This window comes from Mustela nivalis (assembly GCF_964662115.1).
Source record: "Mustela nivalis genome assembly, contig: HAP1_SCAFFOLD_2138, whole genome shotgun sequence".
Lineage (NCBI taxonomy): Eukaryota > Metazoa > Chordata > Mammalia > Carnivora > Mustelidae > Mustela > Mustela nivalis.
Window position 1 is genome coordinate 1 of NW_028134526.1, and position 72,089 is coordinate 72,089.

General features: G+C 40.0%; 1 protein-coding gene and 1 long non-coding RNA gene across 2 annotated transcripts; one reads left to right on the forward strand and one right to left on the reverse strand.

The window, feature by feature from the left end:
* Positions 1–2,679: 2,679 nt before the first annotated feature.
* Positions 2,680–31,869, reverse strand: LOC309858290. Its single transcript, XR_014308126.1, has 3 exons — positions 31,786–31,869; positions 24,347–24,433; positions 2,680–2,764 (listed from the first exon to the last, which is right to left on the reverse strand). It is a non-coding gene; the product is annotated as an uncharacterized lncRNA (long non-coding RNA).
* Positions 31,870–32,092: 223 nt separating this feature from the next.
* Positions 32,093–34,911, forward strand: RBMXL2 (RBMX like 2). The gene has a single exon (XM_082750962.1). The coding sequence runs from the start codon at positions 32,114–32,116 to the stop codon at positions 33,281–33,283; it is 1,170 nt and encodes a 389-aa protein (XP_082607088.1). The 5' UTR covers positions 32,093–32,113; the 3' UTR covers positions 33,284–34,911.
* Positions 34,912–72,089: the final 37,178 nt, after the last annotated feature.

A 72,089-nucleotide genomic window follows, 5' to 3' on the forward strand; every position in this document is an offset into this window, starting at 1 on the left:
AAAAATAATTTGATGTTGAGTATCTTTTCAGATGTTTTTGGCCTTTATTATTCTAGGAATTATCTCTTCATGGATTTAATTTTCCTCTAGATGTTTTCTGTTATGTATGTTATATAATATGGTTATTAATAAGCACATAGACCTTATAGTCATTATTTTTTATAGGTTGCAAATAATTTACCTAGCATGGTACATCAATTCCTAACTTTCTTATGGTCATTTTTAGAATACAGAAGTTTAAAATTTTTGTGAAGTCAAAATCCTCCTCATGACCTCTCAGTTTTGTCATAATTGGAAATACCTTTTTTCAAAAAAAAAAAACTGTCACACACTTTATGGTTTAATTTTTGAAATGTTAAATTATTCCTAATTCGTTATAAGGCTTAAACTTATTTCCCCTATATGTCAGGTCTGCCTTCCCAAGTTATTTATGGTATAATAGATCTTTTCCCTACTGATTGGAAATGCCACTTTTATTATGTACAAAAATACTTCTCTGTGATTACTCCCATTCTGTTCCAAATGCCTGCTCTTTTGCTCCATGTAGCTACTTCTGCAATTGGGCCCTATATTTGTGCCCAGTGTAAAGAGGCTAACATTTCATTTATAGTAAGAAACATTCTGAAAAACAAGGGTGGAGGGTATTTGATGAGATGAGTGTTGGCAAACAGATATAAGGGACCAGAGCATGAAATCTTCCCAAAGATAAGAACCTCTGGGCAGTAGCAGTGATTCCATCTTCACTCACACTGTCCTTCCTACAGGCTGAGGCGTTGCCACTTCACTTCGCTTAGTGGTGAACATCTCTCATCCGCTCTCCTGTGCAACAGGAGCCTGACACACTTGGATCTGGGGTCAAACTGGCTACAGGATGATGGAGTAAAGCTTCTGTGTGATGCCTTTCAGCATGCAAGCTGTCACCTTCAGGAGCTGGTGTAGGTCTTTTGTGACCTTTCTTTGGGTGCTTTGACTACTGTGAGGGTAGGGGAGATGAGGAAAGAAGGATGAGCTGAGTGTGTGTCAGAGAGAAGAATAAACAGCTGATTCCTTCTCTCTCACCCTGCTTGAGACAAGCTGGGGAAGTATGTTCATCAGATTTTTCTTAAACAGTTAATACATTAATTCAACCTCCCTCAGGGAAGGAGGACCAGAGACAACAGACTGAACAGCCATTTTATATATTTTTTTGGTTGTACCCCAGTGAGTCTACTGTGTGTCCTCTACCTTACATCCATGAGGCAGAAACTGTGCCCTACTAGTTTTTCTTTCAGGTTTATAACTAGGTCAATTTTAAAAAAACAGGAAGGGAATTTTTTTCTTTTTGGAAAGAGTATGTATGCATGAGTGGGGAGGCTAGGACAGAGGCAGAGGTAAAGAATCTCAAGCAGACTCCATGCCACAAGCAGAGCCATACATGGGGCTTGATCTCAGGACCCTGAGATGGTAACCTGAGCCAAAATCAAGAGTCGGATGCTTAATGGACTGAGCCACCTAGGTGCCCACTAGGAAGGGAATTTCTAAAAATGTTCAAAAAGCCACTCATTAAGCAACTGTTTTTATTACTATGTTCTCTTATTCTGTGGGTGGGTATTTACATGTGTGGTATGTGTATATGTAATTGTTATTACTGTATAGATAGGACTTGGAGGTTTCCTTTTCATAGAATAGTATTTCAGAAATATTTAAATACTTATATGCTGTTAACTTATTGGACAAAGCCAGTTACAACGTATTCCACGTATTCTTATAAGACAAAAGTCTCAAGGAGCAAGGAGCGGGACAGAGGCTACTGAGTTACCTAAGCCTTAAAAGATGAAGAGGATTTTGTGGTGTGCAGATACCCTTGGCAGAAGGTAGGAAGAGAGCAGGGACCTGAAGATAGGTGTGGCAGATTTGGAAGGAAAAAAAAAAAAAAAAGATGGGTATGCTTGATGAGTAGGATGGGGATGAAATATGGAAAGTGAACACTTGAGGGCAGATTCTGCATGCTCTCGAATGCCCTATTGAAAGAAATAACTTCTATGTAGTCTGATGCTTCTTGGAAAACAGCACTTTAAGATAGATTCTTGGAAAGTATTTTTATTTCAAAAATATATTAGAAACTAGGGGCGCCTGGGTGGCTCAGTGGGTTGGGCCTCTGCTTTCGGCTCGGGTCATGATCCCAGGGGCCTGGGATCGAGTCCCGAGTTGGACTCTCTGCTCAGCAGGGAGCCTGCTTCTCCTCATCTCTCTCTCTGTCTGTCTCTCTGCCTATTTGTGATCTCTCTCTCTGTCAAATAAATAAATAAAATCTTTAAAAAAAAATATATATATATATATATATATATTAGAAACTAAAAGCACAGAGATCTGTGGGTTCCTTGGGTAAACTTCTATCTATTTTGTTTGTTTGTTTTGAGAGAAAAAAGTGTTTATACCCTTTATTTGGAAACTTGGTGTGTATAAGCTATTTGTGGGAGAAAGCAGCTTTACCCACTGTTTTGTTTTTAGCTCGTTAAGAAATCCCATGTGTTTCTGCTGGTAACGTTAGACATTCCTCTATGTGTCCTGGATTGTGGGGAGAAAAGGGTCAGGAAAAAGGCTTAGATACCTCAGCTTCTCTCCTAGGAATAATTTAATTAAGCTTCACAACTGACAGTCTCACCTGTTTTGTATTTCTTGCAGATTGTTGGGCTGTGTTCTTACTAGTACGTGTTGTCTGGATCTGGCTTCTGCTATTCTGAACAACACACACCTGCGGAGCCTGGACCTTGGACACAATGACCTGCAGGATTATGGAGTAAAAGTTCTGTCTGAGGCTTTGAGACATCCAAACTGCAATATTGAGAGACTTGGGTAAGTTCAGTTTTCCATTAGAAAATAATACCTATTTGGTGGCCTGCATGGCTAGAAGAAATTTAGTACATGAGAAAGGATGATAAATGGGACAGAAGGTAAGTTACTCTCAGAAATGAGAATCTGAATTTCAAATATGTGGATCACTGTGTATTATGTGCTGTTAGTATTGCAGCATAATTCACAATTCATTGTGTCCTCCTTAGTGCCCTGGACAGAGTATGTATTAGTATGTATTAAGTAAATGGTACCTGCTTTAAGGTCTTCCATGTTCTATCATCCTTCAGATATTCCATCTCTCTTTGAATTTTCTAATTAAAGTGAAGATTTGGGGGTACCTGGGTAGCTCAGTTGCTTAACAGCCTGACTCTTGATTTCTGCTCAGGTCATGATCTCAGGGTCTTGACACCAAGCCCACATAAGGCTCCACTCAGGGTGTATGCATGAGCCTGCTTAAGATTCTCTCTATCTCTCCCTCTTCCCTTCCCTCGCCCTCACTTCCCACCCCAGCTTGTGCTAGATCTCACACGTGCACTCTTTCTCGAAAAAAAAGAATTTGCTCATTGTTTTTAATCTAGAGAAATGCTATCTTTGCTGGTTTGTTTTGTTTTTAAGATTTTATTTATCTTAGAGGGAGAGCATGAGCAGGAGAGGGGCAGATGTGAGAGAGAGGGAGATGTGGGGGAGAATCCCAAGCAGATTCCAGGCATTGAGCCTGACACAGGGCTTGAGCTCACAACCCTAAGATCATGACCTGAGCTGAAATCAAGAGTTTGATACTTAACTGAGTCACATAGATACTCCACTATTTATGCTCTTAAGAAGCCTGTGGTCTAATAAAACCTTATCCTATGTTTTGAGTACTTTTTATGTTTAATCATATATTGTTTAGATGTTTTTAAAATCTTGAATGGATATTGTCTAGTATATTTTTACTTAAATAGTGTGATTTATTGATCTCTGGGTCAAGAATTTTGCTCCGTATGTGGGAAACCCAAATATTCTATGTATCCCTGATTCTTACAAGAAAATGCTACTTTACTTTACCGATGTGTCCATTGACTGCTTATATATTTTGATCTCAACAATGACGATACTGTAACTGTTGGGTCTGGAATTTATTTTTATTTTTATTTTTTTAAAGATTTTATTTATTTATTTGACAGACAGAGACCACAACTAGGCAGAAAGACAGGCAGAAAAAGAGGAGGAAGCTGGCTCCCTGCTGAGCAGAAAGCCCGATGCAGGGCTCCATCCCAGGATTCTGGGATCATGACCTGAGCTGAAAGCAGAGGCTTTAACCCACTGAGCCACCCAGGTGCCCCTGGGTCTGGAATTTAGTTTTATCCTGCTTATAAACCTAGTAAACTAGCCTATCCATATTTCCTGGATACTGGCAGGAAACACAGAATCCCATCAGAGACTGAGGACTTTATTACTCCTTGCATGGCAGCATAAGCACTAGTGTTTCTATGTCCATTTCTTTTGCTACCCAAATCCCACTGGGTGGATGTGGACAGCATGGATGGACACCTGCACATGGTAGTGGGTTGCATCCTAGGAGAGAAACATGGAACTTGGGAGACCCATCATTTTATAGCAGGCACTAAGCAAGCCTGCTCTTTGTCCTGGAGGGAGACATTACCTCATCCTTCAACGCTGCTCACAGCATACACACTCTAGAAATGACCCATATGAAGAGTTGTCAGGGTCTTTCAAAAGACCTGAAATATTCATCTCTCCTTTTTCTGCACAGTATAGTCTTGGTTAACTTTCACATGGATATGCCATTCCACTGGCCACTCTCAATCTGACCAACAGAAGCTGGGGCCAAATCTGATTAATTTGTCTCCTACACAGTTTGATTAGGGCCACTATCATTAGCACTCCAAGCATACAATGAGGTCAAATTGCAGTGTTGATTTCAGCTATACCCTCAGCATTCTGTACTCAGCCAACTAAATGAGACTCAGAGAGGACCAACTGCCCTTGTTATCTATTACAACTCATGAAAGGGGGTTTGGGTTGACCTGCTGATCTTGATATCATTGTAATAAAGAGGGGAGCAAAAATTGGCCCAAACCAGTCCCATCCCCAAAAAAGAGAATTCAGTGGTCCATATCTTCACATAAAACAAACATATAGCTGGAGCAAATAATCCTAAAATTAGTATGGAATCAGAAGAGACCCCGAATAGCTAAGGAAATGTTGAAAAAAAAAATAAAACTGGTGGCATCATGTTACCTGATTTCAAGGTTTACTACAAAGCTGTGATCACTAAGACAGCATGGTACTGGCATTAAAATAGACACATAGACCAGTGGAACAGAGTAGAGAGCCCAGATATGGACCCTCAACTCTATGGTCAATTAATCTTCGACAAAACAGGAAAAAATATACAGTGGGAAAAAGACAGTCTCTTCAATAAATGGTGCTGGGAAAACTGGACAGCTATATGTAGAAGAATGAAATTCAACCATTCTCTTACACTGTACACAAAGATAAACTCAAAATGGATAAAAGACCTCAACGTGAGACAGGAATCCATCAGACTCCTAGAGGAGAACATAGGCAGTAATCTCTTCGATATCAGCCACAGCAACTTCTTTCAAGATATGTCTCCAAAGGCAAAGGAAACAAAAGCCAAAATAAACTTTTGGGACTTCATCAAAATCAAAAGCTTCTGCACAGCCAAGGAAGCAGTCTGGAAAACAAAGAGGCAACCCACGGAATGGGAGAAGATATTTGCAAATGACAGTACAGACAAAAGGTTGATATCCAGGATCTATAATGAACTCCTCAAACTCAACACACACAAAACAGATAATCGTATCACAAAATGGGCAGAAGATATGGACAGACACTTCTCCAATGAAGATATAAAAATGGCTATCAGACACATGAAAAAATGTTCATCATCACTAGCCATCAGGGAGATTCAAATTAAAATTACATTGAGATATCACCTTACACCAGTTAGAATGGCCAAAATTAACAAGACAGGAAACAACATGTGTTGGAGGGGATGTGGAGAAAGGGGAACCCTCTTCCACTGTTGGTGGGAATGCAAGTTGGTGCAGCCTCTTTGGAGAACAGTGTGGAGATTTCTCAAGAAATTAAAAATAGAACTTCCCTATGACCCTGCCATTGCACTACTGGGTATTTACCCCAAAGATACAGATGTCGTGAAAAGAAGGGCCATCTGTACCCCAATGTTTATAGCAGCAATGGCCACGGTCGCCAAACTGTGCAAAGAACCAAGATGCCCTTCAACGGACGAATGGATAAGGAAGATGTCCATATACACTATGGAGTATTATGCCTCCATCAGAAAGGATGAATACCCAACTTTTGTAGCAACATGGATGGGAATGGAAGAGATTATGCTGAGTGAAATAAGTCAAGCAGAGAGAGTCAATTATCATATGGTTTACTTATTTGTGTAGTATAACAAATAGCATGGAGGACATGGGGAGTTAGAGAGGAGAAGGGAGTTGGGGGAAATTGGAAGAGGAGGTGAACCATGAGAGACTATGGACTCTGAAAAACAATCTGAGGGTTTTGAAGTTGGGGGGGGGGTGGGAGGTCGGGGTACCAGGTGGTGGGTATTAGAGAGGGCACGGATTGCATGGAGCACTGGGTGTGGTGCAAAAATAATGAATACTGTTATGCTGAAAATAAAAAATAAATTTAAAAAATATATAACCTGAAGAAACACAGCTCACTCCAGTGTGGAATCTGTTCTTCTATTGATCTGGGTCACCATTACAGTGGTTTGGTTATGTCAGGTAGGTAGGCAGTGTCACTAAGTAGTTACAGATGCCTTGTTAGCCATACATGGCATAACTCAGAGCTGTACTGGCATCAGGTGAAGCTTGTGAATTTGTACCAGTCAGACTGAAACAAAGTTGTACTGATTATGTTTGTACCCCTGTGATAGGGGTCCAGGTCTGGGGCTGCCATCGATGACATCAGACATAGCAGAATAGTTAGGACCTGCCATTCCACTTGAGATTTTCTATTTTCATACCATGTGGACAAACTTGGCTACTTAAACAGACCACATCATTTTGCCAGGCAGTAGTGTTGGGTCTAGAGAAGGAAAGGTAGTCATTAATTGTTCTTCCTACTCCCTGAACCTTAAGGTTCTGAGATGTTCCTTCCTTGGGTATTGGGGTCACTGCCCTTCCCCACAGTCATGAAATCAGTGTGTCCCATCCCATTGCCTATAACTTGGCTTTTTCTCCAGTCATCCCCTATAGATCTGCCCTATGTTCATCTGTTTTGTTTCTTAAATTCCACATGAGTGAAATCCTATGGTATTTGTCTGTCTTTGACTGACTTATTTCCCTTAGCATATTACTCTCTAGCTCCATTCACATTGTTGCAAAGGGTTAAATAATATTCTGTGGGGGGAGGGGGATGTGTCTTTATGTATATATGTGTATCACATCTTCATTACCCATTCTTCAGTTGATGGACACTTGGGTTCTTTACATAATTTCACTATTGTTGATAATGCTGCCATAAACACCAAGGCGCATATATCCCTTTGAATCAGTATTTTGGTGATTGATGGATTGTGAGATTTAAAAAAAAAAAAGAGAGAGAGAGAAAGGCAAATATAAAACAACCCTTAATGACAGAGAACAAACCAAGGAATGATGGAGGGAGGTGGGCTAGATGGGTGATGGGTATTAGGAAGGCACTTGTGATGAGCACTAGGTGTTGTATGCAAGTGATGAATCACTAAATTCTACACTTGAAACAAATACTACACTGTATGTTAACTGAAATTTAAATAAAAACTTTAAAAAATGGTTATACACAGACAAAAAAATAAAGATCTGCCAAGTTCATATTTTAAACATTTTCACTATGAAATATAAAATACATACAAACAAGCAAATAAAACTGTTTAAAAAAAAATCATGTGCATAACCTCACCCAAGGTCAATAAACTGAATTCGCCCAGAAAAGTAAATTCCCCTCTCCTCCCTTATAAATTGCTTCTTCCTTCCTCCCCAGGAAGTAAACATTACCCTGATGTTTGTGGCCATCATTTATTTATCCGTACAGGGACTGCAAGTGTATATAGCCCTAAGCAATATGTTGTTGAATTTTGCCAGGTTTTGCATTTTATATACAGGGAATCCTACTCTATATTCTTTTGTGGTTTTTTTTTTTTTTTGCTCATTGTTATGCGTTTGTCATCCAGTTGTTACATGTAGTTGTAGTTAGTTCATTTTTATCACAGTAAAGTATTCCAGTGAATGACTGTACCACAAACTATGTAATAACCATTCTATTATAGGTGGACTTTTGTATTGTTTTCATTTATTTTTTGACCAGTGCTGTTGATGAATATTTCAGTAATGAATTCTAAGGCACATATGTATACATTTATCTAGGGTAAATAGGGATAGATTTATTATATAATGGGGAAAAGATCTTTAAATTTACCAGATATTATCAAAAAGACTGTACTAATTTATTCTGCCCCGGTGGTGTGTGATAGTTCCTGTTCTCTGTTCTTGCCATTTTGTCTGATTTTATTTTTAAAGTTTAGGTAATTAGGTGTGTGTTTTAGCATCTTTGGTTTCAATATGTGTCTGGTTAGAGGTTTGATACTTTTTCAGATGCTTAAAAGCCATTTGTATTTCCTCTTTTGTCAAGTTATTTTTCCATGTGTTTTGTTCATTCTTCTATTTGGTGAGGCATTTTTGGCCTTACTGATTTGTAGGGGTTTTTTTTCCCCTCCAGTATACTCTGGTTATGAGCCCTTGTCACTTACATATGTGACAATAACTTGGGCTTTTCTTTCCACGCTGTATGGTGTCTTTTATGGAAATGAAGAACTTAATTGTTAACATCAGATTATTCTTTTATTGTTAGTGCTTTTTGTAATTGTTCAGGACATTTTTCCGACACTGAAAAATTCTAAATTTGAATTCAGGATTCTGAAGACCTTCTTCTATTTTCTAAATGTAAAAGGCAACTTATGAAGCATTTGAGTTGTTTTTTTTTAAGATTTTATTTATTTATTTGATAGAGATCAGTAGGCAGAGAGGCAGGCAGAGAGAGATGGAGAAGCAGGCACCTTGCTTGTGGAGCAGAGAGCCCGATGCGGGGCTCGATCCCAGGACCATGACCTGAGCCGAGGGCAGAGGCCTAACCCACTGAGCTACCCGGGCGCCCCAGCATTTGAGATTTTAAAAGATGGTTGGAGGTCAGTCTGGTTTAATATTTTTTCTATGTGGATACATCTTTTCTGGAAAAATTTAATGACTCTCTTTCTTTCCTCACTGTTTGGCAGGGCCACCTTTGTTATAAATCAGTACATTGGTGCATGGGTCTGTTGCTGGGTTCTCCCTTCGCATTTCCAAACAAAAGTTTAAATATTGGCTTACCAAGTTACACACACGTGCACATGAGCCTCCCCATGTATCCATGCCTACACATAAAGGTGGCATTTTGATTGGAATTGTATTGAACCTATCAATTATGATAGATCCTTATTTACTTAGCTATATCAATAAAGCTTAGTAATTTTTCCTGTAGTGGCCCTCTATTTTGCTGTTTAACTTTATTTCTAAGTACTTGTTATGTTGCAATAGTATTTGGAAAAGGGTATTTTTTTTTTAACGGTTTAATTATTTGACAGAGAGCACAAACAGGAGGAGTGGCAGGCAGAGGCAGAGGGAGAAGCAGTCTCCCCACTGAGCAAGGAGCCCTATGCAGGGCTCCATCCCAGGACCCTGTGATTATGACCTGAGGCAACGGCAGATGCTTAACCCACTGAGCCACCCAGGTTCCCCAGAAATGGGTATTTTTGTTATTTTTTCATTTTATTTATTCCTTACAGATAGAAACACAGTTGGGTTTTTGTATATTAATTTCACATCCAGTAACTTATCACATCCTGCAGTTAATTATAATTGCTTATTCGTATTTGTTTGGATCTTCTAGGTAGAGTCCTCTCTTTTGAGAATAACAGGGTTTTGGGTTTTTTTTTCCCCCTTTTCTATTCTTTTCCTTTTTCCTTCTTACTGCCTTAGTATCTTGTAAGACATGTGATAGAATGTCTGGAGATACTGGGCTTCCCTGTGTTATTTTCAGTGTCAAAAGCAAAATTTGTCAAAATTTCAATGCTTCTCTTTTATTAATTTAAGAAGGTTCCTATCTTTAGTTTGCTAAGAATTTTTTATTTTCTTTCTGAATTATGAATACATGTTGAGATTTATGAAATGTGTCAATTATGGTAAATCACACTGATTTTTATTATATATATTAGAATGGGGGTGGGAGGCTCAAAACCAACTTGGTCATGGTATCTCATATACTTCGTGCACTTCATTTTGTTGATAGAGGACTATTTTAACATCTGTGTTTATAATGGAGATTAAGTTATAATTTTCTTATGCAGTTCCCATCAAGTTTTGGTATCTAGATTACAGTATTTTCAAAAAATGAGTTTGTGAGTAATCCTTCTTTCTTTTTCTGAGGAGGGTTTGTGTAAGATTAGAATCATTTCTTCCTTGAACTTTGTAGAAATTTCTGATGAAGCTATATGATCTGGAATTTCCTTTGTGTGGAGATTTGACTTGTGATTCAATTTTTAAAATGATCACACATTTATGTAAGTTTCCTCTTACTGAGTAATTTTTGGTAAAATCATTCCTATGATTTTATCCATTTCAGCTAAATTTTTAAATCTCTTGGCAAGTGTCTGATATTTTATTGTCTGTTCGACTTCTGATCATCTCCAGTGATTTAGACATCTGCTGATATCTCTTTTCCTGATATTGGCAGTTTCATCTTTTTCTCATTTTACTTTTCAAAGAATACAGCATTTATTTTCTCTATGTATATATTTTTTCCTTAATTATTTGATCTTATTTCTCCTTTTGATTTTATTTTACCTTTAAAAAATTTTTTTTTACATATTTACCAGAGAGAGTGCACATGCATGCATGTGTGCCCTGGAGAGCAGAAGCAGGGGAAATGGCAGGCAGAGGAAGAAGCAGGCCCTCTGCTGAGCAAGGAACCAGGTGTAGGACTTGATCTTAGGACCCTGGGGCTGTGACCCTAGCCAAAGATACTTAACCAACTGAGCCACCCAAGCATCCCTATTTTACTGTTCTTAAATTCTTGAGCTGGATGCTTAGCTCATAAATATTTCCTCCTTTTCCAACACAAAGGTATGACTTTTCCTTTAAATCACTGCATTAACTCCATCCTGTAATTGATATTAAATGTAGCATTTGTTATTTTTGAGTCTTAAATATGTAACTTCCCTCATGACTTTTTTTCTTCAATCCATTGGTTATTTTAAAGTGTATTCCTTAATTTTCAAACATGAAAGGGGTTTCTTGTCATCTTTTCATATTTAATCTCTAGGATTGTGTTCTAAGAACATATTTTGCATGATTACAGTTTTTTAAAAATTGTTATTTGCTTCACAACCCAGTATATAGTCCATTTTTTAGACATGTACCATAACACACTTAATATGAAGAGTTGTTGGTTGCTGTATTGTATGAGTTAAGATTGCTAATTCTGCTATTTAAATCATCCATATTTTTAGTGATTTTTTTGTCTTTCAGTTTGTCATTCTGTTAGTTTTAGTTTTCTATATTTTGAGAACATTATAAGTGACTGCAAATATAGAATGATTGTTTCCTGATGAATTCTTGAAATCTTTTATGTCTCATAGTGCTTTTTACCCTATGGTTTATTTTGAGTGATATTTATCTTACGTCATAAATAGTGGGAGTGTTGCTCTACCACATTAATGCCAGTTCCATCTAGGCAGTAATTTAATTTTTTTTAATACTCTGCACCTATATAGGCACTCAATTGTTGAATGGCTCAATAAACATAGGTGAAAATTAAATTTAGTTGGTTAGGGACATCATCATGTGTAAAAGTTTGAATTTAACATACTTCCTCAGTTCGTGGTTTATGCAAGGATCCTCCAATGACTACTGGTTGGCTAGTTGGTTAATTTATCTTCTTTAAACTAGTCTCCTTCCCATGTATAGGCATCTGGTCTACTGTGTTTGAAATATGCCATAGAATTGTGAGTATCTTTGTAAAAGATGTAATGTTTTTTGGTGTATTCATTTTTACTTGCATAAATGATGTGGTGCTAAGAGACCTCATTATATACCCTGCTTTTGAAATACTCAATATCATATTTTAAAAGTCCACTTATATATCTATATGTTTTTAAATTTTATTTATTTATTTGACAGAGGGAGAGCAATCACAAGTAGGCAGAGCAGCAGGCACAGAGAGGGGGAAGCAGGCTCCCCGCTGAGCAGAAAGGCTGATGCAGGGCTGATCCCAGGACCCTGAGATCATGACCTGGGCAGAAGTCCACCTGAGCCACTCAGGTGCCCCAGTGTATCTATATTTTTAATGATGATAAAAGATTCAACTGTATCAGCTTTTCTTAGTCTGCTTCCCTATTTATTCCCTGGACTATAATTATGAACTTGTAATTTATGATTTAGGAAGGAATATATTCAGTCTATAAATATCTAGTAATAATGAATATTGTAAGTATTTAACAGTCTTTGAATCATTTGTCTAATTGTGCCCCCTCTTTTTTTTTTTTTTTTTTCTTTTTTAAGCTTCTGGAGTCGTCCTACACTCCCAGCTCACAGACGTCTTATGTGCTTGCTGTCTGGAGTAAAATTAATTTTATCTTTAGTCTCTCTTCCCTTCAGGTTGGAATATTGTGGTTTGACCTCCCTGTGTTGTCAGGATCTCTCCTCTGTTCTTAGAAGCAACCAAAACCTGATAAAAATAAACCTGAGACAGAATACTTTAGGGCACGAAGGAGTGATGAAGTTATGTGAAGTCTTGAGGTCTCCTGAATGTAAACTGAAAGTTCTAGGGTAAGTCTTCACTGGCTTCTCAGGGCAAAAGTTTCTTGTAACCAGGGATTGGGGAAGCTACTTATTTATTGCAGGCCTAAGGATCAACCTGATCGTGGATCCCTATGTATTTTGGAGGCCCTTACTTGTTTTTCTCCTATAGGACATTCAATTTTGAGACATACTATAGCAAAGTAGTAATAGCCGAGAACTGTAAAGCCAGACTACCTGAGTTTGAAATCTAGCTGAAACTTAATAGATACTTGAACTTATACTAGTTTCCAATCTGTGTTTTGGTTTCCTTATCTATAAAAATGGGTGAAATAATAATATCTACCCATGGTTTATTGTGAGGATCGATCAGCCAAGTCAGTAAGGCAGTAGAGGTGTCCCCCTACTATCTGAAGGTAGAGTGTTCCTATGAAAACTTTCACAAGCCAAAATGGTATAAATCTGATGCAGTTACCATTAATTTATATGGAAAAATTTTTGAGCATTCCTGGACCCAAAAAAATAACCTCTTCTAGGCTTTTCTGATACCTTAGGACATATGCACAAAATAAATTGATATGAAGCACAGATACCCACAGGCACAGTTCAAAGCTATGATGGCTTGGTGCTGAGGTGCACTGTAGATCCCAGGGAAGGAGATTGGAGAGGCTGCTATTGCTGCTTGGGTTCCTGCTGCCTCTGTAATGGCTTGCTGCAACCCAAATGCCAAATGCTATTTTTGCTTTTTACCTATGTGTGTGTGTGTTTAAAGCAAAAATCTTTTAACTTCCTTCAGTTATCAAAAACAGGTGCTAATGTAGCTCTCTCATAAAGGTGATGTGGTATAGCCATGACCTTTGCAAAAGCAGAGGTATGGTATCTATATTGAGAACTGTGCATATAACACCTAACAGTGTTATATGTTAGCTATTGTCCTCATTAGTAGTACTGTTTTGCTTGAGTAGAAAAAAGCTCTTGGGAGGATTCTCTTAAATTTTAACCTATTTCTATTTCCGCTCTATATTCCATTTTCGTTCGCCTGCTATGTTCCCTTGGTATATCACTCACAGGTGATATACCTGTGTATATTCCTTGCCCCATTCCCCATGTTTGTCTCTACATCAACAGTCTTTCTCTGAAAAACAAATTCTTCAGAGAAATTACAGGACTGTGGAAAAACTGAGTACAAGAAGAGATATTCCCTTGTTTTCTCAGGGTGTGCAAAGAGGCGTTTGATGAGGAAGCCCGGAAACTTCTGGAAGCTGTGCAAGTTAGCAACCCACACCTTATCATTAAGCATGACTATACTGATCACAATGATGAAGATGGTTCCTGGTGGCGCTGTACCTGATTTAAAGAACCTAATGTTCTTTTAAAAAGTGAAATAAAGGCCTCAGAGTGACAAGGTTTGGGGGCTCTTAGCTTTAGATGCTTTGTGCCCAGTTGGTGTTTGATGTCTGTTAGATGTAGGTGAGTCATTTCTCTGTAAAGTATCTGTTCTACTTCACATGGGGTTTGAGAGGCTAAAATAAAATGAAAAACATAAGCTCTGTGAAAGGTATAACATGTTTTAAATTGAATGTAGAGCTTAAGAATTCAGATGTGAGAAGCCTAGAAATGAGACTGGAGCACCACGCCAGGGTAGATTATGTCAGAGCATCTGATTTCCTCTCTCTCCCTTGCCCAGATGGCTTCCTTCACAGCCTCACCATCTCTGGCACGTTTTACTGGCAAGTTTTGTGTTCCTGGAACCACTGGGTCTATATCACTTGGGTGTTTCTTAGAATCCAGATTCTTGGGCCCCACATCAGACTTACTGAATCAAAATACCTGGATGAAGGTCCTAGGAACTGGCATTTTAAATTATTTCCCAGGCAGCTTTTAGGTACATTACTATTTGAGAATGGCTGGTTTCTCAATTGAAATGGGAGTCTACTTCCTCAGTGAACATTATCTGTAGCCTGTTATGAAGATATAAGTAGATATAGGATTATTGGGATTAGACCTATTCCTCCATTTCACATTTGACAATCCCAAATGTGAAATCTGACACAGTAACATTTTCTGTGAAAGACTGTTTAAACCTTTTCAGAGCATCACCGAGGAAGGTGATTTTACTATTTTCTCTTATAAGGCTATAAAACTTTAATAGTAGAAGATAGCACTGCAAGGAAATTCACAGTCATATTATTTATGAATATATATGCATAAATATGAATATTTGAAAATTCCAAAATTGAATTTAAATATATCATGAATTAGGGGGGCCTTCCTGGCTCAGCTGATACAGCATGTCACTCTTGATCTCCAGGTTGTGAGTCTGAACCCCATGTTGGGTGTAGAGATAACTTAAATATAACATTTTAAATATACACTGTAAATATAATATGACTTACAACAGAAGTACAAAAAGACAAATATTAGGAATGTTGTAATTTATGTTATTGATTGATGGAGGAAGGCTAAATAATCACTTCAGCATATGTTGATAAGGCATTTAACAAAACTGTTTTTTGGTCAGGTACTTATTTCAAAACATAAGGAATTTTTACCATGTACTACTAACAGTATACTAGAACCACAGTCATCTGAATTTTGGAAACACACCTGGTGTCACTGCTATCAGATAATCCATGGGCCAGGATTGGGGAGTGAAGGCAGATGGGGCTGGGGCCAACCTTGTGCAAGTGCAAGGTCAGACACTGTCTTTAAAGAATTTATAGTCATTTATGGATATTTTGCATTAATGTTGACTTAAAAGATATTCCACTAAAATGTTTATCTTGATTCTTGTGTCTTTCCCTATCTCCTTAAAGTTGTGCATCCCCCAAGTTACCCCCCTCATCCTAAATCCAGCCCTGGAGAATAGAGTTTGCAATTTCAAATAGTGTAGTTACAGGGTCAAAAAGGATAGTCAAAGATTGAAATAGGGTGATCAAAATAAACTTTGGCTTTGTTGGATTTTTTTTTATTCTTTACATTTTCTTTTTTAAGTAAGTTTATTTCATAAATTCTTATTTGTTATTATTTGAATTTATTCTCACAGTATGCTAACTCCTTAAGTTAGATTCTTACTGATTTCTAGCCTTTTTATTATAAGTATTAAAGTATAAATTTCCCTTTATTTATATTTTAGCTGAATTCCTATGCTTGAATACGGAGTTATTTTCAGTAGCCTTCATGTCCAAATGTTTTCTTACAGTGGGATTTTTTTTCTGTGATCCATATGTCAAATAGAAGTATTTGTAATTTCCAGACTTTAAGGGTTTGTAAAGTTATCTTTGTTGGGGTGCCTGGGTGGCTCATTTAAGTGTCTGCTTTCTGCTCGGGTCATGATCCTGGGGTCCTGGGGTTCTGGGACCTAGCCCGGCATCACAGTGGGTTCCCTGATCAGCAGGAGGCCTGCTTCTCCTTCCCCTCCCCCTTTGGGATTATCTTTTAATCATACAGAATATTTGCACTGCTAGCTCACAAGAATCATTTACATTGCTATCAGTTTTCTACAAAATAATCTCTATACCCTTCGTTGTGAATCTCCTGATCAAATACCAAATCAAGAATCAACTGTTTTTTTTTTTTTTAAAGATTTTATTTATTTATTTGACAGAGAGAGATCACAAGCAGACAGAGAGGCAGGCAGAGAGAGAGAGAAGGAAGCAGGCTCCCGGCTGAGCAGAGAGCCCGATGCGGGGCTCGATCCCAGGACCCTGGGATCATGACCTGAGCCGAAGGCAGTGGCTTAACCCACTGAGCCACCCAGGCACCCCAAGAATCAACTGTTAAATTTTTTAATATGCCTCAGTTTATCTTCTTTTTTAAGAGCTTATTTGAGGGGGAAATTAATTTGAACTATGTAGCATCAAACAAAGTGGCTGGAAGGGCTCCACCCAAAAACAGGAGGAAGTCTTTTAATAAAGATGTGAAAGCAAAAATATTATTTGAATGGCAATAACTTAAGCATTATAAGCTTTCTTGGAAAAGGCCAGTTGGCTATTTGTGATTGGTTGTCCTTAGGTTTCAATTCAACCTTGAGACACTTACAGATTTATGTTTTGATTTGCTTGGATATTGTCATGAGCATGTTATGAAGGCGCACACAGGAGTCTTTCCACAGTCTTAAAGTTAACATAATTATAAAGCAGGTTCAGGATTCCAAACTCAGTGACATTTCACCATGTGATTAACGGGCTTCCTATATGGCACACAAAGTAATGCACAAGACAAGTCCTATGACAAACTAAACAGGACAGGGGGTAGGAGGTTAACAAACCAAATGTGAAATCATCACATTGTTAAGTCCTTGGCCCCATGTAAGTGGGTTCTCAGGACTCAGTGCTTATGTTCAAAGGTGAAGGATCCCTGTTCTTTGCAAAGATCAATCAGGGAGAGCCTTCTGTAGTTGCTGCCTTTGAGAAGTAATCAGGCATAAAGCAGTCATTGCTTGGAGAGTCTTAACAGTTTGCTGCAAAAAATCCCACTTTGTTAAAGGATTAACAAAGACAGTCTTGGGCCCCCACTTTTCTGTGGGTTATAAGTTGAGTGTGTCATCAACTGGTGCTGGTCTTGGTGGTATCTGGTCCCTGCTGAAATGCCCTAGGTGCTTGTGTCACTGCTTAACACAAACCACTGCTCAATATGAGTGATGGCATCTTGCTCGCTATAGTAGGCTGCTATATCAGAAGCATTATGATTTTCATACTTGAGTAACCTTTAACATGGAGGCTAAAAGATATTTATGTCTCACTATCACCTCTGAATCTTGGTCTAGGAGCTAATGAACTTTAGGGAGGGAGGTGTAGAAAAAGGACAACAGTCTTCACCCAACCATACTACTGTTGTTTATAATAGATTTCAGTCTTCAAGCTTCCTGTCTCACAGCTCTAGAAATTTCCTAAGAAAACCTTTGGAATTTTCTAAGCGGGAAGATCAATGGGCTTATCTTTTGTCATACTATTTGGTCTTCTGTTCTCAGTTCCTGAAATTGCCTCAGAGCTATAAAAATGAAATGGGTGTCTTGTTATTCATAACGAGCCTCTTCCAATGACAAGTTTATGTTAATGAGGTGACCTTTGGAAATCCCCAGAGGATGAGGGCCAGGCTGCCTGGGGAGCCAACCTTGATTTGAAGGTTAGAATTTTCAGTCACAGCACCTGATGGGGCTGGTGCTGGTGGAGTGGGGGGGGGGGCTGTTGTAGGTTGAATCCCCCCAATAGCCAGTGATTTAATCAATCATGCCTATGTAATGGAGCCTCCATAAAAACCCAAGAGTGTTTGTAGAACTTCCAGGATGGTGAACCAGCACATTTGAACCCGCTAGTCCCCAAACTCCATGGGACAGAAGCTCCTGCTTTTAGGGACCTTGCCCTACATATCTCTTCATCTGGCTATTCATATACTTCTGTTGTATTGTAATGATCCAGTAATAGTGATGTCAAGAACAAAGGTAGAAAAATTAAACTTCCTTACAACTTACAGCCCATTGACAAGTAATTGGTACAGGCAGAGTGATCTTCCTCATTGCTTAGCTGCCTCAATGTTAATACTTTGTAGAGGCAAAAGGCAACCATAGCTTGACGCTTGACATTAGCTTGACCTCCAGGATCCCATAAAAATCCCTTTGGAAACTTCCTTTATTTCTACCTTGTCCCCTCACTCCCAAGATATGTTAGCAGTCATCCTTCAAGCATATGGCCCACTGATAAACTTCTGAAGGGTCTCATAATTAGTTTTACTAAATAGTAATAAATGACCTTTTCCTAACAACAGCTAGCCCTCCAAGGTCCCAGAAACCTTGTTATCACCAATCACCTCCTTACTTGAAAGTATATAATCAGCCATTCCTCACAACCCATTGCTGCTCTTTCTGCCCACAGTTCCTGTCTTTGGGATTTAATAAAAACACCCTTTTTGCACCAAAGATGTGTCAAGAATTCTTTCTTGACTCTTCAGTCCCAAACCCCAGCATTTCATATCCATAAGTATATTAATTTCCTGAGTCTGTGAACCACTCTAGCAAGTTAATCGAACCCAAGGAGGGGGTGTTACCAAATAGTATTTGATGTTACCAAACTATCACAGGCACAAACCCAGAAAAGGAATGAGTGAGACTCGGCCTGCTGCTACACCCAGCTGGTCCCTTACAGGGAATCTCAAGCTGGCTGCACACATCGAAAGCATGGTTCCTGGCTGGGTTTGCCAACACTGTTGCTGAACAAACTCTGATAAACTTGTCCTAAGATAAGTCAGTAACTCAAGAAACAAGGGTTAAGAAGAGAAAGGGAGAAATTTATTTTGGGTGGCAGCACCTGAGGGAGGTGACAGGCTTAAGCCGTAACAACTACCTCTCCAACAGTAAGATAGACACCTAGAGTTTTGCAGACACTTTTGGGGTTGGGGCGTACCTGAAAGAGAGCAGGCAGAGAGCACATGATCAGGGGTGGGGGTCAGTATATGTTCAGCCCATGATCTTGGGCAGTGAAGGGGACGTGTGGCATGTGATCCTCTAGGCATGCTATTACTATCAGGGGTTTTCTGGTCTGGCCATTGGAATGTTCCAGTTATTGTCAGTACCTCAGAAAGTGCAATAAGAAATAATTGTTGGGGTCTGTAGTTGAGGAAGAGGGGTCGTTAACAGACTAATTTATGTTCGAAGTGTAGATTAACAACCTGGACTTAGAATTGGCATCTGATATGGGGGCAGTCTTGTGGGACTCAGTTCTTATTAACCTGTGGAATGTGATGCTATTTCTAGGTAGGTAGTGTCCAAATTGAGTGAATTTATAGGATATTCAGTCAATGTCTCAGGAGAATTAATAAGTGGCGTGGGAAAAACACATGGTACCTTAACATGGTCAATATACTTTTTTTTCCTTTATATTTTATTTATTTGATAGAGATGGCAAGAGAGGGAACACAAGCAGAAGGAGTGGGAGAGGGAGAAGCAGGCTTCCTGCTGAGCAGGGATCCTGATGCAGGGCTTGATCCCAGAACCCTTTCCGGGATCATGACCTGAGCCGAAGACAGATGCTTAATGACTAAGCCACCCAGACACCCCAGTATACTTCTTTAGGAGTGAAAGAAAGGGAAAACTAGATTAAAAAGATATGTTCTTTCCAGGCTAATTAGTATATGTCATTTCCTGTCTAGTCTCTCGGCTTCTCCCTTATTGCATTCTACTCTGTCTTCTACACCAAAGTAGCTTTCTTTTTTTTTTTTTAAAGATTTTATTTATTTATTTGACAGACAGAGATCACAAGGAGGCAGAGAGGCAGGCAGAGAGAGAGGAGGAAGCAGGCTCACTGCTGAGCAGAGAGCCCGATGTGGAGCTCGATCCCAGGACCCCGGGATCCTCTAGGATCATGACCCAAGCCGAAGGCAGAGGCTTTAACCCACTGAGCCACCCAGGCGCCCCCAAAGTAGCTTTCTTTAAAAACAAAACAGAAAACTATTTTCAAGTCTCTTTTCCCTCTCCTTCCACCTCTACTACTTTACATTCAGTTTCAGCTCTTGACCCCCAAATAGTGTAAACCATTGACAATGTTATTTCAAACAGAATACTGTGTTCAGCTTATGATTTTGTCCCCACTGCCTTTTGCACATATCATTCCCACTAATATTTTTGTCTTCACTCCTTCATTTTTTAAATCATAGGTCCTTTACCAGAAGATAAGTTCTAAGAATAGATTAAAAGGAGGAAACTAGCCGGTTCCATTATACCAATAGAAGGAAGAACTCATATATTGTCAATATTTTTGTCTTTCAGATGTAATTGTTTAATTAAACAGCCTTCTTTCCTATTTGTCTTCACCGCAGAATCTTCGATACCTAGGACAGTGCCTGCCCTATCAGAAGTGTCCAATAAGTATTTGTTGAATAAATGAAAGGGTATGTGAATCATGTGAGGGCTGGATCAAATTATCCTTATTGAAAAGGCAGCATAATTTGGGCACTTGGGTGGCTCAGTCAGTTAAATATCTGATTCTTGGTTTTGGCTCAAGTCATGATTTCAGGGGTCCTAGAATTGAGCCCTGCACTGGGTTCTCAGCTTGAAGATTCCTTCTCTCTGCCTCTCCCCGCCACTCACACACTCATGCACTCTCTCCAAAATAAATTTTTTTAAAAGATTTTATGTATTTATTTGACAGAGATCACAAGTAAGCAGAGAGGCAGGCAGAGAGAGAGGAAGGGAAGCAGGCTCCCTGCCAAGCAGAGAGCCCGATGCAGGACTCGATCCCAGGACCCTGAGATCATGACCTGAGCCGAAGGCAGTGGCGTAACCCACTGAGCCACCCAGGCGCCCTCCAAAATAAATTTTTAATAATAACAAAAAACAGTGTTTTTGTTCCACTTTTCAATATGTCACTCTCCCTTCTCACCAAACAACAAAGTGATTTCTTCTCAATTCCCTGAATGTCGCAAGTTTTTCACCACCAGTCCTTTGCACTGGTGATCTGTTCTGTCCCCTCGGCTCTTCCACAGGACTGACTCAAGGATCTTTGCACTGCAGTTTAAATATCCCTTGTCAAGGATTTGGTTAAGTACTGTTATCTGAAATATCACTGCCTGCCCCCTTTTACTAACAGAGCATAGGTGGTTTTTTTTCCTACAGCTTCTCAAAGATTTTCTTATTGTCTGTTTTCATTAACACAGTGTAAGTTCAGCAAGAGCAGGAACTATGGCTCTTTCCTTAACTGTTGTATTTCCAGCCCACAGCACAGTGTCACCCAGTGTGGGCTCTGAACGAACAAACGAATGAATGAATGAAAGCAAAAATATCCCACTACTCCTGAAGGCAGCTGTATTACTTGCCAACTTACTAGCAACTCAGTGAAATTGTGACTCCCACAGTTTGGGAATTCCCAGCTTTTTGGAAACTCCTGGATTTGCAACCCCTGAATTCCAACTCTGGTAGGGAGGAGGGCACTTATTTCCAGTTGGCTTTTGTGAATCACTAAGTGCAGTGAATCTGCCCTCAGGTCCTGGGACAAAGCCTGGAAGGCCCAGGAGATTCCTGCGGAGTGTCTGCTGTTGTGGTGGAGAGGGGAGAAGGCGAGCTCAGCAGGGTAGGGAAGGCAGAGCAGAGTGCACAGATGAGACAGGGGCCTGGTACTGTTGGAGGGCTTAGCTTTTGGTGGTTCAGGGCGCGGGGGCGGTCCTGATCAGGCTTGCAGGGAGCAGAACTTGCAGCCTGTGTAGTCCACTCCTGGAGCTTGTGTCGCTGAGATAGACACCCTCAGAACCTGGCTTGGGGTGCACAGTTCACAGCATGGATGTTCTTGGAAAGGAAGGACCTCAACCTTGGCCTCCAAAGACCAAGAAAACAGGACCCTGGACAGCGCTTAGAATCCACAAAGGCAGGGCTTGCGTTACTTTGGATCTTTTCCACTGGGGCAATTTTGCCACTCATAATAAAGCTGAGATCCCAATCTGTGGGGCCACTATCCTAAAGTTGGGCAGAAATGGATTTCCCAAAAATGGACACCTGTTATTCACCGAAATAATATAAATTTCTTTGAAACAGGAGGAACATAAAAAAAAAACAGTCTTTTGGTCATATTATTTGAATAAATCAGGGGATACTAATAGATATGAAAAGTACAAAGGTGGTAGCCAGGGGCCGGAGGGAATGTGGAGTTAATGGGTACAGTCTCAGTTTTGCTAAGATGAAAATAATTCTAAGATTGGTTTCACAATGTGAATATACTCAATGCTACTGTAAAGAGAAACTCTTTTTTTTTTAAGGTTTTTATTTATTTCTTGGGCAGACAGAGATCACAAGTAGGCAGACACCCAGAGGGGCGGGGGGGGCGTGGAAAGCAGGCTCCCCACTAAGCAGAGAGCCCGATGTGGGGCTTGACCCCAGAACCCTGGGATCATGGGCTGAGCCAAAGGCAGAGGCTTTAACCCACTGAGCCACTGGGCACCCCAAGAGAAACTCTTATTTTCATTTACTTCAAATGCAATATTCTGAATACTACACTACTTCTGACACTTCTGGTCACCACATGGGTACGCATCCAGCAATTCTCCAACACCAGCTGGGTGTCCTACAATTCAACTGACACTGTCCACCTGGAGAGAAGCCTCAGATCCCACAGGTTGAAAGCTCAGTCCTGTACTACTGCCCCCCACCCCACCAGATTGTGCTTCTGATCCACCAGCTATGAAACGGAGGTTCCCCAGACCCTCTTTTCAGGTGTGATTAACATGTTAGAATGGCTCACAAAACTGAGGAAAACATTTTACATATTAGAGTACCAGTTTGTTACAAAATGATGTAACTCAGAAACAACCAGATGGAAGACATGCTGAGGGCAAGGAATGCGGAAAGGGGGCAGAGCTTACATGCTCTTCCTGAGTAAGATTGCCACTCTCCCTAGCACCCCTCATTCACCAGCCTGGAGGCTCTCCAAACCCAGGATTTTTGTGGAGGCTTCATTATATATGTGTGATTGATTAAATCACTGGCCTTGGTGATTGAACTCAATCTCCAATCTCTATCCTCTCCAGAGAGGTGGGGGTGGGTGGGGCTGGAAGTTCCAACCCTCTAAGCAAGAGGTTGGTTCCCTTGGCAACCAGCTACCATCCTCGGGTGCTTTCCAAAAGTTGCACATTAACATAAACTTAGGTGGGGTTGTATGGGGAGGACAATCCTTTCACCGTTGAGGTCCTGGAGCTATTTCAGGAATCCATGACAAAAGACCAAATTTTAAAAGATGCTCCCATTGTTCTTACTCTCCTGGAAATGCCAAGGATTTTAAGAGCTATGAAAGAAATCTTGGACCAACACCAAAATATAGAATAAACCACAATATCACAACTACTCAACTATATACCTAAAAATGTTAAAAGTGGCAAATTTTATGTGTTTTTACCACAACATTAAAAATTACCAAGGGGGAAAAAAAAAAGTGGTGCCCAAGCTGCAGAGTGACTGGGAAGCTCCCTCCTCACTGTCAAGGAGCTTGTGGCATAGTATAGAGCCACAGGATCACTCTATGTGTCTGGATGGCTGGCCCAGAAGTCAGTCCCTGGAGAGACTGGAAACAGATTCAGGGTCCTATTCCACAGGCATTGGTGCTGCTTCTAGAGCTAGTCCCCCGACCTTCCCATTAGGAAGGATGGGGATCTCATTCAGTTGACTCTCCTTTCTACCCGGAGAAAATGGGGACGTTCATGGCAGTTCCTTTCTGTTCTCCAACTCTTCCTTTGCAGAGATTATTATTGTTACTAGAGAAGAGTGATTTTCTTTTCCTAGAAATTTCATCTTCATTCCCTGATAGTAGATAGATTTCTTTCTTTTTTTTTTTTTTTTTTTGTTCATCTTAAAGATTCTCTACCTACTAAATCCCATACTGCAGCCTGTGCGATATTCCTTAAGGAATGCCTCTGCACCCCCTTGCCTGGCTCTCCTTACTTTGATGTACCCATCCCTGTCCAGCAGTATTCACATCTTCATTAATTATTAAGATCTGCTATAGTTTGCTGCCAGTAGGTTGTAAAGGAGTGAAAAATAGTATTAGCATTCTTTTTCATTGACACCTGGGGGACAGCTATAAACATAAAATACTCAACCATTACCATTTTGCAATTTCAAATAAAATAATTACTTTAAAATATTTCAAAATGAGGGGTACCTGGGTAGCTCAGTCTGTTGAGCATCCAACTCTTGATCTCAGCTTAGGTCTTGATCTCAGGGTTATGCTACACAGTGGGCGTGGAACCTACTTAAAAAAAAAATTCAAAATAAGTAGCCCAGACCATGAGTGTCAGAACTTAAAACAACCATGTATGTTAGACCTCTTCATTGTAATTTATCAGGGCAGAAATTCAGGTGGCCTGGGGATCCCACGTGCAACCAGCAGTTTTGTTGCGACTGAGCCCTTAAGCTATGGGGTTTGTGCTAACTCTGGGCAATTAGTGTCAGAAGTTAAGTCAAGTCGTAGGATATCCCATTCGTGTGAAAGAATTAAGAACTCATGTTAGAAAATGACACACCATCTCCCCTTGATTACTAGCCAACTACAAATTTAGGAATTCCCACAACCCCCTCAGTTTCCATAATTCAGTAGAAAGACCTACAGAACTCAGTAAAGTGCTATACTTCTGATTCGTTTATTATGAAGGATGCAAATAAACAACCAAATGAAGGGGTACATAAGGCATATTCAGGGAGTAGGTCTGCGGCTTCCTTACCCCCTCCAGGCAAGTGACTGTCCCAGCACATCCACGTGTTCACCAAACAGGAAGTTCCCTGAACTCTGTTGTTAAGTGTTTTCATATGAGCTTTCACTGCAGGGGCATGGTTAATTAAATCATTGGCCATGGTGATTGAACCCAATCTTCAGGCCCTTTTCCCCTCTCCAGAGTCACGTTCTAACTCTCTAAACACATGGCTCTTTCATTTAGTGACCAGCCACCATCCTGAAACTATTTAGGGGCCCCTCTAGGATTTACCCCATTAGCATAAACTCAGATATGGTGGAAAGGGTTTATGAGTAACAAAAGATATTTCTATTGCTTAGGAAATTCCAAGGGTTTTAGACAAAGATTAAGTATGTTTTTTTATTGTACCCCAGGCCACCCCCTAGTCTTTGATCTCATGGATCCCTTATAGCAAAAAGATCATATCTGTCTGAACGTAAGAGATAACAGCAGCATTTGGAAGAGTCAATGTGGGTAGAGATAAGAGGTTTCTAACGCAATTTCCCAATACATCTGACCATCAATATCAGTATTATAATTTTACCAACAATGTAGATATAAGACCATATTTCATTATGATAAACATAATCTGAAAAATAAAAGTCAAAAGATATCAGCCTATTACTAGAGTTCCATTCAGTCCAGGCCATCATATTATATGGAAATATATCCCAGGATGAGGCCACTCATGTTCATAGGCTTCCATTTGATCTCTGCAGTTTCCAAAAGCAGGTGTGGCTTCAGCACCATAGCACTACACAGCTTCACTCTTTCAGGCATCTGGTATAACTGAGCTAAGAGATAGTATCATCTCCTGTTTTGAGCCTCTTTCTAAGTGTTAATGAATTCGAGATTCCCTCATTATATAACTTATTTGTTTATTTATTTATTTATTACTCTAGCAGGTACTCCCCTCAGTCTACTCCCTAGAGTAGGGTTATACAGGTACAGAACGAGTGGGCTATTTTTACTATTACACATAGCTACATTCACTGTTAATCACGGTTTTCACAAATAGGGTAAAGGTATACTCCATCAGGTCCTTAGGAATTCTGACATAAGGATTTAAAATACAGTTTCTTATTTAGGAATCATCCCTGCTTCTGGAGCTTATAGCTGCAGCCTTGGTCCTGTGACCATTAGGTAAGAAAAAGAAAATTGAGGTGATAAGGGAAAGAAAGAAAAATTATAGTCATTAGTCATCTTCCCATGGGAAGAGGAATAATCATGCCATCATACTCTTCCAGTACTCTTCCCCAGATCCACCGGGGTGGGGGGGTAGTCTGTTTAGTGAGGACAATACCTTGTCTTCCTTATGTTGAGTATGAGCACGTACTCATGAAGGTGTGTAAGCCAGCCTTCATATCTTTATCTCTCCCCGTTTCAGATGAACAATGTTTAATGCCCATTCCAATTCTCTATCAGACTATTAGTATGAGGAAGATACTTCCCTACTTGTTTATGTGCCATAAAGCATGTTCCTTGTTCTGAAGAAATATGACTTGGTGATCCAAACCGGTGCAGTTTCTTCTGTCATGGTTATTTTATTGTACTTTGAATATTTCTATCTTCCACTGGGTAAGCAAAGTCTATTTCAAAGTCAATATCTATTCTTATTAAGACCCGTTGGCGGGGCGCCTGGGTGGCTCAGTTGGTTATGCAGCTGCCTTCGGCTCTGGTCATGATTCCTGGGTCGTGGGATAAAGCCTCACATTGGGATCCCTGCTCAGCAGAGAGCCTGCTTCTCTCTCTCCCTCTGCCTGCCACTCTCCTTCTTTACTAAATAAAATCTTTAAAAAAAAGTGTGTGGGGGGGCGCCTGGGTGGCTCAGTGGGTTAAAGCCTCTGCCTTTGGTTCGGGTTGTGGTTCCAGGGTCCCAGGGTCGAGCCCACATCACATCGGGCTCTCTGCTCGGCGGGAGGCCTGCCTCTCCCTCTCTCTGCCTGCCTCTCTGCCTACTCATGATCTCTGTCAAATAAATAAGAAAATCTTAAAAAAAAAAATAAATAAAGACCTTGGCTACCAGAATCATTTTCACTTGCCAACTGTGTTCTCCCAGGGAATTTGCCATATATCATCTGTAATCTTTTGTTGGCAGAAAGAATGGTTGTTCATGGCATTTTGTACTCCAGAGCTGCAAGAGGAGTATGTCTAGATTCAGGGCATATCTGCAGAGCTCCAGTGTCCGTGTATTTCATACATGCAGGTAGCCTCATCAAACAAGTACACAGGACTACCCATTAGTGAATTCCAAGCACCTTGTGAACCTGCAAATTGGTTCTTCCGATGGGCATCAACATGTTCTACGGTAATGCATCCCTCAAATTCTCAGTCGTTTCAATAGGGCCATGCCTCATAAGGGCATCTCTCTTATTTTACAATTTTTTCTTTATTTATTAGGTAATCTCTACCCCAACATGGAGTTCAAACTCATGACTCCAAGATCAAGAGTTACATGCTCTACCTACTGAGCCAACCAGGTGCTAGATACCCTTGGTAAATCTTCCATTGCTTTTTCACCTGACCATATGGCCAGGCCAATGGACACCATCCATGAGTCAGTATCATTGTTCAGTTCTTCAATCACCGCTGAAAAAGCAGCATGTAATTCAGCCAACCACACTGATTTGTTTTTACCCTCCTCAAAAACAATTTTTAGCCTTCTAAAGAGGATGCTGTCCATTTACCTTGGAACTGCCATCCAAAAACCAAGCAGCTCCTTTTTGGTCAGTTGAGAACTGTTTACAGGGCACTGTTAATAGAAGAGAATCTTGCAGCTCCTCATGTGGTCCCAAAATCAGTCCCAGGGGGAAAAGTCTGCTTGTCTTGCTTGTGAATCTACTGGGTAACTTGCTGCATTCCTCTGATGGCATATTCCTCTACAAACCATTTCCATTTTGTTATAGAAGTCTTCTGGGCACTGCCCCTCCCTATTAGTGTGTTTCTGTGACCTCACCCTATTATCAGTGTTATTTCTGGTTGAAAGATTATTTTTCATTTAAAAAATTTAAAATTATGGTTAAATGCACTTAATGTGAAGTCTACCATCTTAACCATTTTTAAGTGTACCGTTCAGTAGTGTTAAGTATAATTGTGCAACCAATCCCTGGAATTTTTTCATCTTGCAAAATTGAAGCTCTGTACCAATTAAACAACAACTCATTTTCCCCTCCCTCCAGTCCCTAGCAACCATTGCTCTACTTTCGCTTCCTATGAACTTGACCATTCTAGATACCTCGCATAAGTGGAATCATTACTCAGTACTTATCTCTTTTGTGACTGGCGTGCTTCACATAGCATAATGTCCTCAGGCTTCATCCATGTTGTAGGTAGTGTCAGAATTTCCTTCCTTTTTCAGGCTAATATTACATGTACGTATATACTACATTTTGTTTATCCACTCATCTGTGCATGGATAGTTGAGTTGCTTCTACCTCTTGGCTATTTTGTGAATGTTGCTACGAACATGGGTGTACAAATATCAGAGACCCCACTTTCAATTCTTTTGGATATATACCCAGAAGTAGATTGGAGATCATATGATAATTCTTTTTTTTTTTTTTCCCCCCTGAAGAACCACCATACTGCTTCCCTAGTGGCTGCACCATTTTACATTACTACCAGCAGTATACAAGTGTTCCAATTTCCCCATGTCCCTGGCAACATCTGTTCTTTTCTGGGCGTTTGTTTGTTTTGGTTCTTAGATAGTAAGCATCCTAATGGGTGTGAGGTTATATGAGTACTTATATACTTCAGTCACAGCGGCAGTTTCAATCAATGTCTAAGAGCAAGCTAGTAACTGCCCCTCAAATGAAACTCTCTAGTCCAAAGTCCCAGTAGTCATTACTGCGGGGCATTCACAGAGTTTGCCATAAGCTCCAGTTTACATTCCACATGGGTCTCTGGTATAGAAAATTCGCCATACCAGCACTCCAGTTTTTATTTTATATTGTGTGGGCTTGGGCAGTCTTACTTGTTGCCATTTAGCATGTCCAACTAATACTGCTTGAAGGGTGGATTTACATGCCTGGAGTTTCACAAAACTAGTTAGGGGAAACTTTGCCATATGCAATATCCACCCACCTAATACACTCAGGTAAAAGAGAAATACAGACCCAGTCACTTCATGTAAACATTCTAGTTTTCACCCAAATCTCTACTTTAATCCTATCAACACTTAACATTTCTGTATTCTCTCGATCTGATTACAGCTCCTGTTAGGGATGCACCAGTGGGTTTTGATACCGCAGTGCACAAGGTTCCCTTGTCTAGGAGTCCCAGAAACTACTCTTCTCCACTCCTGCCCATATGTGAAATTTAATCAGGCACCAAATGTATGATTGTATAGATAAACTTATAAACTCAGCATTTATAGGTTAGCCCTAAATAAAAACATTCAAGGTAAGCATTCAAAGAATAGAAATTGAAGTCAAAACTTCCATGTTAGTAGAGAAAAAAGAAAGGAATAAAGACAAATCATTTGATACAAGAGAATGCAAGAAAATTGGGAAAAAAGAGGCAAGAAAGGTGTGGTTAACAAGACACAATAAGCTGGCAGAAAGATATCTGAAAAATATTGAGCTACATAAGTATTAGATAAAACAGTAAGATAAAAATTTTATAGATAATGAGGATCATTACATAATAAACATGTTTATCAGAAATACATAGAAGTTCTCAATTTATATATCCAATGTAATCTTAAATTACATGAAGCTAAAAATGTGCATAAAGATAAAGGGAGATTGCCAAATCCACAATTATGGGAAATTTAAGAAACCATTCTCAGTGATAGATAATTCTATCAGATATAAATAGGACAAGCTAGATTTAAACATCTAGGGAAAGAATTCTACCCCCAGTATTTAGAGAATATATTTTCCTCTCAAGCATAAATGGAACATTACGCGCACGCGCACACACACGTGCACACACACAGGTCACAAAGCAAATCTCAGTAAACCCAAAGAATGGAGATCATACAAAGCATTTTAAGAAATAACCTCCAGGGACACCTGGCTGGCTCAGTGGGTTAAAGCCTCTGCCTTCGGCTCAGGTCATGATCCCAGGGTCCTGGGATAGAGCCCCTCGTCGGGCTCTCTGCTCAGTGGGGAGCCTGCTTCCTCTCTCTCTGCCTTCCTCTCTGCCTACCTGTGACCTCTGTCAAATAAATAAATAAAATCTATGAAAAAAAAAAAAAAAGAAATAACCTCCAAAATCTGTATGTTTGAAAATTTGAAAACATACTTCTTTATAATTTATGAGTCAAGAAAGGAAGAAATGAAAGTGAGACAATGTTGGGACCTGAACAACAGTGAAAACACACCATGTATCACAGCTCAGGACAAGGGGTTAACTAGTACATAGAGAACAAGTTTTAAACTTAGATACAGTAATTAGAAGAAACATTTTTTAAAACTCTTAAAGCACTGTCTTATCTAAAAATTTAGAACAAAAAAAATACAAACTGTAAATCCAAAGAATGTGGAAAGCAGAAAAGAAAGACAATAGTAGCAAATAAAATCAAGACAGAGTATCAATGAAGAAAAAAAGGCTGCTTCTTAGAAAAGATAAAAAACCTCTGGTGAGACTGGTTACAAAACAGAAAGCAAAACAGAACACCGCTATCCATAAAATAAAATTTCAAATTAAAGAAAAATTAGTAACTTAGAAAAGTGTATCCTACAAAAACCAAGTCACGAACAAAATTTTTTAAAATCTGAATAGATTCAAAACTAGCAAAAACTTAGGCAAAAATCTTCCCAGCTCAATAAGGGAATGAAGATTTTAAACCAATGCCTTTTATGCTGAGAACTGTAAAATTTCTAAGTGTGAGCAAACAAAAATAAATTTATTTAAAAATAAATACATCCTGACCAGGTAGGCTTACCTCAGAAGTATAATGAGAATAGAATCTGTTAGTGCAACTCATTTCATGAATTGATGTGATGCATTTAACTTATATTTATACACATTAAAATAAACTTAAAACCTTCCAAATATATGCATTAAAGTCGGAAATATAAAAATTCCTGTTTTCACCACCTCTTTAAACATTATGTAGCTGTTGAAGTAAACCAATGGAACACATATGCACATGTATATGTACACATATTACATACACAAATACTTCTCATGACTATTCAGTTAACTTTTCACATAGCAGCCTTTGAAAAGCTAAATTGTTATTTTAAAAAGCCCCCAAATACACTACAGGTTTTTTTAGAAAGTAGTTTTAGATGTCAGAATCTCAGGCAAAGCTATGTTCACCCAGTTACTCTTCACACATTCAGAGAATACTGTAAAGAGCAAATCTGAATTGTGTAATTTGTGTGAACCCAAAATGTTCTGTTTCCCTGAGATGTACCTCCTCTTCAGAGAGGAAGAGGCAAGGGCTTTAGCTTGTTCTGCTTGCTCAGGGGTGAGGAATGTCCCAGAGCTCTGTCCCCTTATTTTCCCTAAAGGTGACTTTCCGTGCAGTGTCTTTATATTAAAGGGCAGTACTACATAAAACTATGAGGCCTTTGAAGGCTGGCAGACTGAAGAAAATGGCGCAGAACAGGAAAATGGTGCATCCAAAGAACGACTCCCTCTTTTTCCTAGTCCGCTAACCAACTCCCCCCACCCCCCGCCCCAACCAGGTCTTCTCTTCCCCACTGATAAGTACAAAATTCTGAATACATTTTACGTATAAACCGCGTTTTTAAACTTCAAAATTGTTATTTCATTTTTCAGTGGTTTTTTTTTCCTGTTTGAAAATTGTTTAGGTTACTTGAATCAGAATGCACAATAATTTTCCTCATTAAGACTAATGAATTTTTTTTCTAAAAAATTTTTTTTTTAACTAACAGCTTTTCATTTCGCAACTGACCTTTCAGGAGTGAATTAAAAGACAGTAAGCCGGGGACAGGTCAAGAAGCCCAAGTTGAAAGACTTTCCCCGAAGGTGGCCCCCCGGGACCACCAGCCAATCAGGATTAGAAAGAGCCCCGCCAGGTTGCGCTCCCAGACCCAAAGGCACACACCCCAGCGTTCCGCTTGCGCAGCGGGGCCGCACACCGCGGTTCCGGGGCTCCGCGACGACGCGCTGCCTGACCGGTAGGAGCCGCCGTCGACGAGCGACGGGTGCCGTCCAGGCCACGCCGGGTGCCGTCCCCTCGCCTCCCCCCACCCCCGCCACCGATCCCTCAACCGGCGGACATGGTTGAGGCAGATCGCCCCGGGAAGCTTTTCATTGGGGGGCTCAACCCCGAAACCGATGAAAAAGGCCTAGAGGCCGCGTTTGGCAAGTATGGCCGCATCAGCGAGGTTCTCCTGATGAAAGATCGAGAAACCAGCAAGTCCAGGGGCTTCGCGTTTGTCACCTTCGAAAGCCCCGCGGACGCCAAGGCCGCCGCCAGAGACATGAACGGCAAGTCCCTGGATGGTAAGGCCATCAAGGTGGCCCAGGCCACCAAGCCGGCGTTTGAGAGCGGGCGGCGGGGCGCGCCGCCGCCGTCCCGCAGCCGCGGTCGCCCGAGGGGCCTGCGCGGGAGCCGCGGGGGCGGCGGAGGCCCGCGGCGACCCCCGTCCCGGGGCGGGCCGGCGGACGACGGCAGCTATGCGGGGGATTTCGATCCGCGGCCCTCTAGGGCCCCGCTGCCCATGAAGCGCGGGCCGCCACCGCGCAGGGCCGGGCCGCCCCCCAAGAGGGCCGCACCGTCGGGCCCGGCTCGCAGCGGCGGCGGCGGCATGCGCGGGCGGGCTACGGCCTCGCGGGGGCGAGACGGCTATGCGGGCCCGCCGCGCCGGGACCCGCCGCCTCTGCGCCGCGACCCCTACCTAGGCCCCCGGGAGGAGGGCTACTCGCCCAGAGACGGCTACTCGAGCCGAGACTACCCCCGCGAGTTTGCTCCCTCGCCCAGAGAGTACACCTACCGCGATTACGGCCACGCCAGTGCCCGGGACGACTGCCCGTCGAGAGGCTACGGCGACCGAGACGGCTATGGGGGGCGCGACCGTGACTACGCGGACCACCCGAGTGGAGGCTCCTACCGAGACCCCTTCGAGAGCTACGGAGACCCGCGCAGTGCCGCCACAGCGCGGGGGCCCCCGCCTTCTTACGGCGGAGGAGGCCGCTACGACGACTACCGCGGCTGCTCACCTGACGTCTACGGCGGCGGCCGCGACGGTTACGGCGGCGGCCGCAGCGACCGCTACTCGAGGGGCCGCGACCGGGTAGGCAGAGCCGACCGCGGGCTCTCCCCGTCCTTGGAAAGAGGGTGCCCTCCCCCGCGCGATTCTTACAGCCGCTCTGGCCGCAGGATCCCCAGGGGCGGAGGCCGCCTGGGAAGCCGCCCCGAGAGAGGGGGAGGCCGCAGCAGATACTAAGTACCAACAGACTTGGGACCAAAATGCCGTTTTCACAGAAACTAACGAAAAGAAGAGTCTGTGCCCTGGTCAACTACCCAAGGACTAGTACAAGGAAGAGTTGTTTTTACCTTTTAAGAATTTTCTGTTAACCTCCTCTCCATGATTTTTGTGCTTTTGGGAGGAAAAAGTTAAAACTCGTTTAATTGCGTTTTGGAATTGTTAACGTTTCTTTCAACAAGCTCATGTTAAAAGTGTAAGACTTGAACCTGCGTACTAGTCTTCTTATATTTTCAAGTAAAAATTCTTCTAAAGGCTTCCTCCCTTCTAAATTTTCTAAAAATGAGACAAACAGTTCTAAGATCTTTTACAAACGTCTCAAAAAATGGAAAAACGGATCATTCTGTTCATTCAAACCAACTAGATTTTTGGGGGAAGAGTGGGAGGGAATTAGTGTATGCTACTCTTTAAGATTTCAGGGTGTATCTTTCAAACCCAGGCTCAGTGTTCCCAATATTTTGAAAGAAAAATGACCAGCAGCAACAACAAAAATTACTTAAATGTTTATTTAAAGGAAGTTCTATATACTCTGTAAGTCTTAAAAAAAAAAAAAAGCAAGTGGACAATACTGGCCATATTTTGGGGTTTTTTGCCTTTACATTGGGAATGTGCAGGAATTCCTGATCCCTTTGTCCCCAAAATACTGTTCATATGTGTTGAACAAGAATGGAATACCAAATTAAAGATTTGGCCAGCCAACCACAGGGATGTGAAAATCCCAGAAAAACATCAATTAATAGCATTTATTTTCACCACCAACAAATTACTAAGAAATAAGTAGAAAATACATCACTAGTGGATTTGGGGATCATATGGCTTCCATTTCTAACTCCAAGCTACTTGCCCTTGGCTCTAGAGCCAGCTGCTGGCTCCCGTGGAGAGAAATAGGATTCTGCCCCCAGGGGTGGAGGAATCAAATGTGAGCAACATCAGAGCTCAGAAGCTCAGAGAGTTCTAAGAGAGCTTGGTATTTCAACATCTGAGGATTTCATCCTGGTATGAGGGACTTGGGTCTGCCTGTTCCCAAAAGGCAAAGGGATGGGTTGAGTGTACTGTTAACGCGGGCGGAAGGGCTTGAGCAGACAGAAATCAGAGAGGCTTCCTCCAGAGTGCCTCAGGAGGGATGTAACAACCTCCTCTTTCCACCCCAAGCTCAGGGCAAGAAACACCTTTTCCAGTCAGCACCTGTGGAATTTCCCATTTATTTGAGAGAGAGGTAATTGCACAGTCAAGGAGCTCCGGTAGCCGTCAGAGAAAAAGGACCAGGTTAAAATAGTAGGATTCATGTTCTGCGTAATAATTGCTGGAGGAAATAGATGGGAATTTGAACAACAAAGTACTTAAAGAGATCTGAATGTACCACACTCACATACACAACTCTAAAAATATGGTTTTTGACAAAATAATAAAGTAGGTGAATTACAGCAAAGGCTGCATTAGTGGCCCAGAAGATCAAATGCAGGAAATAGCTTAAAAATAAAGTCCAGAAATCAATCTGGCAAAAATGTGTAACAGCTTTAAGGAAAAGTTGTTAATGTTTATTAAAGGACCTGAAAGAAGACTAAATAAATGGGAGGTTTATATCATGTCGTGGTTGGGAACAGTTTTTATTGTAACTCTTCTCAATCTCACCAAATTAATTTGGAAAATCAATACAACTTCAAAGGAAGTTACAACATGACTTTTCCACACAGCTCTCTTCTCTTTCTCGATAATACCTATTTGTTGGTGTGATCAACGATGGAATACTGAATAAAATATTTGGTCAACTGGCCACAAAATGAAAAAAAAAAAAAAAACTTCAATTCACTACAAACAAATGATTAAGAAACAGGTAAGAAAAAGACACTATTGGGAGATTTAGCTAACAATTCTAAAAGTTATATGGTGGAATAAAGAGCAAGAAGAGCCAAAGCAATTCTGAAAAAAAAAAAAACAATTAGAAAAGACTTGCCTTACCAGATACCAAAAACTAACTTGTTACAAAGTTAGAGTAATTTAAGCTGCGTGATATCAACAGACATGGATAGCCAGACCAACAGAGCCAAACAGTGAGCCTAGAAACTGGCCCGCTTGCATATGAAAACATGATATATGACAGGGAGCTTTGAAAGTCACTGATGAAAGGATGGACTTTTTTATTGTTGTTTTTGATGGCTGTCTCTTTGCAAAAATATAAAATGAGAATCCCTAACCCAGCATACACAAAAATACATTCTAGATGATTTGAAGATTTAATTCTGAAGAGGAAATTTTCTTAAAACTTAGAAGAAAATAAAGAAGAAATGTATCACACTGGGGTAGAGAACTTTTTAAGACATAAAACACAATCCTAGAAGGAAAATGTTGATAGAATTTTCCACCTTATTAAGATATTTTTTATGATAGGATACTTAACAGTGAAATAGCAAACCATAGATTGGAAGAATTTATTTGCATTGAAATAAGTTCCAAAAGAATGCTTAGGAACCAGTTAGAAAGAAAAACACCAAGAAAAAAAGAGGGGAGCAAAAGGACAGATACCTTTTTGATAGAGGTATAAATTGACATAATCACTGGAAATAATTTTGGCAATGCCTAGTAAAGTTGAAGGGGGTACGTACCTTATGACCCAGAAATTTCATTTCAAGGAGAGGACCTAGAGAAACTTGCACATGTAAACAGGAGGTTTGCTTGAGATTGGGCCTTACTGCACTCTTTGAATGTTAAAGTAGAACCAGTCTGCCTGGAGTGGATCAGTGGTGAGGTTTATTCTTACAATGAAGTTCAATGTAGAAGCCACCGTCAATCAACCAGATCCACATGTAACAACATAGGTAAATATCTCAATATTTGTTGGGTGAAAAAGGCAAATTGCATAAATACAGGTGTACTAAAAATATGTGATCAGAGATAAACAAGAAATTGGAAAGTTTACTGTGAGATAAGGAAGGTGGATGAGGAATGGGCTTTAGCTGAACCTGCAGTATTGTTTCTTTAACAGATGAATTTTGAGCAAAAATGGCAATGTTAATAACTTAAATTTCTGTGTCTATACATTAGCATCTCTTTGGTATTCCATAATTTTGATACACATCATACTATAAACTTTAACATGAAAAACAGAGCTTAGCACAGCACCATCATATAATGGCTATGGGGTTTTGATACACATCATACTATAAACTTTAACATGAAAAACAGAGCTTAGCACAGCACCATCATATAATGGCTACTCAAAAATGTTAACTATTACACTGAAACTGTCTTTCAGTTCACTCTTAACAATGACTGTCTCTCTTGGCTATGTTTATGGGTGATACTTTATTCTATTTGACTGCATATAGAACCTCCTGTCCTAGACTGTGCTCACAGCTAGGTCACCATAACCTTCAGGGTGGAACTTGCATATCTGAGAACCAAATCTTAGAGGAAAGTGTAGTTTTTCCCTTTGATATTCTTTCTGAAGCATAATGGTGATGAAAACCTTTTTCCCTTTAACAAAATGCCAATTTCTGAGGAGTAATCTCCTGAATATTGAATATTAATAACTTTTTAAAAAGTGTAGTGTAAACATTTGGAAATAAAGTCTCCTGCAGAGCTTAGATGAGTTCAAGACGTCATAGCATTCAAAGGCTATAGATTTCTCATGTACATATACAGTAGAGCAGTCTCAATGCTTCTTTACTGGAAATTAATGTATAAAGCTATTTTTGTAGGAAAATATGTAAGAGAGCAATTGAGAACTCTCATAATTGCTTTCATAATGATGAGAGAAAAAGCATACCTGGTATTTTGCAGGACTTACCCACTGGGTCTAATTTAAAGAATGTGCATCTCATAACCAAAACCTTTGTGTTCTCTATCTTGAGCTCAGTCAATTCCCGAGACCCTATCTCCACATTCCTTCTGTCCAAAACAGGGTTCCAGGATCATCGAAAGTATCCATGTGGTAGCTGACAGCATTCCTGAGTGTTTCCCCACCAGGTGAGGCCTGAACATCTTCCATCTTTGATGGCAGCCTGAATCCTGTTGCGGGTCCTAGGGCTCTCCTAGAGTGCTGGATGTAGACTGCTATGGCAGTGGCTCCCCTTTTTCCTTTGCCTCAGGCCTGGTAAGATGGGGAAGAATTTTCTGCTTATATTCCTTCCATCTGGGACCCCTAATATTCCAGCCTTTAGATTATTGGGGTTCATGCTGCCACCTTTTTAGTCTCTACCTTAAAAAAGGTGACGGGATTTCTCTTTTCTTCTTCACAGAAATTTCCTTTTTGGAGACAGTTACTCTTTCTTTCTTTTTTTTTTTTTTTAAAGATTTCATTTATTTATTTGACAGACAGAGATCACAAGCAGGCGGAGAGGCAGGCAGAGAGAGAGAGAGAGGAAGGGAAGCAGGTTCCCCACGGAGCAGAGAGACCCATGCGGGGCTCTGTCCTAGGAACCTGGGACCATGACCTGAGCCAAAGGCAGACACTTTAACCCACTGAGCTACCCAGGCACCCTCAGTCACTCTGTTCTTGACTTGAGCGGAGTTAAGAACTCACCAAGCAGAATCGGACTGTGTTGCTTTTGCTCTGAACATATAGTATCCAGTGATAGTGGGAATTCTTTTCAGAATTCAGATATTCTGTTTGTGGTGATGTTTCTGATGCTAATTTCTCTTACAGTATGGGACATCTAAAAACGCTTTAAAAATTGTTCTGAGTATAAATATTTTGAGGGTGACATTTAAAATGGGTATCAAGTGCAAAAAATAAACTGTAGCAACCACAAAGCAGTGATGATTCTGGAATGCATTCCACTATCATATTTACTAAAATGCTCAAGGAGTAAGAAAAATATCTGAGGATGTATTTTGAAATTCTTAGGGAGAGCATTAGGAAAAAATAGTGAAGCTTTCTTGTTATGTATGGAGGCTGCTTGTTATAGTAAAAAGGTAATCTTGGTCTTGTGTATGAGTCTTCGTTCTGTTGTTTAGATGACTTGGGCAACTTTCTTCTTCTTCTTCTTCTTTTTCTTCTTCTTCTTCTTCTTCTTCTTCTTCTTCTTCTTCTTCTTCTTCTTCTTCTTCTTCTTCTTCTTCTTCTTCTTCCTTCTTCTTCCTTCTTCTTCCTTCTTCTTCCTTCTTCTTCCTTCTTCTTCCTTCTTCTTCTTCTTCTTTTTTTTTAAGATTTTATTTACCTGAGAGAGAGACAGCACAAATTGAGGGTGAGCAGGAGATAGGGAGGAACAAGCAAACTCCCTGCTGAGTGTGGATTCCCCACATGGGCTTCAATCCCGGGGTCCCAAGATCATAACCTGAGCTGCAGTGAGACTGAAGTCAGATGCTAAAACGACTGAGCCACCCAGGCACCCTGGGCCATTCTCTTAAAAATTTTGACCTTTAGTTTTTTTCATGTGCAAACAATGATGATAGAATTATTTTGATAGTTTAAAATAAGATCACGCCTGTTAAGCAAGCAGCACAGTGAGTGGACTTGCGGTGTGTGTGGGGGGGTCTCATTACAGAGTAGTGCCATGGAGCTCTGCGCAGAGCTGTAGCAGACACTTTCCTTTACAATTTATCATTCCATTGACAAAACAGCTAATTTACAAAAAGTCTTCAGAAAGTTCAGAAAGTTGAGAGTTTTATTGTATTTATGTTCCAGGTATACTCACCCAGCTTGAAATCTTGGGAACATCTTTGACTCTTTGCTGTCCTCACTCTGCCTCTGCCTTCTGTACTTCTGGATAGCTAGGGTGACCAAAAACAACTAATGGCAGACTGTGTCTCATTCCTAACCAGTCTGAAGGGATAGATGTTATCATAGCCTTTTTTTTCCTTCAAGTTTAGTAGGGTTTGGAATTCTTACTCTCTGGTATTAGATTTCACTTAGATTTCTCTTTACCTTGTAAATAAAATAGCTAATACTGTGCCTGTATTTTAATTTTTTATTTTTTTTATAAACATATATTTTTATCCCCAGGGGTACAGGTCTGTGAATCATCAGGTTTACACACTTCACAGCACTCACCAAAGCACATACCCTCCCCAATGTCCATAATCCCACCCCCTTCTCCCAAACCCCCTCCCCCCAGCAACCCTCAGTTTGTTTTGTGAGATTAAGAGTCACTTATGGTTTGTCTCCCTCCCAATCCCATCTTGTTTCATTTATTCTTCTCGTACCCACTTAAGCCCCCATGTTGCATCACCACTTCCTCATATCAGGGAGATCATATGATAGTTGTCTTTCTCTGCTTGACTTATTTCGCTAAGCATGATACGCTCTAGTTCCATCCATGTTGTCGCAAATGGCAAGATTTCATTTCTTTTGATGGCTGCATAGTATTCCATTGTGTATATATACTACATCTTCTTGATCCATTCATCTGTTGATGGACATCTAGGTTCTTTCCATAGTTTGGCTATTGTGGACATTGCTGCTATAAACATTCGGGTGCACGTGCCCCTTTGGATCACTACGTTTGTATCTTTAGGGTAAATACCCAATAGTGCAATTGCTGGGTCATAGGGCAGTTCTATTTTCAACATTTTGAGGAACCTCCATGCTGTTTTCCAGAGTGGCTGCACCAGCTTGCATTCCCACCAACAGTGTAGGAGGGTTCCCCTTTCTCTGCATCCTCGCCAGCATCTGTCATTTCCTGACTTGTTGAGTTTAGCCATTCTGACTGGTGTGAGGTGATATCTCATTGTGGTTTTGATTTGTATTTCCCTGATGCCGAGTGATATGGAGCACTTTGTCATGTGTCTGTTGGCCATCTGGATGTCTTCTTAGCAGAAATGTCTGTTCATGTCCTCTGACCATTTCTTGATTGGATTATTTGTTCTTTGGGTGTTGAGTTTGCTAAGTTCTTTATAGATTCTGGACACTAGTCCTTTATCTGATATGTTGTTTGCAAATATCTTCTCTCATTCTGTCAGTTGTCTTTTGATTTTGTTAACTGTTTCCTTTACTGTGCAAAAGCTTTTGATCTTGATGAAATCCCAATAGTTCATTTTTGCCCTTGCTTCCCTTGCCTTTGGCGTTGTTCCTAGGAAGATGTTGCTGTGGCTGAGGTCGAAGAGGTTGCTGCCTGTGTTCTCCTCAAAGATTTTGATGGATTCCTTTCTCACATTGAGGTCCTTCATCCATTTTGAGTCTATTTTTGTGTGTGGTGTAAGGAAATGGTCCAATTTCATTTTTCTGAATGTGGCTGTCCAATTTTCCCAGCACCATTTATTGAAGAGGCTGTCTTTTTTCCATTGGACATTCTTTCCTGCTTTGTCGAAGATTAGTTGACCATAGAGTTGAAGGTCTATTTCTGGGCTCTCTATTCTGTTCCATTGATCTATGTGTCTGTTTTGTGCCAGTACCATGCTGTCTTGATGATGACTGCTTTGTAATAGAGTTTGAAGTCCGGAATTGTGATGCCACCAATGTTGGCTTTCTTTTTCAATATCCCTTTGGCTATTCGAGGTCTTTTCTGTTTCCATATAAATTTTAGAATTATTTGTTCCATTTCTTTGAAAAAGATGGATGGTACTTTGATAGGAATTGCATTAAATGTGTAGATTGCTTTAGGTAGCATAGACATTTTCACAATATTTATTCTTCCAATCCAGGAGCATGGAACATTTTTCCATTTCTTTGTGTCTTCCTCAATTTCTTTCATGAGTACTTTATAGTTTTCTGAGTATAGGTTCTGTGTCTCTTCGGTTAGGTTTATTCCTAGGTATCTTATGGTTTTGGGTGCAATTGTAAATGGGATTGACTCCTTCATTTCTCTTTCTTCTGTCTTGCTGTTGGTGTAGAGAAATGCAACTGATTTCTGTGCATTGATTTTATATCCTGACACTTTACTGAATTCCTGTATAAGTTCTAGCAGTTTTGGAGTGGAGTCTTTTGGGTTTTCCACATATAGTATCATATCATCTGCGAAGAGTGATAATTTGACTTCTTCTTTGCCGATTTGGATGCCTTTAATTTCCTTTTCTTGTCTGATTGCTGAGGCTAGGACCTCTAGTACTATGTTGAATAGCAGTGGTGATAATGGACATCCCTGCTGTGTTCCTGACCTTAGCGGAAAAGCTTACAGTTTTTCTCCATTGAGAATGATATTTGCGGTGGGTTTTTCATAGATGGCTTTGATGATATTGAGGTATGTGCCCTCTATCCCTACACTTTGAAGAGTTTTGATCAGGAAGGGATGCTGTACTTTGTCAAATGCTTTTTCAGCATCTATTGAGAGTATCATATGGTTCTTGTTCTTTCTTTTATTGATGTGTTGTATCACATTGACTGATTTGCGGATGTTGAACCAACCTTGCAGCCCTGGAATAAATCCCACTTGGTCGTGGTGAATAATCTTTTTAATGTACTGTTGAATCCTATTGGCTAGTATTTTGTTGAGTATTTTCGCATCTGTGTTCATCAAGGATATCGGTCTATAGCTCTCTTTTTTGGTGGGATCCTTGTCTGGTTTTGGGATCAAGGTGATGCTGGCCTCATAAAATGAGTTTGGAAGTTTTCCTTTCATTTCTATTTTTTGGAACAGTTTCAGGAGAATAGGAATTAGTTCTTCTTTAAATGTTTGGTAGAATTCCCCTGGGAAGCCATCTGGCCCTGGGCTTTTGTTTGTTTGGAGATTTTTAATGACTGTTTCAATCTCCTTACTGGTTATGGGTCTGTTCAGGCTTTCTATTTCTTCCTGGTTCAGTTGTGGTAGTTTATATGTTTCTAGGAATGCATCCATTTCTTCCAGATTGTCAAATTTATTGGCGTAGAGTTGCTCATAGTATGTTCTTATAATAGTTTGTATTTCTTTGGTGTTAGTTGTGATTTCTCCTCTTTCATTCATGATTTTATTTATTTGGGTCCTTTCTCTTTTCTTTTTGATAAGTCGGGCCAGGGGTTTATCAATTTTATTAATTCTTTCAAAGAACCAGCTCCTAGTTTCGTTGATTTGTTCTATTGTTTTTTTTGGTTTCTATTTCATTGCTTTCTGCTCTGATCTTTATGATTTCTCTTCTCCTGCTGGGCTTCAGGTTTCTTTCTTGTTCTTTCTCCAGCTCCTTTAGGTGTAGGGTTAGGTTGTTTACCTGAGACCTTTCTTGTTTCTTGAGAAAGGCTTGTACTGCTATATATTTTCCTCTCAGGACTGCCTTTTATGTGTCCCACAGATTTTGAACTGTTGTATTTTAATTATCATTTGTTTCCATGATTTTTTTCAATTCTTCTTTAATTTCCCGGTTGACCCATTCATTCTTTAGAAGGATACTGTTTAGTCTCCATGTATTTGGGTTCTTTTCAAACTTCCTTTTGTGGTTGAGTTCTAGCTTTAGAGCATTGTGGTCTGAAAATATGCAGGGAATGATCCCAATCTTTTGATACCGGTTGAGTCCTGATTTAGGACTGAGGATGTGATCTATTCTGGAGAATGTTCCATGTGCACTAGAGAAGAATGTGTATTCTGTTGCTTTGGGATGAAATGTTCTGAATATATCTGTGATGTCCATCTGGTCCAGTGTGTCGTTTAAGGCCTTTATTTCCTTGCTGATCTTTTGCTTGGATGATCTGTCCATTTCAGTGAGGGGAGTGTTAAAGTCCCATACTATTATTGTATTATTGTTGATGTGTTTCTATGATTTTGTTATTAATTGGTTTATATAGTTGGCTGCTCCCACGTTGGGGGCATAGATATTTAAAATTGTTAAATCTTCTTGTTGAACAGACCCTTTGAGTATGATATAGTGTCCTTCCTCATCTCTTATTATAGTCTTTGGCTTAAAATCTAATTGATCTGATATAAGGATTGCCACTCCTGCTTTCTTCTGATGTCCATTAGCATGGTAAATTCTTTTCCACCCCCTCACTTTAAATCTGGAGGTGTCTTCGGGCTTAAAATGAGTTTCTTGGAGGCAACATATAGATGGGTTTTGGTTTTTTTATCCATTCTGATACCCTGTGTCTTTTGACAGGGGCATTTAGCCCATTAACATTCAGGGTAACTATTGAGAGATATGAATTTAGTGCCATTGTATTGCCTATAAGGTGACTGTTACTGTATATGGTCTCTGTTCCTTTCTGATCTACCACTTGTAGGCTCTCTCTTTGCTTAGAGGACCCCTTTCAATATTTCCTGTAGAGCTGCTTTGGTATTTACAAATTCTTTCAGTTTTTGTTGTCCTGGAAGCTTTTAATCTCTCCTTCTATTTTCAATGATAGCCTAGCTGGATATAGTATTCTTGGCTGCATGTTTTTCTCGTTTAGTGCTCTGAAAATATCATGCCAGCTCTTTCTGGCCTGCCAGGTCTCTGTGGATAAGTCAGCTGCCAATCTAATATTTTTACCATTGTATGTTACAGACTTCTTTTCCCAGGCTGCTTTCAGGATTTTCTCTTTGTCACTGAGACTTGTAAATTTTACTATTAGGTGACGGGGTGTGGGCCTATTCTTACTGATTTTGAGGGGCATACTCTGAACCTCCTGAATTTGATGCTCATTCCCTTTGCCATATTGGGGAAATTCTCCCCAATAATTCTCTCCAGTATACCTTCTGCTCCCCTATCTCTTTCTTCTTCTTCTGGAATCCCAATTATTCTAATGTTGTTTCGTCTTATGGTGTCACTTATCTCTCGAATTCTCCCCTCGTGGTCCAGTAGCTGTTTGTCCCTCTTTTGCTCAGCTTCTTTATTCTCTGTCATTTGGTCTTCTATATCACTAATTCTTTCTTCTGCCTCATTTATCCTAGCAGTGAGAGCCTCCATTTTTGATTGCACCTCATTAATAGCTTTTTTGATTTCAACTTGGTTAGATTTTAGTTCTTTTATTTCTCCAGAAAGGGCTTTTATATCTCTCGAGAGGGTTTCTCTAATATCTTCCATGCCTTTTTCGAGCCCGGCTAGAACCTTGAGAATTGTCATTCTGAACTCTAGATCTGACATATTACCAATGTCTGTATTGATTAGGTCCCTAGCCTTCAGTACTGCCTCTTGTTCTTTTTTTTGTGTTGAATTTTTCCGTCTTGTCATTTTGTCCAGTTAAGAGTATATGAAGGGGCAAGTAAAATACTTAAAGGGTGGCAACAACCCCAGGAAAATATGCTTTAACCAAATTAGAAGAGATCCAAAATCGTGAGCGGGGAGAAAGGGGATAAAAAGAGGTTCAAAAAGGAAGAAAGAAAAAGAAAAGAACAAAGAAAAAAAAAGAAGAATTTTTAAAAAAAGAAAACACCTAAGAAAAATATAAAAAGGAAAAAATATATATATTAGATAAACTAGTAAAAAACTGTTAAAAAAGAAAAAGGTAACAGTTAAAAAAAAAAATTTTTACCCGAAGGCGAGAAAAAAAAAACAAAAAATGAAAAAGAAAAAAATTAAATTAACTGAAAGACTAAAAAAAATCACAGGGAAAAAGCCAGGAGTTTCTTGCTTGGCTTTCTCCTCCTCTGGAATTCTGCTGCTCTCCTTGGTATTGAAACCGCACTCCTTGGTAGGTGAACTTGGTCTCGGCTGGATTTCTTGTTGATCTTCTGGGGGAGGGGCCTGTTGTAGTGATTCTCAAGTATCTTTGCCCCAGGCGGAATTACACCGCCCTTACCCGGGGCCGGGTGAGTAATCCGCTCGGGTTTGCTTTCAGGAGCTTTTGTTCCCTGAGGGCTTTCCGTAGAGTTTCGGAGGACGGGGAATACAAATGGCGGCCTCCCGGTCTCCGGCCTGGAGGAGCCGAGAGCCCAGGGCCGCACTCCTCAGTGCGCCCTCAGAGAACAGCGCCCAGTTACTCCCGTCTGCCTGACCTCCGGCCGCGCTCCCAGCTCACTGAGCCTGTGACCGGTTCAAGGTAACACCGAGCTGTGAGCTTACTGTTGGCTCTGTCTCTGTAGCCGGCTTTCCCATTCCAATACCTGCAAGCTCTGCGACACTCAGACACCCCCGATCCTTCTGTGACCCTGCGGGACCTGAGGCCACGCTGACCCCGTGTGGGCTTCGCCCCGGGTAGCCTCTGGCGCGATGTCCCTCAGTGGAACAGACTTTTAAAAGTCCTGATTTTGTGCATGGTTGCTCCGCTGCTTGCCGGGAGCCGGCCCCTCCCCCTGGGGTCTATCTTCCCGTCGCTTTGGATTCACTTCTCCGCTGGTCCTACCTTTCAGAAAGTGGTTGTTTTTCTGTTTCCAGAATTGCTGTTCTTCTTCTCTTCGATCTGCCGATGGATTTTCAGGTGTTTGCAATCTTTAGATAAGCTATCTAGCTGATCTCCGGCTAGCTGAAGTAGTCTCAGCCTGCTACTCCTCCACCATCTTGACTCCTCCTCCCTGTGCCTGTATTTTAAAAGGCATGGCTGTTGTTATTACCTACGGTTGACCCAGGGCCCAGTGTGCCTCGGGAAGTCCCCGAGTTGCAATACAGTGTAATGATAAGTATTGCAGAATCTGGTAAACCTGAATGCAGATCCTGTATCCACCACTTACTAACCATGTGATCTTGGTCAGGCTACTTCCTCTCTCTCTGCTCTGCTTCCTGTACCTATGAAACAGAGGCAAGAGCTTACCTCATGAGGTGGTTTATCTGTTTACTCATTAAAATCCAATGATGAACAGATACTTATGTAGTATCCACTGTAGGTCAAGCTGCGTGTTAATATGGGAACAAGGTGGACACCACAGTGGCACAAATACTTGGCTGATGAATTCATGTTCATCAAGGAAGAATCATAGAGCATCAGCTGTTGGTGGTTGCCCACATGCGTGCTAGGGGAGTGCACAGGGAGCTAACAGGATTAGACATCAGGTTCCTCCCATATCATTTTATTTTTACTTTTCTGCTTTTTTTTTTAAATGTAGTTGACATACAATGTTACATTAGTTTTAGGTGTACAACTTAATGATTTGACAGATTTATGCATTATGTGGTGTTCACTACAAGTGTAGCCACCATCTGTCACCACACAATGCTCTTAAGATATCATTGACTATATTCCTTTTTTTTTTAAGATTTTATTTATTTATTTGACAGACAGAGATCACAAGTAGGCAGAGAGGCAAGCAGAGAGAGGAGGAAGCAGGCTTCTTGCTGAGCAGAGAACCCGATGCAGAGCTCATCCCAGGACCCTGGGATCATGACCTGAGCTGAAGGCAGAGGCTTTAACCCACTGAGCCACCCAGGCACCCTTCATTGACTATATTCTTTATGCTGTGACTTTTATTCCTGTGGCTTACTCATTCCATAACTGGAAATCTGTATCTCCCCTTCCCCTTCACTTATTTTGCCCAACAACCCCCCTTCCCTCTAGAAACCATCTGTTCTCTGTATTTATAGGTCTGATTCTGCTTTCTGTTTGTTTATTCGTTTTTTGTTTTTAGATTCCACTTATGAGTGGGATCATATGGTATTTGTCTTTCCCAGGCTAACTTGTTTCAGTAAATATAATATTCTCTAGGTCTATCCATGTTGTTTCAAATAGCACAGTCTTTTTTATGGCTGTGTGGTGTTCCTGTGTGCTCATGTGTGTGTGTGTGTGTGTGTGTGTGTGTGTATTCCTTATCCATTTGCCTGTTGATGAACACTTAGATTGCTTCCATGTCTTCACTATAAACATAGGGGTATGTATATCTCTTTGAATTATTATTTTTATTTTCTCAGGGTAAATGATAGTGGAATTTTCAGATCACATGGTATTAATATTTTCAGGAAAAAAAATTTTTAAGATTTTATTTGAGAGAGAGAGAGAGAGAGAGAGAAAGAATGCACAGGCAAGAGGGGGTGCAATCAGAGAGGGAGAAGCAGACTCCCTACAGAGCAGGGAGCCCATGCGGTACTGGATCCCAGGACCCTGGGATCATGATCTTAGCTGAAGGCAGCCACTTAGCCAACTCAGCTGCACAGGTGGCCTATTTTCAGAAATTTTAACACTCTTTTCTATAGTGGCTATACCGATTTACATTCCCACTGACATTTCATAAATGTTCTTTTTTCTCACATCCTCACCAACACTTGTTTCTTGTTATTTTGATTTTAGCCATTCTAACTGGTATAAGGTGATATCTCATTATGGTTTTGATTTGCATTTCCCTGAGGATTAGTGATATTGAGCATCTTTTCATGTGTTTGCTGGTCATCTGGATATCTCCTTTGGAAAAATGTCTGTTCAAGTCCTGTGCCTATATTTTATTCAAATTGGTTTTTTGGGTCAAGTCATAGAAGTTCTTTATATATTTTAGATATTAAGACCTTACTTGGGGTGCCTGGGTGGCTCAATGGGTTAAGCCTCTGCCTTCGGCTCAGGTCATGATCTCAGGGTCCTGGGATCGAGTTCCGCATTAGGCTCTCTGCTCAGCAGGGAGCTGCTTCCTTCTCTCTCTCTCTCTCTCTCTCTCTCTGTGCCTACTTGTGATCTCTCTCTGTCAAATAAATAAATCAAAATCTTTAATAAGAAAAAAAAAAGACCTTACTGGATATATCATTTGCATGTATCTTCTCCCATTCAGTACATTGTCTTTTAGTTTTGTTAATGATTTCCTTTGATGTGCAAAATCTTCTTATTTTAATGTAGTTCTGATAGTTTATTTTTGTTTTTGTTTCTCTCGTCTGGGGAAACATATCTAGAAAAATGTGATGGCTGATAGAGAAATTACTGTCTATGCTCTCTTTTAGGATTTTTATGGTTTCAGGTCTCACATATAGCTCTTTAGTCTGTTTTGAGTTTATTTTTGTGTATGATGTTAGAAAATGGTCCAGTTTTCATTCTTTTACATGTAGCTGTCCAGTTTTCCCAGTACCATTTATTACGAGACTGTCTTTTCCCCATTGTATGAAAATTAATTGACCATAAATTGTTGGTTTATTTTTGGAGTCTCTATGCTGTTCCATTGATCTGTGTGTCTGTTCCTGTGCCGGTTCCATACTGTTTAGATTACTACAGCTTTGCGATATATCTAGAAATCTGGGATTGTGGTACCCACCATTTTGTTCTTTCTCAGTAATGCTTTGGCTATTCAGGGGCTTCTCGGGTTCCCTACAAACTTATTGTCTGTTCTAGTTTTCTGAAAAATGCAGTTGATATTTTGATTTTTTTCTTAAGGATTTTATTTATTTAATTGACAGAGAGAGACAGCAAGAGAGGGAACACAAGCATGGGGAGTGGGAGAGAGAGAAGCAGGCTTCCAGCAGAGCAGGGAGCCCAATGCAGGGTCCATCCCAGGACGCTGGGATCATGACCTGAGCTGAAGATAGATGCTCAATGACTGAGCAACCCATGTGCCCTTGCATTTGATATTTTGATAGGGACTGCATTGAATCTATACATTGCTTTGGGTAATATGGGCATTTTAACAATATTGGTTCCTCCAATTAGACATCAACTTTGGGAGAAGAACTTCTACGTTTGGGTTCTGGGGCTTTTGAGTTGCATAATAGAGTAAGTGCCAGATGGAATAATCCAGGATTAAGGTACAGTGGCCATGTGTCATGACAGAACTTTAGTTCTAACCTTGCCCTCACTCATTGCTTGTGGATGGGGTTTGAAGGAGTCAAGGTCTTGGTAACAAAACCTATCTGCCTCCTTCAGACTGATTACAAAATGGGGCATTCAGACTTGTGATAAAGGTTTTTGACCAGTCCAGATGTCAAGAACTGGAGAAGGCAGGGATAGTGGAATATAAATGGTACTATAATATAATGGCTGTGAAGGCATTACTCTGTATGACACCTGTTCTGAGATGCTGAGGTGATGGGACCAAAGTCTTGCAACTGAAGCCATGTGACATAGCTAACTAGCAGTAGGATTTGCTACATCAGCATTCATGATTGTGAAAGGAATACCTTTCCTAACACCATAGCTGACCATGATTGACTGCCTTGAAAACTAGGTCTTTCCAGTTTCCACTGATACCCTGCATAAGGCCAGTCTCTTTTGGGGAGGCCAGTCTGCTGGGATTAGTTTTGGACAAGTTAATCCTTATCTCTTGACTAAGCAGTGGAGACACTGTGTGAACAAAAGTAGACATCATTAATCCTCAAAGGAGTTAATGTTCAAAAGAGATAGACTTTGGTTAAAAAAAAGTTAACATTTTAACTGTGATAAGCATTATGAGAGACCTGCCTAGTGCTATGAGATACTATAGTAATAAAGGTTTCATGTAGCACAAGATGTTGGAGAATGCATCCTTAAGGAAGTGATGATTGAATTCTGATGTGAATGATGAATAAGAGCTACATTGCTGGAAAAATTAAATGAGACAATATGTTAAAACATGTAACACACAGGAAGCTCTCCTTAAATGAGCCCCTGGTTTTTTTATTGCTGTTCTTTTTTGACTTCGAGATAGTTTTTGCTGGAAGTTTAAGCTATATGGATAAGGGTGAAGGAACACAGATAAATGCTTAACTTACTAATTTAAGAAGACATACCTTGAGGTTGATTACCAGGAGAGCACAGAAGAATGCCAAGATTCGAATCAACAGAGGCAGAAGGTATGAGATCAGTTTGAAGTCAAACTAATAAGAAAAAATTAACAGGAAAATGTAGAAACTGGTAAACAGGCATGGACTATTGGGATTAATGCCCTGGTGAACTGCATTTGTGGTGACTACCATTTAATGTCTTATCATCTTCCTGGAGAAAGTCTCCCCATCCTTGCTCTCCTCCTCCTCCCCCCCTTCTCCTCTTCCTATTTATTAGAGAGCATGAGGGGGGCAGTAGGAAAAGGAGATGCAGAGTCCCCACTGAGCATGGAGCCCAACACAGGGCTGGAGCCCAGGAGGATCAGGTCCTGAGTCAACTTGAGCCAAAGACAAACACCCTACCAACTAAGCCATTCAGGTGCCCCTGAATTTGTTTTATTAAAATTTTTTATTTATTCATTTGAGAGAGAGAACATGAGAGAGCCAGAGCAGGAGCAGGGGGGGAGGGTCAGAGGGAGAGGCAGACTCTACACTGAGCAGGGAACCAGACTCAGGTCTTGATCCCAAGACCCAGGGATCATGACTTGAGCCAAAAGTGGATACTTAACTGACAGAGCCACCCAGGGACCCCAGAAAGTCACTCTTCTTAAAGGTGTCAAGGCTGTTTGAATCTGGGAAGAATCAGATCCTGCCTTTATCCTTAAGGCAATCACAGTCCAGTGTGGTTGGCAGGTTGTTCTGCATCAAATTATCTTCAGTGCAAAGTAGAGAGTAAGTGCTGTGAGATAGGTGTGGGCAGTGTGCTAAGGGAGGAAGGGAATTCTGAGGAGAGGAAAGGATTTCCAGAGGATGTGAATTTCATGGTTTGCCCTGATCTTCCTCAGTGTGTGTGTACTTTACATTTTAGAGACAGCTGGGCCCATTTTTTTTCTATTTGAACTTAATTTTAGGATTGTTCTCATCTTTGTTGATTTTATTTCCGTCTCTACTAATTTACATCTACTTAATTTCATTGCCAATTGGAAGCCATTGAAACTTCCGAGGACAGAAGCAGTGATCTGAGCTTCACTTGACTATTGTATTCCTGGCGTCTCAAAGATGGACCACAGAGAAAGGTTGGAAGCAGAGGGCCAGCCTGCTTACAGTTTTTATATTAAAATTGCCCTAGTGGATTAAGAAACGAAGTGGTAGAAAGTGTTTCCAGACTCTGAACAGAGTTTGACCCATGAAAATAGCCCACTAGATGGCACCAAAAGCTTAAGGATTGTGGCTTCATGGGTCCTTGAACTTGCCACCTAGAACTTGAATTTCAGGGCCAGCCTCTGTGAGGCTGAGTGGTGCCTGTATCTTCCTTCTAGGTATGATGAAGATGACATAGGTACAACTGGAAATCTTCACTGACTCAGATACTGAGAATTGGGTACATTTGGAAAGACCAAAAATACATCCAAGTGTATCCAAGTATTCAAGCTGGTAGGGAAAGAAAAAAATGCAGTAAGTCATACTGATTTAATTGGATAAATACTTTGAGGGGGAAATACAATTTTTTTAAAAGATTTTATTTATTTATTTGATAGAGATCACAAGTAGGCGGAGAGAGAGAGAAGTGGAAGCAGGCTCCCTGCTAAGCAGAGAGCCTGATGCAGGGCTCGATCCCAGGACCGTGGGATCATGACCTGAGACGAAGGCAGAGGCTTTAACCCCTGAGCCACCCAGGTGCCCCCCAAAAATACAATTTTAAACTCCAAAATAAATTCCAGGTGGATTAACTTGTATTTTAGGTAAGGTTTTTTTTACTAAAAAAACCATTTTCAGTTTTCTTGAGGTATAATTGATATATATCACTATATAAATTCAAGGTGTGCAGAATAATGGTTTGACTTACATGTTGTGGAATGTTTGCCAAAATAAGTTTAGTTAGCATCCTTCATCTCCTATAGATACAATTAAAAAAACAAAAAAGAGAAAACATTTTTTCCCTTGTTTTGAGAACTCTCAGGGTGTCCTCCCTCAGCAGCTCTCCTGTATGGTCATACAGTGGTGTTAGCTGCGCTCTGACTGGAAATTTATACCTTTGACTACCTTCCTTCCATCTTCCCCTTCTCTCGTCCCCCACTTCTGGTAACCACAACTCTGATATCTTTCTCTAGGGTCTAGAATCATTTCAATTGTGGTTAAATACACAGACAAGTTACCGTCTTAACCATTTTTAAGTGTACAGCTCATGGGCATGAAGTCCACTCACACTCTGTGTTGGCATCACCATCTCCCAGCCACAGAACTCTCTTCATCTTGTAAAATGGTAAATTCACTTTCCAAGTATTAAAACCAGATGCTACAAAAAGCGTAGGAGATATAAGTGTGTTTTCTATAGCCTTGAGTTTGGGAAGATTTTTCAAAGCCCAAACAGCAGAAATATCAAAAGTTATATATTGATACATTTGATGGCATAAAAACTAAAATTTAGTTTCCATATAGATAAGCCATAAAATTTATGAATTTATCATGTGTATTTATTCTGTTCACAGAATGCATCTTTATATGGTTAGAGGACTGTGAGACTGAGGTCCCTCTTTCTCACTGGCTTCAGTCAGGTGCTGCTCTCCGTTCCTAGAGGCTACCCCACCCCCCCATTCCTTGCCACGGAACGCTCACACAGGCCTTTTCAGAACACAGCAGCGTATTTCTTCAAAGCCTGCAAGAGAGAGTCTCTCCAGTCTGCTAATGTAGACTCTCATATATAACAACAGAACAAAGCGTTAGTCTTACATGACATCTGTGTAGTGTCTCCATAATCACAGGAGTGACATCCCATCTCCTACGTCATATAGTGTAAGCTCATCAGAGTTTCCCCCCCATGTATGCTTATCACATGGAGGAAACATGAAAGATGAGTTTTAAGAAGATACTAAAATATCGAATGAGAATATGGGTTTTAATAAATTTAAAGTCTAAATTCATATTGGAGCTTATAGCTGTAAAGAAACTAAAGAAAAGACATTTATGTACTTAGGATAAGTATCAGATATTAATGGAATGTATAGTGATTTAGTCCATTTAGCCTTAGTCTTCAAATTCAAAAATAGGGAATGGAAAGAGGTCAAGATAATTTTTTTTTTAAAGATTTTATTTATTTATTTGACAGAGAGAAATCACAAGTAGGCACAGAGAGAGAGGAGGAAGCAGGCTCCCAGCCGAGCAGAGAGCCTGATGTGGGACTCGATCCCAGGACCCTGAGATCATGACCTGAGCCGAAGGCAGCGGCTTAACCCACTGAGCCACCCAGGCGCCCAGGTCAAGATAATTTTGACCTATATTATCTCTTAGTTTTCTTGTTGACTCTAATGATAACAGAAACAACTAATATTTTTGAGTGATTCCTCTGAATAGGCACTGAAATAATTTACCTCACTCTTCACAGTGATCCTAGGAAGTAGATACCTTTTTTTTTTTTTTTAAAGATTTTATTTATTTATTTGTCAGAAAGAGAGAGAGAGAAAGAGAGTGCACAAGCACGGGAAGGAGAAAGAGGAAGGGAGAGGGAGAAGCAGACTCCATGTTGAGCAGGGAGCCCGATGTGGGGCTCAATCCCAGGACCCTGGGATCATGACCAGAGGCGAAGGCAGGCGCTTAACCAATTGAGCCACCCAGGTGTCCCAGTAGAGTCCTTTATATACCCATTTTACAGATAAGGAAAGTAAGATCTAGAGAAGGTGGTAGGTTTCTATGATGTTAATCCAAGTGACTCCTTTTTCAGCTTGAAGTTCTATAAAAAGTTACTAAGTGGGGAAAGTTCTTTTTTTTTAAATTAAATTTATTTATTTTCAGCATAACAGTGTTCATTATTTTTGCACCACACCCAGTGCTCCATGCAATTCGTGCCCTCTATAATACCCACCACCTGGTACCCCGACCTCCCAATCTCCGCCCCTTCAAAACCCTCAGATTGTTTTTCAAAGTCCATAGTCTCTCATGATTTAACTCCCCTTCAAATTTCCCCCAACTCCCTTCACCTCTCTAACTCCCCATGTCCTCCATGTTGTTATGCTCCACAAATAAGTGAAACCATATGATAATTGACTCTCTCTGCTTGACTTATTTCACTCAGCATAATCTCTTCCAGTCCCATCCATCTTGCTATAAAAGTTGGGTATTCATTCTTTCTGATGGAGGCATAATACTCCATAGTGTATATGGACCACATCTTCCTTATCCATTCGTCCGTTGAAGGGCATCTTGGTTCTTCCCACAGTTTGGTGACCGTGGCCATTGCTGCTATAAACTTTGGGGTACAGGTGGTCCTTCTTTTCACGACATCTGTATCTTTGGGGTAAATACCCAGGAGTGCAATGGCAGGTTCATAGGGAAGTTCTATTTTTAATTTCTTTTTTTTTTTTTTAAGATTTTATTTATTTATTTGACAGAGAGAAATCACAAGTAGACAGAGAGGCAGGCAGAGAGAGAGAGAGAGAGAGGGAAGCAGGCTCCCTGCTGAGCAGAGAGCCCGATGCGGGACTCGATCCCAGGACCCTGAGATCATGACCTGAGCCGAAGGCAGCGGCTTAACCCACTGAGCCACCCAGGCACCCCTATTTTTAATTTCTTGAGGAATCTCCACACTGGTCTCCAAATAGGCTGCACCAACCTGCATTCCCACCAACAGTGTAAGAGGGTTCCCCTTTCTCCAAATCCCCTCCAACACATGTTGTTTCCTGTCTTGTTAATTTTGGCCATTCTAACTGGTGTAAGGTGATATCTCAATGTGGCTTTAATTTGAATCTCCCTGATGGCTAGTGATGATGAACATTTTTTCATGTGTCTGATAGCCATTTGTATGTCTTCATTGGAGAAGTGTCTGTTCATGTCTTCTGCCCATTTTGTTATATGATTGCCTGTTTTGTGTGTGTTGAGTTTGAGGAGTTCATTATAGATCCTGGATATCAACCTTTTGTCTATACTGTCATTTGCAAATATCTTCTCCCATTCCGTGGGTTGCCTCTTTGTTTTTTTAATTGTTTCCTTTGCTGTACAGAAGCTTTTGATTTTGATGAAGTCCCAAAAGTTTATTTTTGCTTTTGTTTCCTTTGCCTTTGGAGACATATCTTGAAAGAAGTTGCTGTGGCTGATATCGAACTGCCTATGTTCTCCTCTAGGAGTCTGATGGATTCCTGTCTCACGTTGAGGTCTTTTATCCATTTTGAGTTTATCTTTGTGTACGGTGTAAGAGAATAGTTGAATTTCATTCTTCTACATATAGCTGTCCAGTTTTCCCAGCACCATGTATTGAAGAGACTGTCTTTTTTTCCACTGTATATTTTTTCCTGTTTTGTCAAAGATTAATTGACCATAGAGTTGAGGGTCCATATCTGGGCTCTCTACTCTGTTCCACTCGTCTATGTGTCTGTTTTTATGCCAGTACCATGCTGTCTTAGTGATCACAGCTTTGTAGTAAAGCTTCAAATCAGGTAACGTGATGCCCTCAGTTTTATTTTCATTTTTCAACATTTCCTTAGTGAATCGGGGACTCTTCTGATTCCATACAAATTTCTGGATTATTTGCTCCAGCTTGTTGAAGAATACCGGTGGAATTTTGATCGGAATAGCATTAAAAGTATAGATTGCTCTAGGCAGTATAGACATTTTAACAATGTTTATTTTTCCAATCCAAGAGCATGGAATGGTATTCCATCTTTTTGTGTCTTCTTCAATTTCTTTCATGAGAGTTCTGCAGTTCCTTGAGTACAGATCCTTTACCTGTTTGGTTAGGTTTATTCCCAGGTATCTTATGGTTCTTGATGCTATAGTAAATGAAATCGATTCACTAATACCCTTTCTGTATTTTCATTGTTAGTGTATAAGAAAGCCACTGATTTCTGCACATTGACTTTGTATCCTGCCACATTGCTGAATTGCTGTATGAGTTCTAGTAGTTTGGGGGTGGAGTCTTTTGGGTTTTCCATACAAAAAATCATGTCATCTGGGCGCCTGGGTGGCTCAGTGGGTTAAGCCTCTGCCTTCGGCTCAGGTCATGATCTCAGAGTTCTGGGATCAAATCCTGCATCGGGCTCTCTGCTCGGCAGGGAGCCTGCTTCCCTCTCTCTCTCTCTCTCTCCTCTCTCTTTTTCTCTCTCTGTGCCTACTTGTCATCTCTCTCTGTTAAATAAACAAAATCTAAAAAAAAAAATCATGTCATCTGTGAAGAGAGAGAGTTTGATGTCTTCATTGCCAATTTGGATACATTTTATTTCTCTTTGTTGTCTGATTGCTGTTGCGAGGACTTCTAATACTATGTTGTACAAGAGTGGTGAAAGTGGGCATCCTTGTCTTGTTCCTGATCTCAACGGGAAGGCTGCAAGCTTTTTCCCATTGAGGATGATATTTGCTGTGGGTCTTTCATAGATAGATTTGATGAAGTTCAGGAATGTTCCCTCTATCCCTATATTTTGAAGCGTTTTAATCAGGAACGGATGCTGGATTTTGTCAAATGCTTTTTCTGTATCAATTGAGAGGACCATGTGGTTCTTCTCTCTTCTCATATTAATGTGTTGTATCACATTGATTGATTTACGATTGTTGAACCATCCTTGTAGCCCAGGGATAAATCCCACCTGCTCATGGTGGATAATCTTTTTAATGTGCTGTTGGATCCTGTTGGCTAGGATCTTGTTGAGAATCTTAGCATCCATATTCATCAGTGATATTGGTCAGAAATTCTCCTTTTTGGTAGGGTCTTTGCTTGGTTTGGGGATCAGGGTAATTCTGGCTTCATAGAAAGAGTCCGGAAGTTTTCCTTCTGCTTCAATTTTTTGAAACAGCTTCAGGAGAATAGGTGTTATTTCTTCTTTGAAAGTTTGGTAGAATTCCCCAGGGAATCCGTCAGGTCCTGGGCTCTTGTTTTTGGGGAGGTTTTTGATCACTGCTTCAATCTCGTTACTAGATATTGGTCTATTCAGGTTGTCGATTTCTTCCTGGTTCAATTTTGGGAGTTTATAGTTTTCCAGGAATGCATCCGTTTCATCAAGGTTGCTTAACTTACTGGCATATAACTGTTGATAATAACTTCTGATGATTGTTTCTACTTCCTTGGTGTTAGTTGTGATCTCTCCCTTTTCATTCATAATTTTATGAATTTGGGCTTTCTCTCTTTTCTTTTGGATTAGTGTGGCCAGTGGCTTATCGATCTTATTGATTCTTTCAAAAAACCAACTTCTAGTTTCATTGATACGTTCTACTGTATCTTTGGTTTCTACCTCATTGATCTCAGCTCTAATCTTGATGATTTCCCTTCTTATGTGTGGAGTTGGATTGATTTGTTGTTGATTCTCCAGTTCTTTAAGGTGTAGAGAAAGCTGCTGTGTTCTGGGTTTTTCGTTTTTTTTGTTTGTTTGTTTGTTTGTTTTTTGAGGGAGGCTTGGATGGCTATGTATTTCCCCCTTAGGACTGCCTTTGCTGTATCCCATAGGTTTTGGACGAAGTGTCTGCATTCTCATTGGTTTCCATGAATTGTTTCAGTTCTTCTTTGATCTCCTGGTTGATCCAAGCATTCTTAAGCAAGGTGGCCTTTAGCTTCCAGGTGTGAGTTCCTTCTGAACTTTTCCTTGTGATTGAGCTCCAGTTTCAAAGCACTGTGATCTGAGAATATGCAGGTAATAATCTCAGTCTTTTGGTATCGGTTGAGTCCTTATTTGTGACCCAGTATGTGGTCTATTCTTGAGAAGGTTCCCTGTGCACTTGAGAAGAATGAGTATTCTGTTGTTTTCGGGTGGAATGTTCTGTATATATCTATGAGGTCCATCTGTTCCAATGTGGCATTCAATGCTCTTGTTTCTTTATTGATTTTCTGCTTCGATGATATGTCCATTTCTGAGAGAGGCATGTTAAGATCTCCTACAATTAGTGTATTCATATCAATATGACTCTTTATCTTGATTAACAGTTTTCTTATGTAATTGGCTGCTCCCATATTGGGGGCATAGATATTTACAATTGTTAGATCATCTTGGTGGATAGTCCCTTTAAGGATTATGTAGTGTCCTTGTGTATCTCTGACAACAGTCTTTAGTTTAAAATCAAATTTATCTGATATGAGAATCTCTACCCCAGCCTTCTTTTGAGGCCCATTGGCATGAAAAATGCTTCTTCATCCCTTCACTTTCAGTCTGGGTGTATCTTTAGGTTCAAAATGGGTCTCTTGTAGACAACGTATGGATGGGTCCTGTCGTTTTATCCAATCCGCAACCCTATGCCATTTTATGGGCGCATTTAGGCCATTCACATTGAGGATGATTATTGATAGATACATTTTTATTGACATCGAGTTGCCTTTGAAGTCTTTCTTTCTGTAGATTGTCTCTACATTTCTGTTCAATGCTATTCTTAAGATTTTTCCTCTTTTATAGAACCCCCCTTAATATTTCCTGCAGTGTCGGCTTGGTGCTTGCATAGTCTTTTAAGCCTTGCTGGTCTTGGAAACTCTTTATATCTCCATCCCTTTTGAATCTCAGTCTTGCTGGATAAAGTATTCTTGGCTGCATGTTCTTCTCATTTAGTGCCCTGAATATATCTTGCCAGCCTTTTCTGGCTTGCCAGGTCTCTGTGGACAGTTCTGATGTTATTCTGATGGGCTTTCCTCTGTAAGTAAGGAGCCTTTGCCCTGGCGGCTTTCAAGAGATTATACCTACAATTATAATTCCTCAATTTGACTATCAGGTGTCGTGATGTTTTTTTGGAATGTATAATCTTGGGTGGAGACCGTTCAGCCTCTAGTACATGAACGCTGGTTCCATTCACGAGATTGGGAAAATTTTCATGAAGGACTTGTTCCACTATATCTTCTAGACTTCTTTCTTTCTCCTCCCCTTCAGGGATTCCAATAATTCTGACGTTGGAACGTTTCATGGCATCATTTATTTCCCTGATTCTGTTTTCATGGTTTCTAAGCTGTTTGTTCCAGGCTTCCTCCTGATCCTTTCTCTCTATCTGTTTGTCCTCCAGATCACTAATTCTATCTTCTGTCTCAGTTACCCTAGCTTTGAGAGAGTTTAGATTAGATTGGAACTCATTGAGAGCATTGTGAACCTCCTCCCTGGTAGCTTTAAGCTCTGCCCTAACATTGTGAACATCCTGTCTGGTCGCTTTCAACTTGGCCCTTATCAATTCTGTTTGGTCATCCGTGGCTTTCTCCAACCAGCTATTGCCTGGATAATTGTTAGCCTCAATTCTCTTTCCAATATATTGTGTATGTTGATATCCGTTAGCTCTGTTGCAGCAGGTCCATCCTCTGTAATTTTCTTCTGTTGGGCATTCCTCCTCCTTTGGTGGGAGATGACTGAACAGATGGAGCTGGATGTATTAACTGTGGTGCAGTCAAGGTGCACCCTGGAACACTTCTGAGCAATCAGGATTCCCCACCCAAATGAGAGACAAAAGAAAAGAAAAAGAAAAAGAAAAAAAAAAAAGAAAAAAAAAGAGAGAGACAGGAAAGAAAGGGAAGATGAAAGAGAAGGTTCAGCCCAAATGGGCCCCAAGGTAAGATTTATGAAGTAGACAAACAAAAACAGACAAAAAGACTGATAAAAGTATATGACAAGAGAAAAATATATGTATATGCAAATAAAGGCCAAACCTCGTCAAAAAGAACCCCAAGTGTAAGATTTATATACTATCAGGACAAACACAAAAACACAGAAACACTTGTGGAAGAATAAGATGGGGGAGTTGTTATAAATTCTCATTGTGTGCGAGGAAGGTTGTTTTGATTCTTCCTGGATGTATCTTGATATCTTTGTTAAAGGACTCAACTTTCCTAAGATAAAGGGGGATTATAAATTAGTTTACCTTTAGAGGTAGTATTGATTGGGGGAAGGGGATTACTTTGAAGTTTAACTCTATATGAATATTAGAAGATAAAAATAAAAAGGAATAAACTAGACTAAAATAAACTAAAATTTAAAAAAAAAAGAAGGAATTCAAAAAATAGAAATGCAAAAGAAAAACATAGGTTTATGTATCAAAAAGTTCAGGTTAGAAGGTTATTATGGAATTTGATGTACTGGACAGCTCGCTGTGATGGTTATTAGGTTAAAAAAATTACCTATATATAAAAAAAATGAACCAGAATAGTGGGAATGAATGAAAAATAAGTTTTCTTATGAAGTAGTGGTTGTTCTCTTGTAGTCCTTTTTTTTTTTCCCTCTTTTTTTTTTTTTCTTTCTTGGTTTGTTTTCTGGAGGAGGGGCCTGCCACGTGGGTTTTCAGTCAGTGATGCTCCCTGACTTAAGTCCTCCTGCCCCCCTCAAGGGGGTGGGCTCTGAGGAAACTGTTTTTTTTTTTTTTTTTTTTCCCAGGCTTTTGTTCTCTGGCGGTTTTTATGTATGTTCACTTTTTTTTTTTCTCACTTTGACCGCTTTCGATGGTTTTTGTAGTTTTAGAGAAAAACAAACCGCACCCTGATCTCCCTCTCAGAGAGAAGCCTCCGTCTGGCTGCAGAGCCTAAATAAGTTCCCCCTTGGCCGCTGGCAGAGCAGGTTCCAAGTCATGGTCCCTGGTGATACAGGATCTTTTGCTTGTACCCAAAGCCAAGGCAGTGGCGGCTATCTAGGCAGCTCCAGACCACCAGAGAGGTTCCAAGCAGGGATTGCACACTGAGATTTTCCTGTTGGCCTGGGCTGGGAGTGCCTGGTCTTTTTGGGTCTAAGAGCGCCTGGCTTGTGCACACCAATTTCAGGGGAGGCTGAGGTTCATGCGCGGGTCTCAGGCTCTGAGAACGGGGTACAGGTCCGAGAGCACCAGGCTGGACCCTCGTGCACCTCTCTGGGGGAGGGGGGGGGGTTGGTGCAGGCTCTGAAACAATGGTGCGTATCAAAGGGCACCGGCTGGGCCTTTATACCTCTCTGAGGGGAGTATCTCAGGCTCTATAGCACTGCTCGGTGTTCTGCCATGCGGCGTGGCTCCCAACCCCTCACAGGAAATGGACCCCACTCGTTCTCGGGCTCGGGCATGCTGGCAGCTTAGGGACCAAGAGCTGGTTTCTCCGCCGCACTCTCTCTGCCTCAGCGCCAGGGGAGGCTGTCCTGGGACTGGGGACTTAAACCCCTGTCCCTAGCCGTCTCTATTCCCACAATTTCCCTCCGCGATCCTTTGCTCTTTCGGAGTGCTTTCAACCAGTCTCCAAGTTAATGCTGGTCCCCAGACGCAGGGCACTCTCACTCGTATTGGGGTATTACTTTCCAACCGGTCGCCTCTGGTGGCTCCCTCCCACTTTTGTTTATCTTCCAATATCAGTCGCTGTTCCCACTCTGCTTTACCTGCCCACTGGCGTCTTCTGCTCTGGTAGAGATCCAGACGTGTATAATTCTGATCTCAGGCTGATTTCATGGGCGAATGGAGTTCTTTTGTAGGTAATCAGCTCACTTTGGGGTACAGGCTGAAAAGGCACCTCCTCCTACTTCCCTGCCATCTTGTCCATCGGCAATGTTCTTTTCCTACCTAAAAAGCCTTCATTTTTCAAAATTATAGAAAATATTTAAGGAGAAGAAATATATTAAAAATGAGCATATAGATTACTTGACAGAGAGAAAGCTCCACTGACTCCTAGTTTTACCGAAAAATTTAAAAACCTTTTATTTATTTATTTGACAGAGTGAGATCACAAGCAGGCAGAGAGGCAGGCAGCAAGAAAGGTGGGAGCAAGAGAGGAGGAAGAAGGCTCCCTGCCGAGCAGAGAGCCTGAATCAGGACTTGATCCCAGGACCCTAAAATCATGACCTGAGCTGAAGGCAGAGGCTTAATCCACTGAGCCACCCAGGCACCCCTATTAGTATCTTTTTATAACCCACACTTCACACTTCCTCCAAGGACAAGCTAATAAGAATAGAGCAGGAGGACTCCTTGGGTGGCTGCAGTGGCATTCTACTGGCTACTGCTTAGTCTTAATTATTTTAATCATTAATTTCTTTACAGTTAGCATCTTATCCCTCCATCGTGTCTTGAGCTAAGAAATCTCACAGTGAATCTTGAATCATAATTGATAATGTATGTTTTTTAAAGATCCTATAGTGATTTTTGGTATCACACCCAGAGTAGCTCAGCTTTGTCAGAATCTTGGGGCATCCGCTACCTTCAAATCGACTGCTCTTTTGTGGCAGTTGTCTGGATGTAAATTGAAATCACTTCTTATCAGTGTTTGATTCCCTGTCCTGTCTAAGTTCAATCGTGTCCTCACCTGAATCCTTCACAGGCAGCATTGACTCTTGTCTGGTTTGAGACTGCAAACTCATAGATGTCCTACTTTTGTCATTATATTATGATGCCATTTCCTTTTATTTTTCCAATAACATCAAGATACATAATAAGATTCAGTCTCCAGACTTGAATTTGTGCCAGAGAACTCAATCACTACAACATTCTTATTTTCCTTTGTGTTTTACTTCATTATTGAGTCCACATGTAGCAGTGTATGGGTTTAGCCTTCCTTTAGAGCCTGGAGATTTAATTATTACAAGCTTTTTCCTGCAGACCCCATTCTGGTTTTGGGTGAGATTCTAAACCTTCTAAAGTTGATATTATGATGGGTGATTCTACCAAAATTAGAGGAAAGGTGAACCATTTGTATATTTAATTATGGAGGAACTGTTCCTGGGGTAGTAATCAGTCTGGGCATTTAGACAGGTTGGACATGTAGTTCCACTTTCCAGATGCTCAGTGATTTCCAAGATAATGTCCAGCCTGCAAGTGAGGAACAAAGGGGCATGGAGCATGTGAAAAGGAGTCTCCTTGGGGTTCCTGGGTGGCTCAGATGGTTAGGCCTATCTGCGTTCAACTCAGGTCATGATCCCAGGATCCTGGGATTGGCCACACATCGGGCTCCCTGCTTGGTGGGGAATCTGCTTCTACCTCTCTTTCACCCTACTGTTCCCCCTGCCTGTGCTCTCTCACTCTCTCTGACAAATAAATAAACTCTTTGTGGGGGGGAGGAACCTCTTCATGCTTGCAGTTGTCCTAAGCCTTCTATTCATTCATTTGGTAAAGATTAATTCAACACTTGACTGGCCGAGCACGATTCTGAAAAGTGGATGTGTAGACAGTGACACCAGTGACAATCTCTTCCTTTGAATACTTACCGCTAGGTCCAGGAGGGGAGAAAAACGCAAACTAGCAGTTGTAACCCAACTCCTATAGTAAGAGTAGAAATTAAAATATTTCACCTCAGGAGCAGAAAACAGACTTTTGCTTTAGAACAGAAGGAAAATTGAAGACCAGAAAAAAGCTAAATAAAAGGCCGAAGTGGGGGCCTGGGTGGCTCAGTGGGTTAATCCTCTGCCTTCGGCTCAGGTCATGATCTCAGGGTCCTGGGATCGAGCCCCACATCGGGCTCTCTGCTCGGCGGGGGGCCTGCTTCCTCCTCTCTGCCTGTGTCTCTGCCTACTTCTGATCTCTGTCTGTCAAGTAAATGAATAAAATCTTTAAAAAAAAAAAAAAGGCTGAAGTGAAGCAGGGTCTGGATAAAGCTATTGTGTGCTTCCTCTTTTATATCCAGTGAAATATTTTTGACACTAAAACTCCAAAAATACTACATAACAAAGTGAATTGAAAAATTGCTTTCTAGAAGCTTTGAGGATGCATCATTACTCTGATATAAGGGAGCCATAAATACTATGAACATTTTGATATACTAAAATAGCAAAATAAGAAGATTAGCTTTTACCAAATGGATTTTATGGCCTCAATAATAACACTGCTTCATTTATTTTCATTATTTCCAGTGGAGTAAAGACTCCACATGTAACTAATATATTTGGATTAACTCCTCTGTGCTTCGTTTTTTCTGGGAAGGATTAGCAACAAAGCTAGCTTTATGAACCATGGGGGAGGGATGTATTTTGTTGAACCCCTCATCTGATTTTATACATGTTTCTAAACCCCCATGTTCACAGGCCTCAAATGGTGCCCAGGAGAGACGAAATTACCTAGGCCTTAGCTCCTTCAGGGTGTAACTGCTGGCTGACCGGGACAACTACATAATTAGGGTAACTGTGGAATAGCACTCGGACTGGGGCTAATCCACTCCTGGGGGGGAGGGGGGACGCGATTCCTGGCCTGGTGTGTGTGCTGGGTACTGTTCCTTCCTAATCCTTTTGGATGGTGCTTTCTCAGCCTCAGACTGTTTCCTCAGACATAGGCACCCATCAGGAAGCGGCTAATGCCCCAAGTGGCTCCTCTGCAAATGTCTGGAGTTCTGTCTCTGTGCCGCATGGCTCTCTGGTCCTTGGGTCTGTGTGTGGTGAAGTCCTTGCTCCCCTCTGGGCTCCTGTCCCTGGCTCTTCAACTAAGGCCTTCTTACTCAGGCCAGGGGTTCCCTCCCTGCTCTCAGTAAAAGTGGGCATTTCAGAGGAAAATACGAATTATAGAAATAGATCCAAGAATACATGGAATATATAAATAGGATAATGATCATGGAAGTAATCTAAAATGTGAAAGAATTCTCTAAAACCACACTTGTTCAGATTTTAAGGAAAGAATTCCCATGTTATATAAATTATTGAAGAACATTTTAAAAGCTAGTGTCTAAGTTCATTTTACAAACCAGTATAAACTTGCTACAAAAACCTGACAAAAATATAAAAATAAGAAAATTATAGGCACCTTTCACCTGTAAATATAAAAACGTATTCTCAATAATATAATAGTAATGAGTCACATAACATTGAAATTCTAGAATAACATACCATGAATAAATAGGAATGTAGCTTTATAAAATCTAATATATTTTATACAGTAGACCAAAAGAAAAAAAAAGTCACCACTGTCTCTGTAGTTCCCAATGAAGCATTAATAAAAATTCAATATCCATTTTTGATACAGACTCTCAGGAAACCAAAAGTATAACATGATAAAATGTATCAATTTTAAGGTATCAACTGACAATTTTTTAAAAGATTTTATTTTTTTATTATTTATTTGAAAGAGATCACAAGTAGGCAGAGAGGCAGGCAGAGAGAGAAGAGAAAGCAGGCTCCCGGCTGAGCAGAGAGCCGGATGTGGGACTTGATCCCAGGACCCTGAGATCGTGACCTGAGCTGAAGGCAGAGGCTTAACCCACCCAGGCACCGCAAAATTATTATTTTTTTAATTTAAAGATTTATCTATTTTAGAGCATGAGTGCTTACAGGGAGGGGTATAGGGAGAAAGAGAAACAGACTCCTTGCTGACGAATTAGTTTAAAACTCAGGGCTCCATCCAAGCCCCTGAGATCCTGACCAGAGCCAAATCAAGAGTCGGAGTCTTAACCAACTGAGCCACCCAGACGTCCCTCAACTGATACCATTCTTAATCCTAAAAGCAGAAGGAATCTGATTGAAGTAAGAAATAAGACAGAGATACTGCCATCAGAATTATTTAGTATTGCTCTGTAGTGTCAGCATATGAAAAAAAGGCAAAAGGAATTAAATGAGGAGGTGAAATACAATTATGTGCTGATAACATGATTATTTGCTTTAATTGCTTATCAGTGAGGAAGGAGCTATGTTTTCAATGTCAAGAATGAAACCATATTTTTCACCACCCCCGTTAATTTTTCAAAAAGAGAAGAATGTTTCTACACTCTAATTTTTTCCCATCGCCCTTCAGAGTTTAGAATCACTAGGATTTTAGATATTAATTATTTCATGTAGCTTCTCTGGCAAAAATAATTAGTGACCTGAAACTGTTAATTATATTTCAATTAAAAAGGAAAAAATTAATGACAAGTATTTAATTCCATTAGTTTATTTTTAAATTATGTAGTATAAGTTTTGTTTATGTTTAATACTTACTGCCAGTTTTTTAATACCATCTTCCTTTTTATTAAGTTAAAAAATTTATATTGCAGGGGTGCCGGGGTGGCTCAGTGGGTTAAGTGGCTGCCTTTGGCTTGGGTCATGATCTCAGGGTCCTGGGATCGAGCCACACATCAAGACTCTCTGCTCAGCAGGGAGTCTACTTTCCCTTCTCTCTCTGCCTACTTGTGATCTCTCTCTCTCTGTTAAATAAATAAATAAAATCTTAAAAAAAATTTATATTATAATCAGCAAATTAGAATCTGGAATAGCTTTTAAGGGCAGAACTGTGGTTGTTAGATTTTAAGCTTTTCTATGGTTGGGAATGTTTTTCCCATAGGTCAAATGGATGTTTGCAAGACCACATAGAAAATGTTGGTGTGTCTGTTGTTTCCAAAGTTCTGTAGTTAATGCTAAACTCTTTTCTGGCATTTACTATTATAGAGCAGACATCTAGAACCAACAGGACTCTATTTTTCCTTTGTGGTTTGTCTTTTCTTTTTGCTTGAATGCTGGGTTGAATTTGTTTTTTCATCGTTAGAATTATAGGTTTTATGATGTTTTACCCCCACCCCAATAACATTCGCTGTGAATGAAGTGAGACATTTCAACCTAAAAATCCAGCCAATTCTTTAGTTCAAGGCATGTTCTTCTTTTACTTAACTGATTTTGAACCACACAACATATTTAAAGAATAATATGCCATGAGCAAATAGGAATGTGGTTTTTAAAATCCATTAATATAGTCTTTTATATCAGTAGACCAGGAGAAAAAAGATTACATGATCATACCCATAGATCCCAATGAAGCATTAATGAAAATTCAATATCCTTTTGATACAAGCTCTTAGTAAACCAGAAATAGATCACGTTTCTATTTCACTTTTAAGAATGTTTCTTCTATACTTATTTCATGTGCTTGCTTTGTCTTCCATGTCTCTAGTATTTTCTCCTGTCAGTTCTGTGCATATAGGGTCATTTGTTTTGAGGTTTAAGAGTTTTTCTTGAGGGGCACCTGGGTGGCTCAGTGGGTTAAAGCCTCTGCCTTCAGCTCAGGTCATGATCTCAGGGTCCTGGGATTAAGCCCCCCATCGGGCTCTCTGCTCAGCAGGGAGCCTGCTTCCCTTCCTCTCTCTCTCTGCCTGCCTCTCTGCCTACTTGTGATCTCTCTCTCTCTGTCAAATAAATAAGTAAAATCCTTTAAAAAAGAGAGAGAGAGTTTTTCTTGAGCATTTGAGTATTTACTTTGTTATCTCATTTTTTTTTTTTTCTCATGGCAAATCTCCATTTAAAAAGTTTACCCATCTGAGACACCTGGGTGGCTCATTTGGTTAAGTGGCTGCCTTCGGCTCAGGTCATGATCCCAGCGTCCTGGGATCAAGTCTCACATTGGGCTCCTTGCTCGGTGGGGAGCCTGCTTCTCTGTCTGCCTCTGCCTGCCCGCTCTCTCTCTCCCTCTCTCTCTGACAAAAAATATAAATAAAATCTTTAAAAAAAAAAAAAAGTTTACCCATCATGCTTTTTCAAACCCTGAAAAATATCTCCTAATCTCATACTGTGCTTTTCTTGTAATTTTGTATTCTAGTTTCATAAATCATAATGTACTCCCAAATCCTGTTAAGTGGGTGAATTGTAGATTTTCTAATGCTTTTTCTTTTTAGGGCAAGAAATCAGTTTACTTGGGGTGGCCAGGGATTGGGACATGCTCAGATTTGTCAGCTTTGTTCTTCTTTTACACTGTTGACTGTTTCCATAGTCAAATTATCTTTGTTCTTTTTCATTTTATCTGCTAAGGGGTGTCTATCTTTTAGCAGAGGGGAAGCAAGGTAGCCTTAGAGACCCTGTTGGTCCTTTTCAGATACTTAAAGCACCAGCACATATAAGGAGGCATTCTAGATTTTACAAGTTTTACTTTGCCATTGTAAAGTTGCAAAGACCTATAAGGAAAATTAAAACTGTAGAGCTAGGCATGGCCAAAGCCAGAGGCATTGTCTTCATTCTCAAAAGATAGGTTTCATGTTTGTTGTGACAATCCCAAGTTAGAGAGTTCTGTGCCTTCAGGTTTTCCTCCTCTTCTTCCTGAACATCTGTTACCATCCTCCTCCTCTTTGTTTTGTTTGTTTTGGTCCTGGTTTCCTTTTTAATGTTAATTGCAAAATATATGTGCAGAAGAGAATGGGAATTTCCACATATAGTTTAGAGGAAAATTATAAAGTTAATTATACTGTATTATTTCTTTTTGACTTTCCTCTTTCACTCAATATTTTATTTGTGAGATGCATCCATGTTCTTGAATGAAGTAGTAGTTGTTAATGTTCATTGCTGTGTTGAATTTCATTAAATGGTATGAGTATACCGTAATTATTTGCCCATTTTTTGTTTGTAAATATCAGCATATTTTCCAGTTTGGGACCATTTTGAACAATGCCTCTCCAACATCCTTGTGTCTCTCTATGTCTAGAATATATACTAAATAGTGTTAAGTTGTTTTTCCAGTGTCGTGGTCTCAACATATAGTTCATCTAGTCATCTTTGTGAATACTTGTTGTCCTACTTCTTTCCAGCTCATAATGTCAACACACATTCATTTACCAGTCCATGTGATGGGAGCTCAGCTCAGTACGAAAACAATCCTCTGGGTATATAGGGTAGGGGAATCGGCTTGATGTTTGTCTTGCCCTTATCTTTAGGGTACAGCTCTTGGGAGGGAGGCTCTCCTTCTGGAATCCTCTCCTCGATGTACCCTGGATTTGGCCTTTTGTCTCCCAGTCCAAAGCAAGCCTTGGAAACTATTGTTAAAGTTCCAAGGACTTGGCAAATGTTCTCCTAGCAAAAGGTTCTTCATTTACATTTTGGACTGATAATTTTTTTTTTTTTTTTACTTTGGGCAGATCTTTGATGCATTCAGGATTTATTTTTGTTCTATATACCTTGTCCAAAAGTTTAGTTCTTAAGTTTGTTTTTTTTTTTTTAATCTCCCCAGAGAAGATCAGGTTGGTTCACATAGCCTTCAGTCTATACTCTTTTTCTTTTATAATTGACATGATTGCCTGTTTTAGAGATCACCACAGCAGGGCCTTCACCTTTATTAGCTGGTAATCTGTGCTATGGGGCTGGATTCTTTCTTTGGACAATGTCATTTTCACTTAGGTGCCAGTAGGAATTAAATCAGGCTCCTCTCTTGTAAGGGCGCAAGTTCGCCCTTCTTTTAGCACCAAGTGAAGGTTCAGGGAAGGTGACTGGTAGACTAACTCTGATTAATTAGGAGTTGACTTGGCATTACTTTCCACTTATTCCCAGACAAGCTTTTCAGTCTCTTGCAGGAAAATATAATTTAGTATTCCTTTTTCCTATCTTATATCTGTTATATCTTTAAATATATTTTCAACGTAACTGACATAAAATTCAACATTCCATAGCCCCTTCATTGATTGATTTTTTTTTCCCTTCATTATATCCTTTTAGTCCTTTCAGTGAAATTTGGAAAGGATTGGAGGTAGGACTTTAGCTAATATGTTCATGATGCCACCAGAGCAAGAATTCTGTTTTGTGCATTCTGAAATGGTGCTACTCAGTGTGTAAATATTCATTTTGTTATGACTTTTGGGAATATACTGTACCCCTCAGCTATTTAGGAAACTTATGTTAACATTTTTTTTTCAATTTCAGGTTCTTCCTCTCTACTGGCTTTTAAATGTGCTCAAGCCTCTCAAAAACTCTCTTGATCACTGAACCCTTTCTAGATGTTAGCATATGACTCTCCTTTCCTTCGCAGCCATGTCTCTCTGTTTCCTTATCCTCAGACTTGAGGGGTTCTTCCCTGAATGAGAACATTGGAAATCAAACTATTTAGCTCTTTAAAGTTTTATTTTATATTTAATGGGAATACATATAAATTATAGATAAATTTTGTATAAATTAGTATTTCTAAAATACTGAGTTTCCTTATTTAAGAATACAGTTTGCTTTTCTATTTAATAGAATTTTTCCAGAACCTTAGATAAAGTTGTCATCTTTGTTATATAGACTTCATTAGGTTTATTGCAATGTATTTAACAATTTTTCTTTGTACAACGAATGCTTTTCCTTCTCTGCTCTAATTATTACTACTGGTTATTGTAGGGGGCTGCTGATCTTTGTAGAACTCTCTCATACAGTGCCAACTTAATACTTGTAACTGCGGATAGTTATGTAGTTGATTTTATTGTATAGTCTAAGGATGCAATTTGCGAAATAGCATTTTCTGTCTCTTTTTTCTTATATTCATATCTCTGTGTTTTTCTTGTCTTACTGAAATGGGTACAACTCTCAGTGAAGTTTTTATTAGTAGCAGGGATAATGAGAATCCTCATTAACTGTATTTTGTGGTATTCCTTCTAGTATTTAAATGAGGCCTGGTATTTGCTGTGGATTTTGTTAAAGGACTTTTTCTTTTTCCTAGTTTGCTACAAGTAATGAGGTTTTGGTTTGTTTGTTTTAGAATAAGAAAAGTTGTGTAACATTAACAACTGCTTATGTGATATCTGTCAATCAGGTTATATGTTTTTCTTTGAACTGATAGTGTAGAAATAGCTTTGGATAAACCCTACATAACATGATGTCACATTTTTTAATCCCCTGATGGATTCAATTTTCTAATATTGATTTATAATTTTTTTAACTATACTCATAATGGAGTCTAGTCTGTAGTCTGTGTTTATGTTTGTTTTTCTTTTCTTAAAGTTTAGATATTAGGGTTAGGTTGACCTGATGGAATTCTACTATTTTACTCTAAGTCTGTGTATTACTTCCAGATAATATGATGATTTCCATACAGAGAATGGAAAGACTCAGTAGATATATTATTAGAACAATTAAGCAAGTAAGCAAGATTACTGGGTATCAACTTACAAAAATAAGTACCATTCCTCTACATGGACAGTTACCATTTCTAGAAAACAGAAAATGAGATAACATTAGAATAATGGCAACAAGTACAAATTTTCTGGAAACAAGCCTAACAAAGTCCTCACAAGCCCTTTAAGTAGAAAAATATTACAAGATATATAAGAACCTAAAGAAAACTTGACATGCCATGCTTTAAGGCAAATTGACTTAACACTATGGAGGTTAAAATTCTTTACATGTTAATATATAAATAAAATAAGATTTGAACAAATATTCTAATAGATTTTTTTGAGGAACTCAACACATAATGCCTATATAACATATATTAATATTTTCTAAATTTTAGATATAAATATCTTCTTCCAGATGATAGTTCATCTATTGTCTTTGCTTATGGCAATCTTCACCAAAAAAAATTCGTTATTTTTGATGTTGACAAAGCCATCAAATGCCTTTTTTATCTAAAAAATTATTTTTTCTGGGCGCCTGGGTGGCTCAGTGGGTTAAGCCGCTGTCTTCGGCTCAGGTCATGATCTCAGGGTCCTGGGATGGAGTCCTGCATTGGGCTCTCTGCTCAGCAGGGAGCCTGCTTCCTCCTCTCTCTCTGCCTGCCTCTCTGCCTACTTGGGATCTCTGTCAAATAAATAAATAAAATCTTCAAATAAATAAATAAATAATTATTTTTCCTGTTCCAAGTTATAAGATATTCTCCTACATATTTTCTATTAGAAAATAGAATATGTATAAAATTTATGATAAAATAAATGAGATAATAAAGATTCACAATTAGCTAAGAAATTTTTGAAAAAGAACAAAAGAGGAGACTCAGCGTACTAGAATTTAAGACATTATGTAGTCAAGTAAGGTGAGAATGGCAAAGAACAATGGAATAGAATAGGAAGGCCAGAATTAGTTATAGATTTGTGCATGTATGACTCCATATATAATAAGGGTAGCAGTGAGCAAAAGAAGGACTATTCAGGAGATGTTAGCAGGATATGGGCTCATTCTATTGAGGAAAATAGAATGAGATCATTGCCTTACGTCATAAACATGTATAGATTTAAGATCAGATAAATTAAGGCTAACATGTAAATAATAATATAGTAGACCCTAATGGGCAAGGGATCAATATCTTTAAAAGAATAGCCACTGACTCTTGGCCAACTGGCATTTGTGAATGTGAGCCTAGTGTTGCTAGATTATCTCTATTTTTCAAAAGAAGGCAGAAATACAACTTTTAAGTGAAATCTCCCAATTTTAATTATTTACAATTTAATTTATAAAGTCAGAATTATTTTGTGAGTCCTTATTTGGCTCACAGACCAATGATTTAATACATCTGAACAGATGTGAAGCCTACCAGTTGCTAATTTCCACCCAATGTATAGAGCTTCCAGTCAGTCTTATTCCCTTATTATTCAATATAAATGGACAACTATGAATCACCACATATTTAAGGGATGCCTAGAACACAACCGAGGTGGACATACTGAAAACCGATCCCTTGGGAAACAGAGATAATTCTGAAAACAGAAGACAAACTTAACTACATCACACATATTAATCTCCTCCACAAGTTCAATAACTATTTTTAAGCCATAAGTCCTAGAGGGTCAGAAATTAGCATCCTTGTTGGCTTGTGCTTATGGGGAATTCGATATCTATTCTAGAATATAATCCACATTGCAAAATCCTACTGTGTTGTT

What these genes read in the sequence shown, in the direction of transcription:
- RBMXL2 (XM_082750962.1), top strand. Translation starts at nt 32,114, where the DNA reads ATGGTTGAGGCAGATCGCCCCGGGAAGCTTTTCATTGGGGGGCTCAAC.